This window comes from Lissotriton helveticus, chromosome 6 (assembly GCF_964261635.1).
Source record: "Lissotriton helveticus chromosome 6, aLisHel1.1, whole genome shotgun sequence".
Lineage (NCBI taxonomy): Eukaryota > Metazoa > Chordata > Amphibia > Caudata > Salamandridae > Lissotriton > Lissotriton helveticus.
In genome coordinates, this window is record NC_136067.1 from 291,713,382 (window position 1) to 291,785,470 (window position 72,089).

Here is a 72,089-nt window from a genome sequence, read left to right on the forward strand (position 1 = left end):
TTTTTATTCTATGGCTTTCTTGGAGAAAGAGAGTGATTCTGGTGGGCCTGGTGCAGGTCTATCAATGATTCTACGTTCTTCTGTAGAACTCTTATTATATCCATATAAAGCGTCAATGAGCTATAGTTAAGTTTGTATTTTTATTTGGCTAGGTAAGGAGGAGGGGGTTTGTGTCTCCACGCTTGAGTAATATTACTGGCCAACAAACAAAGACCCCAGAGAATGATGGAATATATAGCGAAACTGCAGTCCTCGACTGGTGAAGATATTACCAGTGAGGAGGGTGAAAGATGAACTTTAGTAGAACATTATATACTAAGGGACATGACGGGCACAAGCACATTACTGCTAGCCTGGACATAGAACATATATTGATGATTACTGCAGAATGATAATGATTACAAAACAGGCAAATCAGCATGCTATTATGACCATAGAACCAAATTAAGCCCCAGATGGCATTTTTGGTGCATTTTCTAGAGAGTTTGTACCCCTCCTACTAGACCCTCTAGCCAGACTGTTCAACTCGTTCTGTGGTGGCGAAGGGTAACCTCTTCCATGAGAGAGAGGCTGATACTGTAGTAATCCAAGCCTGGGAAACCACCTCAATACGGCACATCATACAGGCCAATAGCCCTATTAAATACAGACATGAAGATTTACACACAAATTCTGTTGGAACCATTGGACAAAGTCCTAGTCGCCTTGATAGATTTGGACCAAGTAGTCTCTGTCAAGGAATGACAGGGATCAGACAATGTAAACATAATTGGTCACTGTAGCGGGGTCTGAAGGAAAACGAAGTATACTACGTCGGGGTAGAGAGGGTTTTTATTTTTAAATAGTCTTGTCTTTTATGAGAAGCCAGTTTTATCCCTTTTAGTACTTGAGGGTAGATTAGGGATGAAGGAAAACAAACAAGAAATAAATAAGAACGTCACGAGGAATCCTCCTCTTCTTCCGGCTGGTTTCGCCCTGTCCTGCACGTCTGGTCAAGGCAGGGAAAGTTCTCCGTATACCCAAAAAAAACACGAACAAATCGAGATCAGTATCTCGTCCCGGTCGTCTCAGCAGTCACGGGGAAGGGGTGTGAGTAATCACTCCGGTGCACCGGTAAACAGGCATCATGGACGCAGGTGTGGCAGGAGTGAATGTGAGGGAGGGATATTTACAAAATGTACACGGGGAGGCGGTAGTCGGCAAAATATCTTAACCCTCCGGTTTCTCCCGCCTCCCGACCCAGCCTGAGAATCTGGCCCGTACCTGGGTCAGCCACGCTCCTCCGGGGGCGTGGCTCGGCGATACGTATTCCCGTTGGCCTCCTCGCTTCAGCTTCCAGTCTCGTGGCGGGTCTTCTCCCTCCGGGCTGGATACCTTCTCCGGTCGTCTCGGGTTCACTTCGGCTGAACCATTCCAACGTCCTTCCCCTTCCGCACTCTCCAGACTTCCTCCAGTGTCGACGCACACCACGTTCCGTATTCTGGGGCTCCTTATTGGACGGCAACTCATGACATGAGAGGAGGGGGCGGCATCTCGCCAGTTAAAGGGACCGTCCTCACAAGTAGAGAGCTCCGTATTTGAGGCTGGCCACGTTTCTTCCTGGCGAGGAGAAAACAAAGGGGTTGAAAGTTACCAGGCTTCCCACCTGTCACCCCATTGGTCTTTCGCTTCCCTGCTACCCTCGTGACACTCCTCCTCCCTTTGATTCTCCCGATCGGGGAGAGGAAAGGTTCGGGATAGATAATCTGCACTAGCATTCTCCTTCCCTTTCCGATGTTTCACTGTGAAGGGAAAAGGTTGCAGAGAGAGGAGCCAACAGAGTACCCGTGGATTTTGAGCGATGTTGCGGCTCATCCACTGGGGGGGGCGTGGTCCGTGTACAAGGTGAAGGGATGACCCTCAAGATAATACGTTCATTTGTCTACGGCCCACCTAACTGCAAGACATTCACGTTCTATGGGGGGATCTCGCAGTTCTCTGGGGAACAGTTTCGTACTTATATAGACAATATGGTGCTCTATGCCCTCCAAGGAAAGTTGTGAAAGTGCGGCCCCTATCCCATGGTTGGAAGCATCAGTGTGTAGGATGAAGGGGCGAGTGAAATCAGGTGAGGATAACACAGGACTAGTGGTGATAACCTGTTTCAAAGCCTGGAAAGCTTCTAACATTTGTTTTGTGGGGTGTAAGAGGACTTGGGCTTATATCTCTTTCTGGGGGGTGTTGGTCAACGGGGAGGCCACCTCAGAGAACGTTGGTATGAACCTATGATAGTAGCCAATCAATCCTAGGAAAGCACGCATTTCCCTTTTGGTGGAGAGAAAAGGGGTCTCTGTAATGGCCCTTATTTTTTCCTCCTGGGGAGATATGAGCCCGTGACATAACCTTAATACTTCACTTTACAGAAGGCCACTCGTGATTTCTTGGAATTGATATGCAACCCAGCCACTTGTAAGACTTGTAGGATCTTGTGTAGATGGTGTATATGTGTATTCCAGTCCGGACTGAAGACCACAATATCATCTAGGTACGCTGATGAAAATGCGTGGTGGTCCCTCAAGATAGTATTCATCAGTCGTTAGAACGTTGCGGCGGCTCCGTGCAACCCGAAAGGTAATACTGTAAATTCAAAAACCCATCGGGTGTTGAAAACGCAGTCTTCTTCTGATCTTCTTACCTCAGAGGCACCTGCCAGTATCCTTTTGTTTAATCTAATGTAGTGATGTAACTGGCTTCACCTAGATTCTCGATCAGTTCATCTATACGGGGAATTGGATAGGCATCGAAGGAAGAGATTTCGTTCGGTGCTCTGAAATCCATACAAAAACGGGTGCTCCCGTCCGGCTTTGGCACCATCACGATGGGCGATGACCATTCACTTCTGGATGGTCTTATAACTCCCTGTTTTAACATGTTTTGTATTTCTTGTTGTACTACTACTCTCCTAGCTGCGGGGATCCTATAAGGCCTTTGTTTATTCACTTTACTGGGTAGTGTCATGTATTCCTATAGGTTCTGAATCGATCCCCCTATTCCTGACCCTATTCTAGTTAAACAAACCAACAAGTTAACTAGCAGTCAGCCCATGAGGCAGAAAACCCCCATGATGCAGATACCGTTATCTGACGCAGTCACACTACGGCACAGGAACGTGTTATCTGATTAGGTCATCACACTTGCGATCTAATTAGACAAGCGATATTCCTCCAGCCCCTGATAAGGCATACGGAGTTCTCATAACAAATCAAACCTATGACAACCTGGGCAAAACCCTGCGGCCATTGTTTTGATTTCACCGAGAACTTTAGTAAAAGAATGTGCTAACGAGCAAGTCGTATGACATCTTTATTGACGTATCTATGTCCATCCTTACGTCAATCTCGGCACCTTAAAGGTATAAATATTACCGATCTTGCCATATGCAAACACACGCGTGGTGACGAGACGGAGCAGCCATACTTGCCGAAGCCAAGAGCAGAGCAGACCCCGCTGGCGCAGCCCCGCCTTTCTGACACGCTGAGAGACGCGCTGCTTTCTCCTGCCGAGAATCCAGCACCGGCGTTTCCGGGTAGCCCTCGCAGGCAGCCTGGAATATCGAGACCAGAGAGAGAGATACCATTCCTCATTCATCCTAAATTCCAGGTACAGAACTGAATAACCCCTCACAGAGAATTCTTTAGTTATTCACTTGGCAAAAACAAACTTAACTTAAACTGTAACTATCTATTCCCGCCCACGTATTAGACTTAGGTCAGGTACACGGGGTAGGCGTATCTAGAAACACCAGTTGAGTACGTTTAGTCAAATGTATATGTGTATATAATATATTTTATTCATTTTAAAACATCTTATGGCTTAGAAACCATATCAATGTTTTTACAGTATTATTTTATACTATTGCTTTTAATGTATGCACTTTACTTAACTATAAGTATTGCAATAATATCGATCCATTTCTCTTGTATGAGCAAAGAGACTGATCAATAAATAACACCTTTTTATTGAACACGCCCGTCTCTTCCTTTTCTCTACATTCTGATGAGACTAAGAATGCACGTACTGACTGAGTAAAATAATTTGCCTTTTGTTCACACGACTCTCGAGATTGACTCTTGATTAGGGGAGAGCAAAGTTGTCATGTTCTATGGTTGTCAGAAACTAAATCCCTTCTTGTCTAATCAGGGAAGTTAATTCCTCCTTGAACATTCGAGAAGGTTTCTAGTGAACTCTGAGCTACGCTGGCAAACCCGAAACTTTAAGTCTAGTATCGACAGTAGTAGACCTAGTTAACGTCTGGCCTAGGCCTTTACTGCTGTAGGTATTATTCCAATGCGCAGAGCCTATTGGGAAGATAGGAACTACACTACATGGCGCCCAACGCGTTTGGAAAGGGCGATAAAACTAACGTAAGACATTTAGAGTAACTCAGTCGTGCTTTCTCACTCAGACCCCTTTTCCCAAATACTCCAAAGACGTCTGGAGTGGGTGAAAGGTTATATCCGCCAGACCTCGCAGGAGGGAACTCCTATGTATGGTTCTTGGTATAGTCAACGTTGAAGGATAAACACTTCCAAAATATTGTGCATCTAATCTTTGTTTCCATAAGAAACCTGATCTGCAAACAAAAGAAATAACCTTCAGGACAGTAAAATGTCAGAAAATGAAGAAGAAAGAGAGGCAGTTAGATTAGCAGCTGACATAGCAGAAGCTGATACTGCACTACAAAATGCAGACCCGGATATAATACTCATCCCGGTCATTAAAAGAAAATCTATAACCTTGAAACTTATAGAAAATGGACTGACACCTAGAGGTGGCACAGTCATATTCGTAATTGAGGCACACGAATATCGGCAGACAGAGGTATATTATTCATGGATACATTTTCCAGCAGCAAATGCTGTAACAAAGTACTTCCACTATTACAAAATAGAGGAACCTCCTAATGAGTACACTCCTTTCGAGGAGGTGGAAGTACCACTCAAATTCCAAGAGCATTTGCTCTTATTTGATGGCGCCCTAAAACATAATAATCACATCACCAGGCTCGGTCCTTTAGGTAGACCAGGAGCAACGTGGCCGGTCCTAGCCGGATACACACCACATCCAGACATCAATGGGATGTCTGCAGCAGAGCTGTTAACACAGCTAAAACAATTAATAAAAATTCATAGACAATTAGTTCAGTATGTGATGCGGACTTCAACAATTCAGCCAGCGATTAAACTTCCACAGCTGACCCCTCACCAGGGGAACACAAATAAAATTACACCACAGAACATCCAATCCTGCCTAGGTAAAGTACCGGCTAAACGGGAACAAATACCATTCTGGTTGGCACAGAAAATTACCCAAATAGAGGCGGTGTTTCCTGACACCACCCCGCTAGAAAAACACAGGATTCTGACTATCTGTCTCCCAATGGGAATCGCACCACACATAGAGGACTGTGACACTTGGGGTACAGTCTTTGCTTCCATCTACACAAAAACGCACGGTGTTCCATCCATTTCGGTGATACCAGATGTGCTAAAACAAATTCAAGACGAATACGGTCCAGAACCCGCTTTAACTCTTGGTATGAAATTACTGAAAGACTTCAAGCAGGTCTCGGCTATATTATTAGCCAACATAAAAGGTGAAGCAGCCAACGTGGCGATCCGCCAGAGGTTAAAAGAGACAGATATAGCAGACCAACCAGCTGAAATTGCCAGAATCATAGAAAAATCCTATGAGGAACTAGGTAGAGATAGTTTAGGTGGAATACCAGTAAAACCGCAACTGACTGAAAGTCCAGAAAAAATATTTTTTAATAATAATTCACCAAAAAAGAACTGGTATGGAAACAAACAATCCAATCCTAAAGAAAAGAAATTCCAGTCCAGAGGAAGGTCTCCTAGGCGAAGAGAGAAATCTCCGAACCAAAGACACAGGTCACCCCAGAGTGACCCCTCTGGGAAAAGATATAACCTTAGAAATGGGGATAATATAAAAAAACCTGATAGATATCAAGACATTGATACGCGTCCCTCTCAATCTTTTCAGACTTCCTCGCAGAAATCGGAAAGAAGAGGACGATCAGAACAAAGAGAAGAGCACGCCAAGTCCAAAGACAAGGAACCTGCTCAACTAAAAAAGAAATTACAATTTCCAAAAAAGAAGGTAGCCAGTATCAAGGTAGTTAACAATGCCGAGAATACTGAGGACGCAACTGAAAAACGGAGAGTGGGCTCAGACAATGCTAGACAGCGCAGCAGAAGTGAGCATAGCTCGCAAAGTCCTTATGAATCATCTGGAGACAGTGGACACGAATGAATATCTTCAAGTGGAAACTGCAGACACCAGGGTTAGCAAACCTCACAAGATATACGAGATAACATTACGTATAGAGGGAGATAAGACTAGGAAAATAAGGGGACTATTTTGGGATAACCTCTCCAAGGGTTATGACATCCTTCTAGCTGAAAAAGACTGGCCACCAGAGTTTGTCAGGGAGTGCCCTCATGGCGAAGAAGTAATTATGCCTGCCTTCTCAAATCAAATTCCAATTCATAAAAAATACACACTTGCTAGAAAGTGGGCAGTGGCTCTAGCACCTGCTTTATATAAAAATCATGTAGGATGGGATGAGGATTCTCCTCCTCACAAAATCCAGTTAAAATCACAACCTACTGCCCAAAGGCAGTACCCAATTAAGCAAGAAGCTAAAAAACAGGTAAATGAAATACTAGATCAGCTAGAATACCAGGGGGTGATTGAAACTTGCACCTCACAAATGAACAACCCTTTGTTTCCGGTCTCCAAACCAGACAATTCATATCGTCTAGTTTTGGATTACCGACACCTTAACACATGTTGCAAAACTTTTGCAGTGCAAAACTCACACAGTGCTGCACTAATGAATAACATAGTGCGCAAAAAATACAAAACAACCTTAGACATCTCTAATGGATTCTTTTGTCAAAACATAGCACCAGAGAGCAGATATTTAACTGCATTCTCAGTAAATGGCACTCAAAAACAATTCTGTCGGTTAGCCCAGGGGTACAAGAACAGTCCGGGGGTATTCTCAGCGAGAGTAACAGAATTACTACAACTATATGATGATGAAGCATTATCTTATGTCGATGACATTTACTTAACAGATGATGACTTGGAGACTCACTTGAAGAGAGTGAACACCATAATACTTGGGTTCGCAGCAGAGGGTTACAAATTCAATTTTAAAAAATCCAGAATTGCCCATCCAACAGTCTTGTACGTAGGATATGAATTATCAAGTATAGCCTGGTTGACAATTTTCTAAGAACTAGAAGAATTAAAAAATCTAGAATATGAAGAAACATATCCTCTGCCAATCGACATTCTGCCTTTACGACATTACGCCTGTGTAATCTATACAGACGGACATGCTCAACCCTCCGTTTGGGGAGAACAAGCATACAACCCCACATGTGAGATTACAAAAGAAGTGTGGCGCGGAGGTAAACTAAAACCTCTATTAACAAAGACACACTCAGTAGAAAGTAATTCAGAACAACAAACTGAAATATTAGCTTTAAAAATGGCGCTAGATAATGCGGATCGCGAATTCCCGACACTTATAATGTCAGATTCATATTACTGCGTCAAATCATATAACAGCGATTTGCAGACATGGATTCAAAAAGGTTACAAAGATGACACAAATGCACCAATAAAGCAGAAACTGCTCTGGGAACAAATAGCTCTTTTACAAAAAGAACTACCAAAGACTCACGTGACTCACTCACTGAGTCATCAGCGTGATGGCGTTCACGTTGTAGGGAATTCATTGGCTGAAACAGCCGCAGCGGCAGCCACTAAATCGGCTCCCGTAGTTCGAAAAAAGCGTACATTAAAATACATTGACGGTGAAACAGTGCTGGCGGTGAAAACGTCATCAAAAGGCGACTGCTCAGCGTTACCGATCAACTATCCACTCAATTATACATACATAATCGATGCAAACTCCGTCCCTTTTGCTCGAATCCCTGGAGTGGGGGATAGGGTGATTCCAAACATGGACAGGAGAAACTTGTTAATCGCAGACGCACATATGGGCGAGGGTCTCAGACACCTTAAACTAAAAGATTCTCTGGAAGAATTACAATCAAGGTACTGGTGGCCAGGCATGAGCCTGCGTCATACCATGTTTGTAAAAAACTGCCCAAACTGCAACAGAGATCGCAGTGGGGAAAGAAACAGTTTAATACCTCGTCGTTCTACTCCAGAAAAAATCAGGAGTAAAAAGGAAGGGTTGCGATTAACATATACAGGCTAGTTCCACTTATAATGTAGATCACCAGCACTCGGCTGACGTCCGGACTGTTATACAAAGATTTGCGAGTCTAAATGGCATATACGCTAAGAGCATGCTACGTTTGACCATTGTCTCCACTCTAGCCCTCAAGCCTGAGGGGAAACATGACCAAATGAGCATAGCCCAGCGGGAATCTTCTCACTTCCTTCCTGAGGGTACGGGATGGTGTAAAGAAAAAACCAAGGCATAAAGCAATCTATAGCGGAAAGGATATTAGGTTCGGGAGCTGGGTGGGTCAAACATCTAATAAGTGTCCAACGTAGTCTCAATAACTTGCCAAGAAATTCTCTGAAGGGATTCAGTGCGTACAAATTATTATTTGGAACTAGGATGATGATCTCTGACATTGATAGTCAGACTTCAGTGGTGAAAGAAAAAACCTTTGATATCAAAGACCGTTTGGCTATTTTGCAGGACTTAAACAAAACAAGAAAAGACCTGAGCAACATAAAGTTGAAACAACAGCCAACAACCACTGAAGAACCACCACCTGTCTCAGCAAGACTTGTCTGGATTCCAAAAGTCGGGGATCTAGTCAGGGAAAAGATCGCGGTAAAGAAGGAATTTGGGCCTTCTTACAGAAAAGCAGTTCCTGTCTTGTCTGTCAACGGGACAAGATCAGTTGTACTACCGCCACTTGCTGGTAAAAAGGAGAACCGAGTTGTATCCATCGACCTGGTAAAACCACAACATGTGGCCGATAACAAACAGTAGGCCAAGTGGACTCCCAATAAGTAGCAGAACACCAAGGTTTGCTACCAGTACAGAGGTCCTAACGAAGAGGCTCATCACATTCGAAACGCCTACAGAAGAACAACAAGGACTATGCAACAATGCAATAGAACTAAGACCTCTGAATACCCAAATAAAAACATTTAGCAGAGACACACCAATCTATAATGAAGTACCAAGTGAAAATGCAAGAAACAGAAATCGTGAACCAATTGGAACAATTGACAGAACTGCATCCGGCTACTTCATTAACTTCGATGATTCCTCTGAGGGCTTCAGCGAATCAAAGACACAGCCATCATCAAAAACCTTTAAAGACAAAGCTAAGGAACTTTTGAGACAACTGAAAGAAACATATCTGATTTCTCCATGGATTGAATTTTGGGTGGGTTTTGGTGCATTTATCCTCATACTTTGGCTCATCATGATACTAACTTTGGGACGCTTCATTGAGGGAAAATATGCTAAAATGGACACAGCAAGTCAGAAAATCAACTTGATCCTCAAACCACACACATCTTCACACGTCGAGAAAAGAGAACTTTCTTCAGCCAACTTCACAGCCAATCCGATACCTGGTGGGGTAGCCTGGGACAACACTGACTATGAAATGTATGGTCCGGTCGAGATCCTGAAATATCCACACCAAATTAAGATCTCATTGAGTGACTTTGCAAAACCAAACTCATTTGCTGATGATTGGGACTTCGAAAGCATTAATAATATGATGTCTGACTTAGTAATGTCTGCTAAATTTACCAAACATGATTATTTGCAGGGTTCTACAAATTATGACAGTATGTATTGCTATAACCACTATGGTAACCACTTTTTACATAGATCTGCACAACCTAGAAATGTTTTAAATTATAATCAATGGGAACATTGTGCAACACCTCCAAAAGGGAGCTCAAGAACCGTTTACGACAAATATTCATATTTTTCAGGTTTTAACACAAGTAATGCTGAAACATTTTATTTTAAATTGTCGAACAAGACAGGAACCAAAACCATGATAACCAACACAAAATTGTTATATTCAGACTCATTTTTTGAACAAATTAATACTTTTGGATTTGATTATTGGGACAAAAATGTTGAATTGAAAAGTGTTTGGGGTACAAAAGAATGGCAAGTACAGGGTATAGAAGCTTTGTTTAGAGCCTGCATGATCCCAGAACAAATGATATTTTTAAATGACACTGTTCAACAGACCACCTGTCTTGGCTTAGCCAAAATCAAAGATTTAAATAAACCGTCTATTCCAAAGCCAATAATGTTTAGCAATAACTCTGATACAGATGAAGAGATAGACGTAAACCATATATTAAACCAAAACAGAACACATCCTGATTGGAAACAGTGGTTGATCTGGCCCACAGATACTAATAACTGTCAAGACAGATTCCTGAACAAAACACAGGGGTTCAAAATGACCAGGCCAGACCCTAGATATCCTCAAAGACATCACCCAGGGATAATAACCACCTACAGTGTGGGCAAATTATGCCTTCAATGGCTTCAAACTTCCACACTGGCAGAAATTAAGCAACACCTAACTTTACTTACTGATGGTGCTGACTTGCGTGATTTCACTTTGGGACCACGCAAACAGCGTCAAAAGCGTTTCATAGCAGCCTCTGTATATGCAGCATACAATGAGGCCTGGATGTTTACTCAAATTGAAACAGCAGAGAGAATACGGGAAATTGACCGTATTAATTTGGAAAAATCACTTTCTGTAGTGGACAATGGGTTAATGACTCTGTCCTCCAGAATTTTTTCTTTGGACAGCATTGTGTCGTCAGCAATCGATATATTATCGCAAGACTTACTGCTATTACAACACGGTCAGTCACAATTGCGTTCTATTGTACAGCTTGGCTGGACGTTACAAAATCTGCGTTCAGGCTATGTGCCTTGGCGTTTAATCAACACAACGTCACTATTCCAAATCTTTAACCTTACTGATAGACAAATCAGTATGGCGCAAAAGGGTGCTGATTATACAATCTTGAGCATTGAAAAACTAGAAAGATTACCAATGACAATGTCAGAACAACCTGTCAATGAATGGATAATACATGGGATAATAAATATTCCAATCTCAACCTTCAGGTTTCAATACTGCCAAAAATATATACAGGCTGGCATGTACGAGAAATTGGGAAAGGGGTACCTTAAAACAACATGGAACCTGCCCTATTCACATGCATGTGTCAGTAATAAAGGACAGAAAGTGTTTCTTAGTGGCAACAATTGTGCGATGTCACTGAGTGGCACACTTCTGTGTAACGGAATTAGTTTGCATGGAGCCTGTGAAGGGAATTCATACAACCTTTCATGTCACCAGCAAGGCGCACCTGCAACAGAAATAGAACCATTCTTTCAAAGACTCTATAATGGGAGTTACATTCTTATTGTAGACCGCAGATGTTGTAGTCTTATGCCCGGGACTCCTTATCTAGTAACTACTACTGCGAAGGTCAAGTGCTGTGGACGCACATTGTTCCCCAGCTCCTTCCCAGACAGGGAGGCAAGGGCATGGCCCGATTTGAAAATTACTTCTATTCGAATAGATACTTTAAGCAGAATGAAAACAGTCCTTCTTCAGACGCCTACCAGGCTCTCGTCATCAAAAGAAACGTATGATCTACAAGTCGCAAGGACGACTGCAGAGATACATACATTATTATCAACTAATTCCCCCGTACATTTCGCGGAAATCCTGAATGAAATCTTAAATATTTCTGATACCAATGGGGTCTCAAAGGTATTTAAGACAGTATTTTCGATGGCATTAACACCATTCAAAGCCATACTGGGTATTTTTCCAGATTTCGTCCATTCGATTTTTGGCGGACTTCCCCTGATCCTGGGACTAATTGCAGGAATCCTATTCTTAGTCCTTATTTTTCGTTATGGCAACCCATGTCATAGACAAAACTCTTGCGACAAGGGAAGAAACAATCCTAGCCATTGGATACCGGGACCGGATATCAAAAATCCTAGGACTCTCCCGGCTTAGAGACCTGAACATGACTTGGTTTCTATCATTTCGACCAATGTGGCAAAGATGTGTTTTACCTGTATTGAGGTGTCTGCTATGCGGAGAAGAATGCGTGTTAGACACCTGTCTGACGCTACAATCGGATGCGCCGATGGATGCAGAAACATTGTTGAGCCCGATCAAGGTTCATGCTTTGTGCTGCCCTCAAAGGCTACCAATCCTGATGATGGCATTCGTGGAAGCTTCACCACTACGATTGATGGGTAGTGAAGTTCAAGATGAAAGCAGCATCGAACAGGTACGACCTTCTGTCAGTAATGCAAATCAGAATGTCAATGGAGACAATCATGCGCAAGAATGCATGATTACACCTATTTCCGAGTTAGTGGAACTTTCCCAGGAAGCTGTTGACAGTTTTTTCGAAAGTCTAAATGATATGATGTTCTCACCCGAACAGAAATAGAGACTTTTGAGCAAGCTCGCACACGGCGTTCCCTGAATTCGGCCTTCAACTTTAAAAATAAAGTCACATGAACATTTTCGCTCCAGTTCACGGACAGCAGTTTTTCCAGCAGCCCCAAATATTTTTGCATATTTTTCGGGACACTATCTTCTGCTTAACGTAAGAACTATTCTTAGAGAACTAAGGTTTCTAAATTTTAGATAGCTTATAGACATTAGCTGCCCGCTGGCATGTTCATAAAGATATTTTATTCTGTGATGGAATGGTCTCGAAACTTTTTTCTGTAAGAAACCATTTCATGTGTAATTCTCATATACCAAATAAGCAATAATGTATACAAATGCGATTACTTTGGCATTTTTCTACAGCTTGAGTGCATACCATATATATATGTCTGCAATTTTTTTCAGTATATTTGAAAATTTCAAAATGCATTTATGTATTTTGGGGTGGTAAGGTATACACACTACTCTATAGTATGTTGTACTATGTTATACTATGCCTAGATTAGTAAATATGTCCATAGTTAGCGTGGAGTGGGTGTCATGTATTCCTATAGGTTCTGAATCGATCCCCCTATTCCTGACCCTATTCTAGTTAAACAAACCAACAAGTTAACTAGCAGTCAGCCCATGAGGCAGAAAACCCCCATGATGCAGATACCTTTATCTGACGCAGTCACACTACGGCACAGGAACGTGTTATCTGATTAGGTCATAACACTTGCGATCTAATTAGACAAGCGATATTCCTCCAGCCCCTGATAAGGCATACGGAGTTCTCATAACAAATCAAACCTATGACAACCTGGGCAAAACCCTGCGGCCATTGTTTTGATTTCACCGAGAACTTTAGTAAAAGAATGTGCTAACGAGCAAGTCGTATGACATCTTTATTGACGTATCTATGTCCATCCTTACGTCAATCTCGGCACCTTAAAGGTATAAATATTACCGATCTTGCCATATGCAAACACACGCGTGGTGACGAGACGGAGCAGCCATACTTGCCGAAGCCAAGAGCAGAGCAGACCCCGCTGGCGCAGCCCCGCCTTTCTGACGCGCTGAGAGACGCGCTGCTTTCTCCTGCCGAGAATCCAGCACCGGCGTTTCCGGGTAGCCCTCGCAGGCAGCCTGGAATATCGAGACCAGAGAGAGAGATACCATTCCTCATTCATCCTAAATTCCAGGTACAGAACTGAATAACCCCTCACAGAGAATTCTTTAGTTATTCACTTGGCAAAAACAAACTTAACTTAAACTGTAACTATCTATTCCCGCCCACGTATTAGACTTAGGTCAGGTACACGGGGTAGGCGTATCTAGAAACACCAGTTGAGTACGTTTAGTCAAATGTATATGTGTATATAATATATTTTATTCATTTTAAAACATCTTATGGCTTAGAAACCATATCAATGTTTTTACAGTATTATTTTATACTATTGCTTTTAATGTATGCACTTTACTTAACTATAAGTATTGCAATAATATCGATCCATTTCTCTTGTATGAGAAAAGAGACTGATCAATAAATAACACCTTTTTATTGAACACGCCCGTCTCTTCCTTTTCTCTACATTCTGATGAGACTAAGAATGCACGTACTGACTGAGTAAAATAATTTGCCTTTTGTTCACACGACTCTCGAGATTGACTCTTGAATAGGGGAGAGCAAAGTTGTCATGTTCTATGGTTGTCAGAAACTAAATCCCTTCTTGTCTAATCAGGGAAGTTAATTCCTCCTTGAACATTCGAGAAAGTTTCTAGTGAACTCTGAGCTACGCTGGCAAACCCAAAACTTTAAGTCTAGTATCGACAGTAGTAGACCTAGTTAACGTCTGGCCTAGGCCTTTACTGCTGTAGGTATTATTCCAATGCGCAGAGCCTATTGGGAAGATAGGAACTACACTACAGTAGGGTCTCTATTCTGTGTTCTGCTAGGTGTGTCTTTCCCGTCAGGTCGGAAAATATTGAAAAATAAGATCCCAAGGCGTTTCTTAGCTCCCCTTTCTCAGTGGTGGTGAGTTCAGGGTTGACAACCAGATCTTCTAAAGTGTTAGAGTCACTCTTTAGAGATGTTACGGTGAAACTGGCAGCTTTTGGAGGAGGGCGAGCCATTTGTTTAGCATATTAATATGGAACACTTGAGTGCGTTTTGGTGTCATCTGTAGCTTATACGTGGTGTACCTATAGTGGAGACCACTTTATAGGGCACTTTCCACTCAGTTTGGAATTTGTGAGTAGACGTAGGAAGCAAAACCAGGGTCCAATCATTCACCTTCAGAGTTCTCCATTTTTTCCCCCTGTTGTAGTAGTGGCTTTGATTCTCTTGCTTCTTGGCTAGGTTGGTATACGCTAGGTCACGCAATTTCCCTATGTTAGCCTTCAGCCCCTGTGTATATTCAAGCATCCCACTGGTTTCTAGGGCTTCCTCCTTCTCCCGTGCTTCCTTCGTCATCTCCAGGAGACTCCGGGGTTGTCGGCTGTATAACATTTTAAAAGCAGAGCAGCCCAGGCTGCTCTGTACTTGGCTTCTTATTACATAGAGGGCTAATGGTAGTAACTGGTCCAATTCTTTGCCATTCACCTCCAACATTTTCTTGAGGGTGGTCTTCAATGTCCCATTGTATCGCTCCACCAGCCCCTCCATCTGAGGGTGATATACAGTAGTCCGGATGTGCCGCAGGTTCAGGGTTTTGCAGACATGTCATTAATCGAGACAAGAAGGGGGTGCCTTGGTCTGTTAGTGTCGTGACTCGTACAGATGCACTAACCTGTAGCCAGGTACAGCAGGAGCGATGTCTGAAGCTAAATCTCCCTATCCCATGCAATGGCACACCCCGTGTGTAGTGAACAAACACCACAGAGTGTAACACCGCCAGGGAAGGGGAAAAAAGGGACAAAGGACACAATAAAGTGCAGCTGTTCAAATTAAAGTAGCAGATAACTTCGGATATCTGTGCGAAGTATAAACTCTCTGATCTCTGGTGGTAGACCCTGCAGAGGGAGAGACAAGGTATCAATCATACATTCCAGACCTATGAGTAGATCAATGCACTATGTGAGTGGATATAACTTACAGTTTATATAGCCGCAAGACTCCCCAATAACTCATTCAAAAACATCAAAAATAAAGCATAAAAGTAAAGAAAAAAGATCCTGTAGGTAGCAAGACACTCAAGATACTATGAGTGCAGTTCCATTAGATCCTTTTGCAACTTGAACAATATACTCCTTTAGTCCTATGCAAGCAAGCAGTTCAAATAACGTTGCAGGAATCTTCTGTTACTTCACAAAAGGATTCAATGACCATCAAAAAGGGAATTTCCACAGTCTTACTCCTTAGGAACAAGAAATTATCCAAACTTCGTTTCAGGAAACATAACAAAAATCCAGTGTCTTTGGCAAGTTCAGAACCAAGAGATAAATTCCCCTAAAGTACAGTTTATATAAAAAATGTTTGTTGTTCACATCCAATAGCCATTAGAGCGTCCGCTCTTCTTCTGGGATTCGTGCGTAAAGAAACGCGCTACTAAATAAAACAAAGGCGCCTTACCGTGAGGCGGGTAAATACGTGAGTAATCGTCGGTTCTTTTTTCACTTACTGGCAGCGCCTGCCTCAGATCCCAGCGCGTTCAGTGCGCGATCGAGGCATGGCGAATAAAGAACACCAGGCTTACCAGCTCAAACAGTTCCAAAGGGCGAATCAACAGGAACCAAAAAACGAAGGTAATCCTTCGATATCCAAGGCGCTACACGAGCTGCAAACAAGCACAGCTTACTCCTAGGGTCAGGTGACAAGCACCGGACTGCTGATCAAGGAGGAGTATAAGTCAGAAAAGGAAAAGAGAGAAAGGACATCACCCCTAAGCATTCTGGGTGATGTAGTGTTACCAGCATTCTCTCACTTTATTCATTCATACAGACAACCCAGGGTACGTTGTGACAGAACCCCCTCTCTATGACCGACGCCTCGGCGGTCCACCAGGCTTCGAAGGGAAACGAGCGTGGAAACGCCGCAGCAAGGCTGGACAATGCACATTAGCACGAGGTTCCCAAGACCTATCTTCAGGGCCATACCCCTGCCAATCAACAAGATACATCACTCTTCCCCTCACACATTTAGAATCCAAAATGGCCCGCACCACATACTCATCCTCACCCTCCACTAGCACTGGAGATGGCTTCCATGGTAACCTAGTGTGAAGGGGACATGGTTTCAAAAGGGACACATGAAACACAGGATCGATGTGCCATGAAAATGGAAGGGCCAGTTTCATAGCCACAGGATTAATGACACAGCTAATAGGATAGGGACCCACAAACTTAGGTTTTAACCTAGTGTTACCCTTAAACCTCAAATGCTTAGTGTCAAGCCACACTTTATCTCCCACCTTATACAATGGTTCGGGCGTTCTTTTTTTATCTGCCTGGTTCTTGTCCCTGGCTCTGGATGTTTCTAGATGTTGTTTAGCTTCCTGCAAGACTGCCCGAAGATGAGTGTGATGCTCTTGTATTGTAGGATGCAGAGAGGTAACTGGCTGCTCAAAAGGAATCATATTCGGATGAAATCCGTTAAGGCAATAGAAAGGAGAACAGCCCAATGAGGAATGGACAGCATTGTTGTATGCAAATTCGGCTGTCCAAAGAAGCATACTCCATTCCTCATTATGCTGTAGGGTGAACTACCTGAGATATTGCTCCAAGATTTGATTTAACCTTTCTGTTTTGCCATCTGTCTGGGGGTGATAACTAGTGGATAGTCTAGCATCTACCTTCATGGCTAAGCATAGTGCCTTCCAGAACCTAGAGGTGAACTGAGTTCCTCTATCTGTAATCAATACAGAAGGTATTCCGTGCAGTCTCACTACTTGGTGAAGGAAAGTGATGGCTAATTCTCCTGATGTAGGCAGTTTGGGCAATGATACAAAATGACCCATTTTAGTCAGATGATCTATGATTACTGAAATGGTATCATTACCCCGACTAGGAGGCATCTCCACTATAAAGTCCATAGAGACAGTATGCCAGGGTGCAGGAGGAACAGGTATAGGCCTCAACAAACCACTAGAAGGCTGATGCCTAGACTTAGATTGAGCACATACAGAGCATTGTTTGATATAGACCTCTGCATCTTTGCGCATAGTGTCCCACCAAAAGTATCTAGACAGAATGTGAAAAGTCTTTTGTAACCCCAAATGACCAGCAAGGGGGGAATCATGAGTCCATAATAACACTTTTTGTTGTGAAGACACATGAGGAATGTACAACTTCTTGTTATGGAATAACAAGTCATTGGACCTTGTTCTGTGCAGAGGAGCTCCATCCAACCACCCCTGTTCATCCATTTGTTGGTAGTGGGTTTTCACTTCTTCCAGGAAGTCATCTGCTGTTATCACCACTGGAATCACAGACTCAAAGGAGGCATTCTGTAGGATGACAGGAGGGTCTTCCGATGACATTTGGGTATCATCCATACCAGAGGAAGGTCTTGACAAGTCGCCGGCTTTGCCGTTTTGTGGTTCAGGTCTAAACTTGATCACGAAATCAAAATCCGCGAAAAATAGCGACCATCGTAGTTGTCTGGGCGTCAATGCCCTAGCACTCTTCAAGAACAGCAGATTCCTATGATCGGTAAAGATTTCCACTGTATGCCTAGCCCCCATCAAATGGTGCCTCCATTCTTCACAGACCCTCTTGATTGCCAGCAACTCCTTGTCTGTAATACTATAGTTCACTTCACATGGTGAAAGCTTTTTCGAGAAATAAGCAACCGGATGTAATTGGCCTGTGTCTGGATTTCTCTGAGATAGTATACCTCCAATAGCATAATAAGACGCATCCGTTTCCACAACAAAGGGCTGAGTAGGATCGGGATGTCTCAGTCTGGGTGCACTGGTGAAACACTCTTTTAGTGTTTGGAAGGCGTGCTCTGCCTCTTCTGTCCAATGAAACTGCACTCCTTTTCGCAGAAGAAGAGTCATAGGTTGGATGATCTTTGAAAAGTCCCTGATGAACCGGCGTTAAAATTAGAGAATCCAAGAAAACTCTGGAGACTTTTCACGCTAGTAGGGGATTCCCAAAGTACTATGGCATCAGTTTTCTTCTTATCCATGCAAAGTCCTCCCGGCCTAATCACGTACCCCAAGAACTCTACTTCCTCCGTGTGAAAAAGACACTTCTCCAACTTGGCATACAAAGCATGTCTACTCAGTCTTTCCAGTACTGCAGCCACATGAGGCACATGTTGTTCCAGAGAAGCAGAGTATATTAAAATGTCATCAATGTATATCATGCAGCACACATCCAATAATCCCCTCAGCACATCGTCCATAAAGTATTGGAATGCGGCGGGGGCGTTACAAAGACCAAAAGACATTACTTGGTACTCGTACAAACCATACTTTGTACGGAAAGCCGTCTTCCATTCATCCCCCCGCCGCATTCGCATCAAATGATAGGCCCCTCTGAGATCCAGTTTCGTGAAGATGATGGATCCCTTCAATTGATCCAGTAGTACTTGAATCAAGGGTAACGGGTACCTAATCTTTTTTGTGACCTTATTGATGGCTCTATAATCTATGCACGTGCGCAGGCCACCTTCCCATTTAGGTATAATAAAAAGTGGCGATGACGCAGGAGATGAAGAAGGACGGATGAATCCAGAACTCAGCATCTTTTTCAGATACGATTGCAAGTATGTATTTTCAGCCTCTGTTAGAGCATAAATCCTACTGCAGGGTATAGAGGCTCCTGGTTCCAGATCTATAACACAATCATACTCCCTATGGGGAGGTAGTCTGCTGGCTTCCTGTTCATCAAACACATCCTTATACTTCCTATATTCGTCTGGAATAGATCCAAGGAAACACACCGAAGGACTGGTCCAACTAGAAGCTAATAGGGATGCAGGTGTTTCTTGTTTCGATGGACTTTTACTCATATCTCGAGTGCAATGTTCCGCACAATAGACAGAATTGAGGTCTATAGTGCGAGCTGCCCACTTCACCAATGGAATCAAAAGGGGGTGGTGATGGACAGAGTATCTGAATTAAGCAGAACACTCCTACCCAGTCAAAAGATCAGGGCTTGATCCATCACCGTTTTTTAGCTCACTGCACCATCCCAGCTCAGAACCTGGCTACATGCAAATTAGTCTGACCCTGGCCCAGTGCATCATGGGAACAGGGCAGACCAAACTACCAAGCCAATTCTTTACTGGAAAGGAAACAAGCTTCCGGGGACCGGTTTCTGGCATTACAGCCGTCTTCGGCCCGGCTTGCTTGAATCCTGATGGTGCAGTGAGCAAGGGACTCACATCTGAGCATACCCTTCCACACTTGTGGTGGCCAAAACGATTCAAAAGGGGGTGGTGATGGACAGAGTATCTGAATTAAGCAGAACACTCCTACCCAGTCAAAAGATCAGGGCTTGATCCATCACCGTTTTTTAGCTCACTGCACCATCCCAGCTCAGAACCTGGCTACATGCAAATTAGTCTGACCCTGGCCCAGTGCATCATGGGAACAGGGCAGACCAAACTACCAAGCCAATTCTTTACTGGAAAGGAAACAAGCTTCCAGGGACCGGTTTCTGGCATTACAGCCGTCTTCGGCCCGGCTTGCTTGAATCCTGATGGTGCAGTGAGCAAGGGACTCACATCTGAGCATACCCTTCCACACTTGTGGTGGCCAAAACGATTCAAAAGGGGGTGGTGATGTCCACCCTAAGCGTGGAAGGGTATACTCAGACATGAGTCCCTTGCTCATTGCACCATCAGGATTCAAGCAAGCCGGGCCGAAGACGGCTGTAATGCCAGAAACCGGTCCCCGGAAGCTTGTTTCCTTCCCAGTGTAAGAATTGGCTTTTGTAGTTTGGTTTGCCCTGTTCCCATCATGCACTGGGACAGGAACAGACTAATTTGCATACAGCCAGGTTCTGAAACTGGGATGGTGCAGTGAGCTAAAAAACGGTGTTGGATCTAGCCCTGATCTCTTGACTGGGTGAGAGTATTCTGCTTAATTCAGAGACTCTGTCCCTCACCACCCCTTGTTGTAAATATTTTTGTCCACCCTAAGCGTGGAAGGGTATACTCAGACATGAGTCCCTTGCTCATTGCACCATCAGGATTCAAGCAAGCCGGGCCGAAGACGGCTGTAATGCCAGAAACCGGTCCCCGGAAGCTTGTTTCCTTCCCAGTGTAAGAATTGGCTTTTGTAGTTTGGTTTGCCCTGTTCCCATCATGCACTGGGACAGGAACAGACTAATTTGTATACAGCCAGGTTCTGAAACTGGGATGGTGCAGTGAGCTAAAAAACGGTGTTGGATCTAGCCCTGATCTCTTGACTGGGTGAGAGTATTCTGCTTAATTCAGAGACTCTGTCCCTCACCACCCCTTGTTGTAAATATTTTTGTCCACCCTAAGCGTGGAAGGGTATACTCAGACATGAGTCCCTTGCTCATTGCACCATCAGGATTCAAGCAAGCCGGGCCGAAGACGGCTGTAATGCCAGAAACCGGTCCCCGGAAGCTTGTTTCCTTCCCAGTGTAAGAATTGGCTTTTGTAGTTTGGTTTGCCCTGTTCCCATCATGCACTGGGACAGGAACAGACTAATTTGCATACAGCCAGGTTCTGAAACTGGGATGGTGCAGTGAGCTAAAAAACGGTGTTGGATCTAGCCCTGATCTCTTGACTGGGTGAGAGTATTCTGCTTAATTCAGAGACTCTGTCCCTCACCACCCCTTGTTGTAAATATTTTTGTCCACCCTAAGCGTGGAAGGGTATACTCAGACATGAGTCCCTTGCTCATTGCACCATCAGGATTCAAGCAAGCCGGGCCGAAGACGGCTGTAATGCCAGAAACCGGTCCCCGGAAGCTTGTTTCCTTCCCAGTGTAAGAATTGGCTTTTGTAGTTTGGTTTGCCCTGTTCCCATCATGCACTGGGACAGGAACAGACTAATTTGCATACAGCCAGGTTCTGAAACTGGGATGGTGCAGTGAGCTAAAAAACGGTGTTGGATCTAGCCCTGATCTCTTGACTGGGTGAGAGTATTCTGCTTAATTCAGAGACTCTGTCCCTCACCACCCCTTGTTGTAAATATTTTTGTCCACCCTAAGCGTGGAAGGGTATACTCAGACATGAGTCCCTTGCTCATTGCACCATCAGGATTCAAGCAAGCCGGGCCGAAGACGGCTGTAATGCCAGAAACCGGTCCCCGGAAGCTTGTTTCCTTCCCAGTGTAAGAATTGGCTTTTGTAGTTTGGTTTGCCCTGTTCCCATCATGCACTGGGACAGGAACAGACTAATTTGCATACAGCCAGGTTCTGAAACTGGGATGGTGCAGTGAGCTAAAAAACGGTGTTGGATCTAGCCCTGATCTCTTGACTGGGTGAGAGTATTCTGCTTAATTCAGAGACTCTGTCCCTCACCACCCCTTGTTGTAAACACTTCACCAATGGATCACGTAAAGTGAGCCAAGGCATCCCCAAAATGAACTTAAAATGAGGGGCATCAATTAGATCGAACTGTATTGTCTCGAAATGGGTGGACCCAACCTGCATAGACAACATCTGAGTGTGATAACATACTGGTCCAGAGGTCAAAGCAGTTCCGTCCACTGCCTTAACAGGTTCAGGCTTCAATTTTTTGATACACTGGATACCCAACTCGTATGCGTACCTTTGATCCATGAAGTTTCCAGTAGCCCCGGAATCCAAAAGGGCATGTACTTGAATGGATCCAGAACCCTGCATCTCCAATACTACACATACGTTCATATGAGCAACAGAAGTCTGTACGGTGTTGGCCAGGGTAGGGAAGACCTCGAAATCCTCTAGCTGCAAACAAGGGGTCTCCTGCTTATTTGCGCTCCTTAGTTTTCCGACGTCTCAGACTGATTTTCCACAGCAGAAGCCTTTTTGCCTCCTTGAGAGTCTTTGTATGAAGTTCTTGTTCTAGACTTACACTCCTTGATAAAATGACCTGACTTTCCACAATACATACAGAGCTTTAGGGTCCGTCTTCTCTGTCTCTCTTTGGAGTTGAGGGGACCTCTGATTCCACCCACCTGCATGGGTTCCACTCCTTCCACAGACGAAGGACGTTCTTCAGCAATGGGTTTCGTTCTAGTAAACAGGAACCTGGAATCAGACCTCTGTTTATCTCCCTTCCTCTCCTGAAGGCGATGATCTAGTTGAACCGTCAAGCCTATCAACTCATCACAAGTCGACGGCATGTTCACGACCTGTGCTAACACATCCTTCAGTTCACCTCTCAGGCCCTGATATAATAGTGATGTTCTTTTTTCCACTGGCACTCGGTTTCTACGACCAACCTATTAAATGAGGTGATATATGTTATAAGATCCTGCGCACCCTGTTTCAGCGTTATGAGCTCTCTATCTAAGGTCAATTGATGTGCCTTCCTATCAAAGAGCTTACGCATCTCCTCGCAAAAGTCGTTAAAATTACGCAACACTGGGTCATTCCTTTCCATTAATGGAAAGGACCAACTGGCAGCATTGCCCCCCAGATAAGACATAACAAACGCCGTCTTGGCTTGATCATCCGGGAAGACCGCAGTTTTGCACATAAAGTGCAGGTTGCATTGCCCCAGAAATGTGCCAAATTTCTTTGGGTCTCCAAAATATCTTTTTGGAGGAGCCAGTGGGAGCTGCAAGGGTTGAATTACTTGAATGGTGGATAACCCAGACCCCCCTGTATGTACCTGTGTGGCATCTTGGGACTGGGGAGGAGGAAGAGTCCAACTCTTTATATAAGGAGTACCTCGTGTACTTCTCGGACTAACTCGAGAGAGACCAGCTACCTCCCTAGGAAGTGTGCCTAACTCATTCCGCATATCTAAATTCTCCCCCCTAAAGGTATCCACCTTCATCCTTAAGGCAGTCATAGTTTCCAGCACTGACGTTAAAACAGTGTTGGTGTCCATCGCTCAGGCTGCAGGTAACCTTGGGCTTGTCACTCTGTCGTGACTCGTACAGATGCACTAACCTGTAGCCAGGTACAGCAGGAGCGATGTCTGAAGCTAAATCTCCCTATCCCATGCAATGGCACACCCCGGGTGTAGTGAACAAACACCACAGAGTGTAACACCGCCAGGGAAGGGGAAAAAAGGGACAAAGGAAATAATAAAGTGCAGCTGTTCAAAATAAAGTAGCAGATAACTTCGGATATCTGTGCGAAGTATAAACTCTCTGATCTCTGGTGGTAGACCCTGCAGAGGGAGAGACAAGGTATCAATCATACATTCCAGACCTACGAGTAGATCCATGCACTATGTGAGTGGATATAACTTACAGTTTATATAGCCGCAAGACTCCCCAATAACTCATTCAAAAACATCAAAAATAAAGCATAAAAGTAAAGAAAAAAGATCCTGGAGGTAGCAAGACACTCAAGATACTATGAGTGCAATTCCATTAGATCCTTTTGCAACTTGGACAATATACTCCTTTAGTTATATGCAAGCAAGCAGTTCAAATAACGTTGCAGGAATCTTCTGTTACTTCACAAAAGGATTCAATGACCATCAAAAAGGGAATTTCCACAGTCTTACTCCTTAGGAACAAGAAATCATCCAAACTTCGTTTCAGGCAAAATAACAAAAATCCAGTGTCTTTGGCAAGTTCAGAACCAAGAGATAAATTCCCCTAAAGTACAGTTTATATAAAAAATGTTTGTTGTTCACATCCAATAGCCATTAGAGCATCCGCTCTTCTTCTGGGATTCGCGCGTAAAGAAACGCGCTACTAAATAAAACAAAGGCGCCTTACCGTGAGGCGGGTAAATAAATGCGTAATCGTCGGTTCTTTTTTCACTTACTGGCAGCGCCTGCCACAGATCCCAGCGCGTTCAGTGCGCGATCGAGGCATGGCGAATAAAGAACACCAGGCTTACCAGCTCAAACAGTTCCAAAGGGCGAATCAACAGGAACCAAAAAACGAAGGTAATCCTTCGATATCCAAGGCGCTTCACGAGCTGAAAACAAGCACAGCTTACTCCTAGGGTCAGGTGACAAGCACCGGACTGCTGATCAAGGAGGAGTATAAGTCAGAAAAGGAAAAGAGAGATAGGACATCACCCCTAAGCATTCTGGGTGATGTAGTGTTACCAACATTCTCTCACTTTATTCATTCATACAGACAACCCAGGGTACGTTGTGACAGTTAGGACCTCTTTAGGGAAGCCTACTCGGGAGAACAGCTCCAGGAATCTCTCCGCTATGTTGCGAGTAGTAGGTGCACTTAATGGATAGGCTTCGGGAAACCAAGTGGCATAGTCCACGATCACGAGCGCATATGCATTCCCCTTCTTGGAACGGTGTAAAGGACCTATCAGGTCCATACCGACTCCTATTACTGGCATGGGCTGTAATGGGACGACTGGGGGCCTATGGGTGTTCTTCTTTTGACAGATCGTACATGTCTGACAGTGTATCTTCATGTCTTTGTAGACCCCCGGCCAATAAAAATGCCTCAACACATTCTGAGTGGTTTTCTCTGTCCCTGTGTGTCCAGCTGTGAGGTGTGAATGTGAGAAAAACATGACTTGTTCCCTGAATGACATGGGTACTAGGAGTTGCTGGGCTTCAGAACGGGTGGCCTGTCGGTACAATAATGAATCCTTAATAATGAATCTGGGGTAGGTGGGGGTGGGGTTGTCCTGAGTGCTACAGGCCTGTTTCCACGCATTGTAGAGGAAGGCATTGTTTGCTTGGGCAAATTTAAAACTACATCGAGAAGCCATGGCTCTGAGGTAATCAGGGCGGGGGACCCATGGGGTTGGTTGTTATCCTGTTGATAAACCTTTTCTCCCATACCATTCAATAGCACACGGAACAGGTCAAGAAAGTCAGGGTTGTCTGTCCCGATAATAGGATCTTCTGGGAGGTTATCTAGGGCTCCTACTTTTATGTAACTCCTCATACCGGCGGTGTGAATAAGGGGAATGACTGCTGTGGGATAAGGTTTCACATCCCTATGCACACATCTAATGTGTACCTGGGCCTCAGACACTAGTTGCTCACGGTTAACCCACGGGCTCTGTACTTCTGATTGTTTGCAGCCCGAATCTAGGAGGGCTCGTATTGTCTTACCGTTCACCTGCACACTTACATGGAACGCTGACCCCATCTCAGCGGTGTAAAAAACAGATTTGGGGATATACCCCACCTCCATTGGTTCCTCCATCGGTCTTTTCCTAGGACAGGCACGGGCGATATGGCCCCACTCCCCACATTCGAAGCACTGTGGGCTTTTTACATTTGGTAGCTCATATTTTGGTTGGCGGGGTTTTGGTATGTCCATGTGTTTGGGTTTCTTGTCCCCCGATTGATTTGGGGTCGTAGTTTCTCTGTTTCCCATCCACCCAATTTTGTCTGGGCATGCGAAAAAGTGGTCGCCATTTCTATGGCCTGTTGGGCGGTCAAGTGAGTGTGCTGTCGTAGCCACTTCTGGGTGTTGTACGGCAGCGCGTCTAGGTACTGCTCTAGATAAATATTTTCCATTATCTCCTCTTTGGAGCTAGTACCAGGGGTTAACCATTTATCGGCCGCCATCTTGAGTCGCAAGAACAATGTTTTGGGATTTTCGCCAGGTGCTCCTCTCTCCTTCTGGAATCGAACCCGGTAAGCCTCAGAGTCCAGGCCTAGGTGGTCTAAGATAACCAGTTTTATTCATTGTACGGCGTATCTCCATTGGCATTGGCCACCTGGTATGCCGCCTGCGCCTCTCCCGTCAAGAGAGGAGCCAGGAAAAATTGCCACTTTTCTAGAGGCCAAATGCATGCCCTGGCTACCCTTTCGAAGTTGGTGAGGAAGGCATCAGGATCTTCCCTGTGTATATATTTCTGCAGGGAGACACCAGCCGGGGTGGGAGGACTGGGGCCTCTGACTTCGCGTTAGGGGCTGGCAGGAATTTCTGTTACTGCCTTCTGAAGGCCTTCCAATTTCACAGCCATTGTGTCGTCTCTGTCCCCTTTGGTGGAGGCCATCTGATGCTCGACTGCCCATTCAAGCTTTTCCTGCCCCTTAATAATGTGTTGAATTAGCGCGTCCATCTTGGTATCACAGATGGGGGTACCTATGCCCGCATTCTCCACCAGTGTAGTGGAGTCTGGCGGAAAACGAAGTATACTACGTCGGGTAGAGTGGGTTTTATTCTTAAATAGTCTCGTCTTTTATGAGAAGTCAGTTTTATCCCTTTTAGTACTTGTGGGTAGATTAGGGATGAAGGAAAACAAACAAGAAATAAACAAGAATGTCACAAGGAATCCTCCTCTTCTTCCGGCTGGTTTCGTCCTGTCCTGCACGTCTGATCAAGGCAGGGAAAGTCCGTATACCCCAAAAAAACACAAACAAATCTAGATCAGTATTTTGTTCCGGTCGTCTCAGCACTCACGGGGAAGGGGTGTGAGGAATCAGTCTGGTGCACCAGTGAACAGGCATCGAGGACGCGGGTGTGACAGGAGTGAATGTGAGGGAGGGATATTTACAAAATGTACACGGGGAGGTGGTAGTCGGCAAAATATCTTAACCCTCCGGTTTCTCCCGCCTCCCGACCCAGCCTGAGAATCTGGCCCATATCTGGGTCAGCCACGCTCCTCCGGGGGCATGGCTCGGCGATACGTGTTCCCGTTGGCCTCCTGGCTTCAGCTCCCAGTCTCGTGGTGGGTCTTCTCCCTCCGGGCAGGATGCCTTCTCCGGTCGTCTCGGGTTCACTTCTGCTGTACTGTTCCAAGGTCCTTCTCCTTCCGCACTCTCCAGACTTCCTCCGGTGTCGACGCACACCGTGTTCCATATTCTGGGGCTCCTTATTGGATGTTAACTCATGACATCAGAGGAGGGAGCGTCATCTTCTCAGTTAAAGGGACCGTCCTCACAAGTAGTGAGCTCCGTATTTGAGGCTGGCCACGTTTCTTCCTGGCGAGGGGAAAACAAAGGGGTTGAAAGTTCCTGGGCTTCCCACCAGTCACCCCATTGGTCTTTCGCTTCCCTGCTACCCTCATGACTGTCACGTAGTTGAAATGTGTAAAAAAAAAAAAGGAGGATCCCGGCTCTTTTAGGGCCCGATTCACAAAAGTAATCTGAGACAAAATTCTAACTTTGCGACTTTCGGTATTCACAAAGTGCATATAGGAGTGGTAAAGTTAAGATTCCAGTCATCAATGCACAGTAGCCATGAGGAGGCAGAAGGTGGAGGAGCGTAAAAACCAGAGCCTTCCCGCCCTAGCTGGCAATGGCAAACGAGATGAAGCACAGCATTGTCATGTTTAGTGATGGGTCATTGGTTGAGGATCAATGATTGGTTCAGGCATCTTTATGACTCCGCAGCCGATGCTGGTCTACATGGTAAACATATGCAGTAGTGTCACAATCTGGGCTACGGGCGGCTGATGACTATTTTTTTTTTTACTTTTATTTTCAAAGTTTTAAACAATGTTCATACAGAGATGGAACATTCAAGAGTTCAATTAGTTGTCTGACATGCGAGGTGGAAACAGAAGCATACACATCAATTCTACTGTGGATACTCAAATACACATGTGAATACAGTAAGGTACAATATCTGCAACACCGCAGGCCCCTGACGGGAGAGCTGTAGGCAGTTGGCAGCTCCATAGGCACAGCATGCCAAAAGCCAATGACGTATAGAAATAGCTCCCATCAGGAGATTGATACATACATATAGGATACCAAACAGTACATTGGTTAATAATAAGTGCATATGACGTGCGTAAGATCACTCCTAAAGGTAGCCACAAGTCCTCATGAAAGGGTCCTCGCACTTAGCTAGTCCAGTGTCTAGGCCATTGTAGGGCGTTACCCATCTGGCAACTGGGACCTGGCTTTAGTCAGAAACGCTGGGGTGGGGGGAGCCTGGTAACACTTTTAGTCCTCAGCGGCAGGGGGCGCTTGCGCATGTAGGTAGCATCTCAGCAGGGCCCAGATGTTCAGCATATGTCAGTATTTGCTCCTGGCATTATGTAAGGTCTTGCATCCATTCCTTGAATTTTGGTGCCCTCCCTCTGCCTCATCTACAGGCTACTCTTCTTTTGGCCATAAGGAGCGCTAGTGCCACAAATTTACAATAAGTTGCCTGAACATGCGCAACATACCCCAATAAAGCAAGCAATGGAGAAGGTTCTAGGTCGGTGTGAATCATTATAGAGAGCGCTGCAAAAATTTGCGACCAATATGCATTCACTGCACTGCAACTCCATGCTAAATGCAAAAAATCAGCTCTAGGGCCATGACATCTAGCACACTCATCTGAATCACTGAGCCGGTACCTATGGAGGCGCGCTGGGGTGTAGTACAATCTATGTAGGAACATATAATGAATAATCCTGAACCTACTACTCGAAGAGATGCATTCGGTCTGTTGTGTGCAAAATTCCCTAAGATCTAGCTGCAGGACTAGGTAATTCCCTCAGGGCCTGTGTCGTTCTGTAAATGGTTGAGACCAACTTCTTGGGTGTTGCACCCTGGAGTACACGATGCAATGGTGCGAGCATGGGGGGTTCGTCCGGCGTAAGAGACTTAAGACACTGGCGCAATCTAAGATAAAGAAAGGTGTCGAGAGGTGTACGGGGTATGTTTTGAAACAAATGGTCGATCTCGCGGAAAGTGCCTTCATGATACAGATCTCCCCACGTTTTGACTTGTGTGCGTTCCGCCAACTTATGGAACACCGTTTCCTGCAGGAGGGGCATATCAGGGTGATATGTGAATGAATGAATGAATGAAACGGATCTTGTTGTGCGCAGAACTTAGCCCGACGGGCGTCAAGGCGCCTAAGTAAAATGTATCAGCTAATCTCCCTGCAGTACACTCAACAGCAAAGCTCTTATAGATAGGCCTTCTTAAAGAAAAAAGTTTTAAGAGCGTTTTTAAATAGCTCAATTGTGGGGAGGGTTTTTATATCCAGAGGGGTAGAGTTCCAGAGCTGAGGGGCCACCACAGAGAACGCTCTGGCTCCCCATCTGGCTAGTTTAAATCGTGGAACAACCAATTGACAGAGTCCCGCAGAGCGAAGGCCTCTTGTAGGGACATAGCGCGTAAGAAGAGAGCCCATGGCACTAGAAGAGCCTTCTGTCACCGCTCTGTACGCTAAACACAGAATTTTGAAAGAGATTCTGTGCTGCACAGGTAGCCAGTGAAGTTCCTTCCTAGCTGCCGTAGCAGAACAAGTTTTAGGAAGGGCTAAAACGAACCGAGCTGCAGCATTCTGCACAACCTGCAGTCGGTGCAAGAGGCTTTTATTGATTTCCGTGTAAAGGGAATTACAATAATCAAATCTCGATCCTACCAAGGCAACCGCAACCTGCTTACGAGCCTGAAGGGAGAGATACCCACGTATTTTATTGAGTATCCTAATCACACCCCAACAGGTGTCAGTGGCAAAAGGAGGGAATACAGCAAAGGCACATTCAATCTGTTGCCTATCTGAGTCCAGGCAGATACCGTGCTCGTTACTGTCGTCGAGGTCTTATCTCTACCAGGAGTGAGTTCGTGAAGTGCCACGTCAAGCGATACTGGGTGGGCAAGCCAATGCTCCGCTGCTATCTGAGGCATATATCGAGGTGGGTACATCCAATAAAAAGCGTACTGTGCCTGAGCGCTGTAATAATACAACTCAAAGTCAGGGAGTCTGAAACCTCCCTGTAGGTACGGTCGTATGAGTATATCCCACTGTAGTCTCGCCGTTTTACCCCCTCAAACCAACCGAGACATTTCCGAACGTAACTGCTGAAAAAAATATCTTCCAGGATAGAAAGGGATATTCAAAAATAAATAGAGCAACTGCGGCAGTATCACCATCTTAATTAAGGAGGCTCTACCTGCCATGGACAGTGCAGAGTGACCCATCGTGTAATGGCCTCAGATATACGAACCATGGTAGTTCCATAGTTAAGGCGCATCAATTCATCCCTGTCTTTGGTCACATGGATCCCTAAGTATTTAAAATCATCCCCACACCAAGGAATGGGATAGTCCATAGGAAAAGGAGTGGTAGCAGTCGTGAGGGGAAACAAACAGGATTTGCTCCAATTGATTTGAATACCGGAGAGTACACTAAAACGTACAAATTCTCTGAGTACAGTATTAAGATTATGTCGAGGGTCGCGAATATAAAGTGTCATGTCATCCGCATAAAGGGATACTAGAATCTGCCTCAGGTTACACTGTAAGCCCAGTTCCTTAAGATGTTGCCGGAGTTTAGCTGCGAAGGGCTCAACCGCTAAAGCAAATAGTAGAGGCGAGAGCGGGCAGCCCTGGCGTGTGCCTCATGTGATGGGTATTTCCTGTGACACTATCCCATTTATGAGTATTTTGGCCGTGGGTGAGTCGTAGAGTAGCCCAATCCAGGATACAAAGATAGGGGGGAATACCATACGTTTCAAAATGGCAAAAACATAATCCCACTCTAGCGAGTCGAATGCTGTTGTAGCATCCGAAAAAATAGCAGCTATGGGTAGTTCTTCGGAGATATTATTCAGGACCGTGAAGAGAGTACGCAAATTATGTGAGGTGGCTCTACCCGGGACACATCCTGACTGGTCAGGCAAGATTAGATGAGGCATGAGAAGATTGAGCCGAGTAGCAATAAGTTTCGCTAGGATCTTTACATCACAATTCAGAAGTGACAATGGCCTGTAGGAGTCACAGCTTTGTGGTGGTTTCCCAGGTTTCAAAAGAGATGTAATTAGGGCCACCCTCATGGACGGAGGTAAGTGGCCAACCTCCAAAGCATCCTCGTAAACCTCTCTAAGCACTGGGGCCATAAAATCAATGTAAGTTTTATAGAATTCGATGGGAATCCCATCTAGACCAGTAGCTTTGCCTGACTCCATGTGCATAATAGCTTCAGTTATCTGGTCTATTTCAAATGGGGCGCTAAGGAACTTTTGCTGTGCGTCACTTAGCCAGGCCAGTGAAACATCGTCCAGATAGCTGTCTATGTCCAGTCTGCCTGCTCGAGTCGTGGTATAGACTGTAGTTTAATGTGACACAAATGCATTCAATATAGAGGCAGTATCCCTGTACACCACACCATCCAGCCCTTCCAATTCTAAAACAGTATTCGTTCTTTTCGTCAGTTTAGTCGTGTCGGCCAACGCTTTTCCAGGCCTTTCAGCTTCACCATAGCAACAAGCCGTCCAGTAGCGCCCCCTAAATTTAGCCTCCCTATCAGCTGCTTCCACATAGGCCGTCAATTTTTCACGTATGGCTGATTGGACCACTCCATCCGGGATGACTGCTAGGGAGATCTCAAGGGATTAAAGCTGCACTTCCAGATCTCTTAGTGTAGCCTGAATACTCTTTAACACTCCAGAGCCTTTAGCTATGCAGATTCCTTGCAGGGTGACCTTAAAGGCCTCCCATATTGTTTCGACACTTGCTACACTACCCTTATTGCACTAAAAAAAAACAGAGCCTCTTCCCTCAACTCTTCCTGAAATACAGCGTCAAGGAGCATGGTGGGTTGCATGCGCCAGCTGGGGCGTGGTGGAGCAAGAGCCTCAGCGCCCAACGTGAGGTGTACCGGGGCATGATCAGAGTAAGTGCGGGGCAGATGTCTCACAGCAGCTATCATAGGACATAGAGCAGGGGACATAAATATATAATCTAAACGTGCCCATGATGCAGCGTGCGCGGTGAAGTGTGTGCCCTCACGTGTGGTCGGGTGATGGTGTCTCCAAGCGTCTATCAGTCCGCGTTCATCTAGTATGTTATGTAATGCAGCTCGCGCCTTGGTATAATGGTGGGGAGCTGGATGTGACCTGTCACTGTTCGGGTGATGTGAGGTATTGAAGTCCACGCCCCATATGATGTGGTCATGGTTGGCACCAGCTATAGCAGCCCAGAGCTCAACAAAAAATTGAGGATCATCCACATTGGGACCGTAGCAGGTCACCAGCGTGGTTGACAAGTGCCCAAACGGCCCCATGCCATACAGTACCGCCCCTGTGCAACACCTTTTTCACCTGCCAAGACGAAGGGTGTGCCCTTTTTTACAATTATCATAGTCCCTCGGGCATAAGACAAATAGGAGGAGAAAATCCGGCATTCAGCCCAACGAGTTGCAAAGGTAAGAGATGACCCTGTCTTAAAGTGTGTCTCCTGTAAGAAGGCGACATGTACGTTATGTCTATCTAAATATGACAATACTTGGTATCGCTTTTACCGGTCCCCCAACCCTCTAACGTTCCAGGTAATGACATTCAAAGCGTTTACTGCCATAGAGATGTCAATATAATCTGAACGGCCCCGCTATACCGCAGGCCGTACTGCCATACATCCGTATCCCACAGCGGGCAGACATCTACCCTTGTCAGAGTAATTATAATCCAAAATCGCCCCTATGTGTGCGTCATCAGCAATGCAACGATATAAACCTCTCTCCATAGTGCAACCTCCGAGTGTACCAACACAAAAACCTTCAGCCCTGTATGGCCAGCAAACAAGTCTGTCATCTCACATGTCACACGCAGAACATAACAACAATAACACAGTGCATATATTCTCCCATTCCAACTCCCCCCCATGTAAGCACTTCCACTGTATCAAAAACCCCTACCCACCCACCACCCACCTCCCCCCACAGTGCAAATACAAGCATCTCACTGCATAGATTCAACAATAAGAAATACACGTAGAGGGGCAACAAGAAACAGCTGCATAGCCTCCCCTCTGATCCGCCCCATAGTGTGACAGTGAAACAGCATCCATGTCTCAACAACCCTGCTACCTCCCACCCCCCCTCCCAATGAAGCAGCCCCAACTTGCCAGAATCTGTTTCCCTCCCCCTCCCCCTCCCCCACCCTCCCAACTCAAAAATCACCATCAACGTGATGACACATTGCAACAGAGGGGAATACCTATAGGGGGTCAGCATTAGATAGCTACACAACCACCGTCCTACTCCAGGCCCTGGGAACGGTACGGCCATCGGGCACAAACAGGAGAAGGGTGGTGGGGCCTGGTTTACATTACCACTAGTAGTAGTGAAAGCGTCCCATGTAAGGCGAATGCGAAATGTCCTCGGTCTGTTCGCCTACTCGTAAAACAGTAATGTATGCCGGCTACCAGCAAGTGTTCCAACCATGTCCATGTACGCTCAGGCATCTTCATCGTCACCCTGCAGGTCTTCACGGTGCTCCAGTACCTGCTCATCTGCTCCTCATTGTGTGCGCTTCAGATGTCGCAAATAATCCTCCACTTGTTGCCGATTCGTGAAAATATTTTGTTTGCCCTGATGAGTCACATGGAGCCTTGCAGGGTGGAGCAAAGCGTAATCGATCTGTGCTGTCCTCAGTTTCTTCTTGACATCAAGAAATTTGCGACGTTCTTCTTGCACCAATGGCGTAAAGTCCGGATAAATTGAAAAATGCACTCCATCATACACCAGACCTTGTTTTGCGCGTGCTGCACGTAGGGCCACATCGCGGTCGTGATGGAGGGTGTCCCGGTTTAGGCTTGGGTCCCAAAGACCTGTGGGCCCTCTCCACAATAAGGTGCGCGGAAAAGGCCTCAGCACTGATTGGCGGATAGTAGTAGCTTTTTAACATAGTCCTCCATGCAGCCCGTGTTGGTCGATTCTGGAATATTAATCACGCGAATGTTATTCCGTTGACTGCGGGCTTCTAAATCTTCATTCTTCTTCGCGATTACCCTCAGCAAACTATCCATCCTTGTTAATTGCGTTGTGTGCCTGGCGGTAGTGTCATAAGCATCAGATATGCGGCGTTCTGCCTCCGCCAATCGTTTCTCGTGCTGGTCTACCTTGTGCACGATGGCATCCATCCTGGAGGACATACGGTCCACCTTGTTGACTACAGTGGCAAAACCCTGCTGCATTTCCTGCAATAACTGGCGCATGTCCAGGTCCGGGTGCGGCACTCCACCACCTGCCACCTCCGCGGTATGCGAGTTAGTCGCCATTGGGGCAGGCTTGGTCCCCCTCTTGGGTGCTTCAAAGGACAATTTCAGTTGGCGATTGTCTTGTTTCCAAGCCAGCAGCAGCTCAGAATATCGTTCCAGCACAGAGTTGGGGGGGGTCCCCTGCAAGTCCAGAGACGAAGGCAATGCGCAGCAGCCCTAGCTATCAGGCACCTATATTAGATAGAGTTCTCTACTCTGTAAGGGCCAAGCAAGCAGCCAGCAGCACGCAGGAGCACACGACAGGGCAGCGGCCCACACGCAAGCCCGCAGGAATCTGTGGCCACCGATGCAACCGCAGCACTCGTGTCACACGGCCATCACCACCATTGTTCTCCCGATGCAGGACACAAGCCAGTCGGCATCATACATAGGCGCCAGTTCGCCAGGCATGGGGATAGTCACTCAAAGTTCCGAGGCAGCACAGCCCCGCATCGGGAGGGGGGCTTGTAAGCACACCAATGGAGCTAAAATAAAACATCAGCAGGGTCACCTTTCCTCCAGGCAACCTGCAGTAATTTAGGGGCCCAGTTCCCACATCAGCAGGTGTACAGCATGGTCAGGGGAGCGGTGCGAGAACAATGCAGGTCTAGGCCGGTGCGAGGCCTTTTAGTCCCCGGGGCGCCGCCATTTTCCCACCTGTAGTTCCCTGCTTTCCCATTCGTGATGCCAAGGAGGTGCCAAGGAGGTGGAATCGGGATCAGCCAGCATTCCGGGGTCACCGCGGCACTGCCCCCCTGTCCCACGCGGGAATTGTATGGTGTGGCTCGTTCCTGCCAGCTCAGGCCCCCATCAGGTCGCAGAATCCAGATACGGCACCAATCGCCATAGACATATTCCGCACGTGGTGAGCCGTGGTCTTTCCTGGGTCAGGGCTCCGCTCACCGCTCCCCCTGTCGCTCCAGCGCTGGGTCCGGCAATATTTCCGAGGCAGAAGAACAAGGCGTAGAGGTGCTTGAGTCGCCTTAGTACGTCGCCGAGGCTCGACAGTAGTTTCAGGTACAGGGACGTCTCCTTACATTCCAGCGGCAATTGATTAAAGAGGATTTATGAAGGATACTTTAACCAGGCAGCCGGAGCCTCACCAAATGGCACCCATTCTGCGTGTGCGCCCCCTAGCGCCCCCGGGTGGCTGATGACTATGCTCGACGCCTTGTGCTATGAGGAACTTGTAAACACATTTCAAGAATCCGGAGAAAACTACACATATCTTTTGAGGACTATTGGTCAATTCCCTGCCTTCCTTTACATCTGCCTCACTGTATTCCTGTGAAGGCCTTAAACTATGGCAGCCATATCGTTAAGTTTTGCCCACTGCGTTGTAAACGTATTTTACCCAGGGTGTCCAGTACCTGAAGTTGCAATGTACAGCTATAGCATTAAATCTTTTTATACTAGTTATCAACTGTTTGGCTGTGAAGCTGTCCACGTCAGTGATGAATATATTCACATCTGTAGAAGTTATAGCCCTACTCATCATCACCTTGGCGGTCTGGTGATGTTAGCCAATACAAATAATTAGCTCTTCCAGAATGAATTCCAGGGTACTGCTACAGGATATGAACAGATTGGGATAGCGTTTTATCAGGGTCTTTGGTCCTGAGGTGGATGGAACAACATCAACACTGTGACAGGAGAACTCAAGCGACCATAAGTAAGAGTTATGTTATCCTTGATTTGTAATGCACCACATTCCACAACCATAGGAACAAAGAAATAGTTCCATAGGATGCTTTTTATCCACAGGTATGGAATACAATTAATCTGTCCAAATTAATTTTAATACATTTCATCTCAGGGATGTTATACATCTAACCTGCTCAAATCAATTTAATCATGTTACAACTCTGAAAAATACATGCAAGGTTCATTCAACATAAAAACTATTGTATTATTGAGGCGTCATAATACGATAATCATTCAGATTCATATGCTTACATGCACTTCAGAATCCAAAGGTGTCACATTAATTGTTCCTCTAAATAGTCCAATATCTTCATTATTTCTTTTGTCAGGAGGTTTTCTGCCAAGACATCCCTAGAGTTTTGTCAACGTTTTGACCCTGTTAACTCAAACTACCAGTCTCCTCAGGACATGAACCATCTGTCTAACGATCCTTAAATTAAAGTAGCACTCAATTCACCATATGAATCTGTCATCTGTGCTCCAAATTTGTGAATCCATTCACTGGTACAAAAAGGGTATCTGCACAAAATATCGAGTTGTAAATATTGGGAGTCAGAAATATTTAGAAAAAAATATTGAGATGCAAAAATGGTGCAGAAATATCCTGTGTCCAGGTGAGTAATATCGTTGTTAAGAATATCGTTGTTGTAAATATCATTTTCAATAATATATTTGTGAAGAATCTATTTTTTTAATTAATTTAATGTGTTTTTATTTTTATAATAATTGAATGTGTTAGCATGGTTTGTATAATTGTAATTCATGCTGTTAAATATAGTTTGTCATTTTAAAAGCTTTAGATTCTTTAATTTAATTGTTAATAGTATTTTTTAGTGTTGTAGCGGGTTGTGGGTTTGGAGGGGGATAGGGTGGGAAGTTAATTAAAGTAATAATTGAATATTAATTAAGAATTTTTAAGTAGGTAAGTGAGTGATAATCATTAAGCATACTATGTAATATTGATTTATTATACATATATTTTAGGGGCGGGTTGCTACGTTTGCAGGGGTATTGGTTGGGAAGTAAATTAGGAAATAATTAATTAGCTATTTATAAATAATTATTTAATTGATTTTTAATTATATAAATTGTGTAATAATTCTGTCAGCAGCGAGGGCTTGAGTTCAACCTTGGCAAAACCAAATTTATAGTTGCTAAACCCTGTCCTACCGCTCATGCCAATCTAACGCTCAGTGGAGTAGCTCTGGAAATAGTACAGGTGTTTGAATACTTGGGGGTTACGCTCACAGAGAGGTTTTATTGGACACCCCATATCACGATGCGTGGCCTTAAGTTGCAGTCGCTTTGTGAGGGTATTCTGCGGACACTTTGAGCTTCCTCTTTTCGACCAGTGACTCCAGTTCTTGATATCTATAAAAGTCAGACATTAGGGGCATCACTGTATTGGGGAGAACTTTGGGGCTTTCATGATTCCCATTTACTAAAGAAATAGAAAATCGTTTTGCAAGGAATCTTTGGTGTTTGCCAGTGAGAACCCCACTTCTCCCCCTGCGTTTAGACTATGATCACAGACGGATTAATGATGTTGTGGATTTGAGGCCACTTTTGTTTCAGCAAAGGTTGTTCGTCACCCCTGAATTCTCATCTTTTTGTATGGCTGTTGAAGATGTTGTGAGGCACGCTGGGGTATGCAGAATTCCCTGGTTACGGTCTATGAAGACTATCCTGAGTCGGATTGTGCATTCCAATTTGTGGTCATCTACTGGTGATGCAAGGCTGATTTCCAAATGTGAGTTAAAAAGTGCTTATTGGCAATATATTGACACCCAAGCCAAATGTTCTGTAAGGGCGGGATCACTTACTGATTCCTTTTTAGGTTATAAAATTGATTACTATTTGGAATCATATATGGATGAGATCAAACCCCTACTGGCTAAGACCTTATATGTTAAATTCCATTTAGGGATTCTTTCTCTTCGTTCTTTTACAATTAAATGGAACCACTTTTCAAGTGATGGTGATAGTTCCTTTCTATTTTGCCCTCAGGTTGAGGAAAAAATCGAATATGTTATATTTTCTGCCCAGGTTACCATGTTATTAGAAATACGTGGATTTTATTGGTTTGTTGTAATCTAGGGACAAGGAATTGTAGGATTGCATTCAGAATTCTAAAAAAGTAACACTAACCAATGTATAGTTTTCTGTTTCTCAATGTTTGATGCATATGTGGTGATACAGAGAGAAACATTTACCCAGCTAATGGGTGTCTTTGTTTGGTCATGATGTTCTTAATATTTCATTGATTTTAATCTGTATGTTGTATTTTATGTATATTTGATTGGGCAGAATGAAATTGGACTAATTGATGAATTAGAATGGTATGTAATTTTTTTTATTCATTGCACTATCTACCTATTTCTTCTTTTATGGCTATGTGGCGAAATAATGATTTATTGTAATGTATTAAATATATATTTTTTGTTATATTTTAGGTGTGGGCTGTTGGGTTTATAGGGATAAAGGGTGTGAATGTATTATTAATTATTTAATAGATAGTTCATTATATACATTATGAAAGGCTGATTCATTTTAATAATATTTTATTTGTGTGTTGTTAGGTTTGCAGTGGTATAGGGTAGGACATTAATTAAGTAATAATTCATTACAAATAACTATTAACTGGTAAATAGTTAATTGATGACCAATTATGTAAATTGTGTTATACCTATTTATTTTAGTAAAATGTTGGTGTGGGTTGTTAGGTTTGTAGGGGTATAGTGTGATGAGTTAAGTAAAAAATACATTTTAAAAAGTAATTGATAATTCATTTTCGCATTGTTTAATAATCATGTAAATTGTTTAATTGTTTGTTTATTTTTAATATATATAAATTGGTTATTTAATAATGTTCATATTAAGAGTTTCATATTTGTTTTAAATTAATAGGGTAATTCAAATAAGTAATGTTTTTGCAGTGAAGTACTTTCCCTACTGTTGCTTAGACTGAAGTCGGAATGGTAAATTTGACCCCTCCAAAGTCCAGTGCTTTCTCTACTGCTGTACAGATTGGGGTGGGAATGGTAAATCTTAACCCTCCGAAGTCCAACACTTTCTCTACTGTTGCTCAGACTGGAGTAGAAACAATAAATCTTACCCCTCCAAAGTCCAAGCTTTCCTTCCTGTTGGACAGACTGGAGCTGGAATAGTAAATGTTAACCCTCAAAAGTCCAGAGCTTTTCCTACTGGACTAGGAATAGTATATTTAATCCCTCTGATGTCCAACACTTTGCCTACTTTGTACAGACTGGAGTGGGAGAAGTAAATCTTACCCCCACACACCTGAAGTCCAATGCTTTCCCTACTATTTCATAGACTTAAGTCGAAATAGCAAATTTAACCCCTCCGAAGCCCAATGCTTTCAGTATTGTTGCATAGACTGAAGTCGAAATAGCAAATTGAACCCCGCCGAACTCCAATGCTTTCAGTACTATTGACCAGACTGGAGTGGGAATAATGCATTTTATTTTTCTGAAGTTCCTAACACTTTTCCCTACTGTTGCACAGAGGAGTGGAAATAGTAAAACCCCTCCGAAACGCAACACTTTCCCTACTGTTGCACAGACTGGAGGTGGAATAGTAAATCTTACTCCTATTAAGTCCAATACTTTACCAAATGTTGACCTATTTGGAGTGGGATTAGTAAATGTAACCTCTCTGAAAGACTATGCTTTCTCTACTGTTCCATAAACAGGATTGGAAAAACTGTATGTGTTATTACTTCAATACTTTACCCAATATTGTTTAAAAATATCTATTATTATTATTTGTTTCTTTTTTTTATTTAGTATTATTTTTATGTGTGTATATATATATATATATATATATATATATATATATATATATATATATATATATACATTCTCACCAAATTCCCTTGAGCTCGGAGAGGGCATCCCGTCTGCACCTCGAGGCTGCTTGCAGTTTTTTGGATCTATTTCATTGTTCCATTTGCCGTGGGCGTGGCACACTAGAGAATGCCTGATGGCATGCTGGTACTTGTGGTTCCGATGGTGACCATTTATTAAAAACCTATAGTAGGCTCATTGTTTCTGTGTCCTTTCTGAGCATTATTCAACCTATAGTGAGTAGGATCAAGAGACTGCAAGATGTTTGAGCCTGGGGCTGCACGCTTATGGAACGAAGACAGTTTGCATTCCAAGCCTTTCCAATGCACACCTTCGGAAATGGTGCTCCTCTCCCACGGCAAGGACTGCCGTGCTATTAATGTTCTCACCAAATGCCCTTGAGCTCGGAGAGGGCACACCAAGCAGTCCCTACCATCCGGTCTGCACCTCGAGGCAGCTTGCAGTTTTCTGGATCCATTTCATTGTTCCATTTGCCGACGCGTTTTGAGGCAGAACGCCTCTTCTTCATGTGCTACTGCACAGGGACAATGACGGCTCACCAGTGTTGTCTTGGCTTTAATCTTTATTTTATTGAGAACACCGCCCACAGTGGGCGTGGCACACAAGAGAATGCCTGATGGCATGCTGGTACTTGTGGTTCCGATGGTGACCATTTATTAAAAACCTATAGTAGGCTCATTGTTTCTGTGTCCTTTCTGAGCATTGTTCAACCTATAGTAGGTAGAATCAAGAGACTGCAAGATGTTTGAGCCTGGGGCTGCACGCTTATGGAACGAAGACAGTTTGCATTCCAAGCCTTTACAATCCACACCTTCGGAAATGGTGCTCCTCTCCCACGGCAAGGACTGCTGTGCTATTAATATTCTCACCAAATGCCCTTGAGCTCGGAGAGGGCACACGAAGCAGTCCCTACCATCCGGTCTGCACCTCGAGGCTGCTTCCAGTTTTTTGGATCCATTTCATTGTTCCATTTGCCGACGCGTTTCGAGGCAGAACGCCTCTTCTTCATGGGCTACTGCACAGGGACAATGACGGCTCACCAGTGTTGTCTTGGTTTTAATCTTTATTTTATTGAGAACACCGCCCACAGTGGGCGTGGCACACAAGAGAATGCCTGATGGCATGCTGGCACTTGTGGTTCCGATGGTGACCATTTATTAAAAACCTATAGTAGGCTCATTGTTTCTGTGTCCTTTCTGAGCATTGTTCCACCTATAGTAGGGACGATCAAGAGACTGCAAGATGTTTGAGCCTGGGGCTGCATGCTTATGGAACGAAGACAGTTTGCATTCCAAGCCTTTCCAATCCACTCCTTCGGAAATGGTGCTCCTCTCCCACGGCAAGGACTGCCGTGCTATTAATGTTCTCACCAAATGCCCTTGAGCTCGGAGAGGGCACACGAAACAGTCCCTACCATCTGGTCTGGACCTCGAGGCTGCTTGCAGTTTTTTGGATCCATTTCATTGTTCCATTTGCCGACGCGTTTCGAGGCAGAACGCCTCTTCTTCATGGGCTACTGCACAGGGACAATGACGGCTCACCAGTGTTGTCTTGGTTTTAATCTTTATTTTATTGAGAACACCGCCCACAGTGGGCGTGGCACACAAGAGAATGCCTGATGGCATGCTGGTACTTGTGGTTCCGATGGTGACCATTTATTAAAAACCTATAGTAGGCTCATTGTTTCTGTGTCCTTTCTGAGCATTGTTCAACCTATAGTAGGTAGGATCAAGAGACTGCAAGATGTTTGAGCCTGGGGCTGCACGCTTATGGAATGAAAACAGATCAGGCATTCTCTTGTGTGCCACGCCCACTGTGGGCGGTGTTCTCAATAAAATAAAGATTAAAACCAAGACAACACTGGTGAGCTGTCATTGTCCCTGTGCAGTGGCCCATGAAGAAGAGGCGTTCTGCCTTGAAACGCGTCGGCAAATGGAACAATGAAATGAATCCAAAAAACTGCAAGCAGCCTCGAGGTGCAGACCGTATGGTAGGGACTGCTTCGTGTGCCCTCTCCGAGCTCAAGGGCATTTGGTGAGAACATTAATAGCAGGGCAGTCCTTGCCGTGGGAGAGGAGCACCATTTCCGAAGGTGTGGATTGGAAAGGCTTGGAATGCAAACTGTCTTCGTTCCATATGCGTGCAGCCCCAGGCTCAAACATCTTGTAGTCTCTTGATCCTACCTACTATAGGTTGAACAATGCTAAGAAAGGACACAGAAACAATGAGCCTACTATAGGTTTTTAATAAATGGTCACCATCGGAACCACAAGTACCAGCATGCCATCAGGCATTCTCTTGTGTGCCACGCCCACTGTGGGTGGTGTTCTCAATAAAATAAAGATGAAAACCAAGACAACACTGGTGAGCCGTCATTGTCCCTGTGCAGTAGCCCATGAAGAAGAGGCGTTCTGCCTCGAAACGCGTCGCAAATGGAACAATGAAATAGATCCAACAAACTGCAAGCAGCCTCGAGGTGCAGACCGGATGGTAGGGTAAGGAAGAGCATGAATAGTAAGCTCACTATACATACCATTCATACGTGGACTTCCGGGTCACGCCACGAAAAAATCTTAACTTTGCGAATTTAAATACCTATAGATGAAATGCCTATACGTAATAAGTTTAGAAACAATATCGCAAGGTGTTAGAAGTAAAACGAAGGTGGATAAGATTTATTTTAGGTAATGATTATAAAAAAAAAGATACGTAGCTATTTCCGGGTCATGCGGGTCAGAGCCAGCATATAAACAATGACTACATCCGTGGTAAAATTATTTCTGACAACACGGATACGGAGGAGCAGGGAGACCGAATTCATTGATACAGGTACGTGATCTATCATCACGCCCGAGCCCCTTTTTGTAAAAAACGTTAGTAGTTAGTCTTGGCTTAGCCTGACACACGAGCAGTCCACTTAAGCTTGTAGCGTGTCCCTCCTATCAGACCCATATTTTGGCCTTTCATGGGGGGTGCACCCGCAGAATTGCTCGTACTGAAAACCCTCCCTAACAATATCTAGGGTGAGTAGGTAGGTCCGTAACAATGTTGGAAGATGCCCTCGACTGGACATCATTTCAATCCACTTAGCGCACTTTGACAAATAACGACGAGCTTGCAGACCAACGAATAAGATGAACCAACTAAGGGTAGAACCAGAGCAATTCATAACCCGTGCAAACATAAGCGGTTCTAATATAATTCGACAGCCCTGTGCGTAGCTAAACATGAGTAAGGAAGAGCATGAATAGTAAGCTCACTATACATACCATTCATACCTACAGGCTGATGATAAAAGGAAGGGAATTGAGCCCTTTTGCAGAGTACGAGCAAAATCGACTCTCATGATTCGAGTGAAAACGAGTTCTTGAATCGGTGAGTAAGCTTGCAAAAGCATAAAAATGTAGATCAAATGTTCGGCGAGATTATATAGTGAATAGAGATCAACTATATAATGCGTTTTTTTGTTACCAGTGATTCCAATTTGGAGAAGGAATCTGACATTTTCATACGAAAATGGCCGCATATTTATTTACGGTGGCTCCTCCGTGCCGAATGACAAGCACTGATGCTCGCATTAAGGTAATAGAGAAACGATAAAAGACAATTGAAAAGATAACACGCAGAATAATATTCAAACTGCATACAATCTGGTTTTCTCTGAAAATATAAAGCGTCAAATCACCAGACGAAACAAAGTAGTGCAAATCCTTAATCAACTTAGAAGTATCCTGAATTAAAGCTTCTATTTAAGGTATTTGTGTATACGATCTGGGCAATGTTTAGGCCCCTGTAATCTTGAACAATTAGTGTGAGGATAGTATCAATTCTAAAGATGTCTTATTCCTTTTTTTAATATAAGAGTGTGGTGGTCAATGAATAAATGGTTCAGCATAAAGTACAATGTCTAGGATAAACTGGGAAAGTAAAAAGAAAATAAATGCTATGGACGTGTCAGTGTGTATATATATAAGAATAGGTTCTAAAATATTGTTTTTCAATTTTTAGATCACAAGTCAATATTGTCAAATGTCCTGATGAAGGTGCAACTATTGTAACGACACCGAAACGCCGCGTCGACTTTTTCTTTTGACTGTTTTTATCATTGTTCATGTTTTCCTTACAATAAGGATAACCTTCTTAGAACTGTTTTTAAATTTTAGAGTGTAACCCTGAAGAGAGGTACCACAATAAATTGTGCAAATTGTTTTTATATTTTTGTTGCATTTGTTTATTAATTAATGTTTAGATACACAGTGTCATAAGTGTACAATGTCTTTTTTACCATCATAATCTGGTAAAAATCAGGGATTCTCCTTAGGCTAACTTCCCCCACACGTCTCTCTATAGTCAGCATTCTGACTTTCTTCTGATATAAACCACAGGGTCTTATTTTCTGAACTCAAAAAGGGGGCAGGGTAGACACACCCTGACCCCCTAGGCCTGCTCAGGGGGTCCCACAAGGACCCCCAAGGGCCCACCAATTTTTTTTTATTTTTACAAAAACCGGGGGTACGCGTACGTACGCGTACCCCGTGAGTTTTGTCAAAAAAAATAAATTGGGGGGAATTAGTTCCCCCTCTTCAAACGTGCCAGGGGGCTGCGTTGCAGAGAGGTGTAAAAAGTGGCACGGCCTCATTACACCTCTCTGCAACGCAGCCTCCTGGCGCATACTGCAGTTTCCTGGTGGGCTAGTTGGCCCCCAGGGACCTCCAGTATGCAAGGGGAATTAGTTCCCCCTCTGCAAACGCGCCAGGGGGCTGCGTTGCAGAGAGGTGCAATAAGGCCATGCCCCTTTTTACACCTCTCTGCAACGCAGACCCCTGGCGCATACTATGTAATGTTATTTAAAAAAATAAAATATCTAAAAATAAATACTTTAAAACAATGTAGTAAATTAGTATAAAAAAATAACAATTAATACATTTTAAAATTATCATTTACAAAACCTTTGAAATTCACTGAAAAAACCATAGGTTTCAGCCACGTTATAGTTAAAAATTAGCTTTTAAAAAACTTTTTGAAATTCACTGAAAAAACCAAAGGTTTCAGCCACGTTATAGTTAAAAAATAGCATTTAAAAAAACCTTTGAAAATCACTGACAAAACCATAGGTTTCAGCCATGTTATAGTTCAAAATTAGCATTTAAAAAACCTTAGAAATTCACTGAAAAATCATAGGTGTTACACATGTTATAGTTAGCTGGGCATTTCACTCATACAAAATCATTGAAATTCCCCCGTTATAGTTAGTTCAGCTAACTATAACTCGCGCGCCCGCAATGCACTGCTGATGATGTCACATATTACATCACTCATGACATGGTCAGTGACATCACTCATGACATCACTGATGACATCTCAAATGACATCACTGATGACATCATCCTTGTGAAAGAGTGGCAGACCTCCTCTCACCCTAATATAATCTTTGATACACACATTCAAAAATAGAAGCTAAAATTTTCAAAAAAATGGAGATACCAATTCCAGGTAGAACAACCCATTCAGTAATTCCAAAATCTACATACACATCCAGTCATTTGCTTACAGTTCTATATGTGCACTCATACATATACTCACTCATCATATGTACCCATACACCTATACATCTTATTACACACGGACACTATAGAGTTACTCACACACAAACTCAGAAGAATCCTGTGGCTGCTGTTCTGCCATTTTGATATGAAAAATGCTGGAACAAAGCAGAGATCCTTCTCTGAGGAAACCAAAAGAGATAGTGAGGGAAGTGGGTGGGGTTTTTCAAGATTCTGGAAAAGAAACTACTATAAACCAATCAAAAGTGTTGTTTTCATGTCACATGACTACGTGCGTGCAACGTGTGCGCACGCATGCGTGCACGTTGCGCGACCGTCGCATATAAATGACGTTTTACCCGAGATGTCATCAGTGATGTCACTGACCATGTCATGAATGATGTAATATGTGACATCCTCAGCAGTGGATTGCGGGCGCGCGAGATATAGTTAGTACAATTAACTATATCGGAGGAATTTCAATGGTTTTGTATGAGTGAAATGTCCAGCTAACTATAACACCCCTAAAATCTACAGTTTTTTCAGTGAATTTCTAAGGTTTTTTAAATGCTAATTCCTAACTATATCAGGCCTGAAACCTATGGTTTTTTCAGTGAATTTCAAAGGCTTTTTAAATGCTAATTCCTAACTATATCAGGCATGAAACCTATGGTTTTTTCATTGAATATGTATATATATATATATCCATACTAATATAATAAAGAGTGAGCCCAAACCTTTGAGGCGGGTAATCTCAGGATCCACAGCACCAATCACAACACCCAATACAGCATTGGAAAGGGCAGTTGCAGCAGAAGGACATAGGCTATGCAGACGCCCACCATATACATTTAAAAGGTAAAAGAACTGTGCCAGCAAAGTAGTCCCTTGTGGGCGTGTCTGCGTTGTGCTGTGGGCGTGTGCTGGGGGCGTGACAAACGCTGGGGCGTGTGGTACGTTCCACCCTTCTTGCCATGTCTCATATTGTGTGCTAATCCCACCCTGCTCCCTTTAAATACCCTTGCACCCCATAATCATAACCCATCCTTAATCCTTAGAAATACCCCAACACCCTTAAACACTAACCCATCTTAACCCTATAAATATACCCTGTACCCCAAAACCCAAACCTATCCCTAAACCCTAAAAATACCCCTGTACCCCAAAACCCAAACCTAGCCCTGAACCCTATAAATACCCCTGTACCTCAAAACCCAAACCTACCCTTGAACCCTAAAAATACCCCTGTACCCCAAAACCCAAACCTAGCCCTGAACCCTAAAAATACCACTGTACCCAAAACCCAAACCTACCCCTGAACCCTAAAAAATAACCCTGTACCCCAACACCCAAACCTAGCCCTGAACCCTAAAAATAACCATGTGCCCCAAAAGCCAAACCTATCCCTGAACCCTAAAATACCCCTGAACCCCAAAACCCAAACCTAGCCCTGAACCCTAAAAAATACCCCTGTACCCCATAAACCTATACCTATCCCTAAACCTTAAAACTACCCCTGTAATCAATCAATCAATCAGGTCATTTATAGAGCGCACTACTCACCCGTAGGGTCTCAAGGCGCTGGGTTGGGGGGGGGGGGGGTGCCGTTACTGCTCGAACAGCCAGGTCTTGAGCTTCTTCCTGAAGGAGAGGTGGTCTTGGGTCAGGCGCAGGTCGGTTGGGAGTGAGTTCCAGGTCTTGGCGGCCAGGTAGGAGAAGGACCTTCCTCCTGTTGTCGCTCTTCGGATGCGGGGGACGGCGGCGAGGGCGTGGCTGGTTGATCTGAGGAGGCGCTTGGGAGTGTAGAAGTTGATCCGGTTGTTGAGGTAGCTCGGGCCTTGGTCGTGTAGGGCTTTGTGCGCGTGGGTGAGGAGACGGAAGGTGATTCTCTTGTTGACCGGGAGCCAATGCAGATCTCTCAGGTGTCCGGAGATGTGGCTGCGTCGGGGGATGTCGAGGATGAGTCTGGCCGAGGCGTTCTGGATCCGCTGGAGTCTCTTCTGGAGCTTGGCGGTGGTTCCGGCGTAGAGGGCGTTGCCGTAGTCCAGTCGGCTGGTGACGAGGGCCTGGGTGACCGTCTTCCTCGTCTCGGTGGGGATCCACCGGAAGATCTTACGTAGCATGCGCAGGATGTTGAAGCAAGACGAGGAGACGGCGTTTACTTGTCTGGTCATGGAGAGGGAGGAGTCCAGGATGAAGCCCAGGTTGCGTGCGTGGTCCGTCGGTTTGGGTGCGGTGCCCAGGGCGGGGGGCCACCAGGAGTCGTCCCAGGCGGAGGGCGAGGAGCCCAGGATGAGGACCTCCGTCTTGTCCGAGTTCAGTTTCAGGCGGCTGGTCGTCATCCATTCGGCTACATCTCTCATCCCTTCGTGCAGGTTGGCTCTGGCGGCGGCGGGGTCGTTGGTCAGGGAGAGGATCAGCTGGGTGTCGTCGGCGTAGGAGATTATGTTGAGGTTGTGTTGGCGTGCGATGGCCGCGAGGGGGCTCATGTAGACGTTGAAGAGGGTGGGGCTCAGTGAGGATCCTTGAGGGACGCCGCAGATGACTTTGGTGGCCTCTGACTTGTACGGTGGTAGGCGGACTCTCTGTGTTCTTCCGTCGAGGAAGGAGGTGATCCATTCCAGTGCCTTGTCCTGGATTCCGATGTTGCCGAGGCGCTGTACTAGGGTGCGGTGGCAGACAGTGTCGAAAGCCGCGGAGAGGTCCAGGAGGATGAGGGCCGCTGTTTCTCCGTTGTCCATCAGAGTTCGTATGTCATCGGTGGCAGCGATGAGGGCGGTCTCGGTGCTGTGGTTCGCTCGGAAGCCAGACTGTGAGGGGTCGAGGGATCCATTCGTCTCGAGGAAGGCGGCCAGCTGTTTGTTGACGGTCTTCTCGATGACTTTGGCCGGGAACGGGAGGAGCGAGATGGGACGGTAGTTCTTGAGGTCGGTGGGGTCTGCTGTGGGTTTCTTGAGAAGAGCGCTGAGTTCGGCGTGCTTCCAGCTCTCAGGGAAGGTGGCGGTGTCGAAGGAGGTGTTGATGATGTCCCGCAGGTGGAGTGCGATGACAGCGTCGGCCTTGTTGAAGACGTGGTGAGGGCAGGGGTCAGTCGGAGATCCGGAATGGATGGAGTTCATTGTGCGGATGGTGTCTTCAGTGCTGATCGGAGTCCAGGTGCGGAGGGTGGTGGTGGGTGGCGTTGTTGCGGTTGTGGCTTGCGTTGGTTGGTTGCTGAAGCTGTTGTGTATGTCCGCGATCTTGTTGTGGAAGTAGGACGCGAGGGAGTTGCAGAGGTCTTGCGACGGGGTGATGTCATTGTTTCCGGCGTTGGGGTTGGAGAGCTCTTTCACGATGTTGAAGAGTTCCTTGCAGTTGTGTGCGTTGTTGTCCAGCCGGTCCTTGTATGTATTTTTCTTGGTGGCGCGGATCAGTTGGTGGTGTTTCCGGGTGGCGAGCTTGAGGGTGGTCATGTTGTCCGTAGTTGGTTCCCTTCTCCAGACTTTCTCGAGGGCTCGACAGTTCTTCTTGGAGCTCTTGAGTTCGTCGGTGAACCATGGTGTTTTTCTGCTGCAGGGTCTGCTGGGTGGGGTTCTCAGAGGGGCGAGTTCGTCCGCGCAGTTGTTGATCCACTTCGTGAGGTTGTCGGCGGCCTGGCTGGGGTTCGCTGAGCTGGCGGGGGGGTGCTGGCTCAGGGAAGCGGTGAGCTGGTCGGCTGTGATCTTGTTCCAGCTTCTTCGGGCAACCTGTTGCTGGTGGTGGTGGATCGTCGTTCTTTTGAAGGTGAAGTGGACGCAGCTGTGGTCCGTCCAGTGGAGTCCTGTTGCGTGGCTGAAGGTGACGTCTTTGCTGGATGAGAAGACGGCGTCGAGTGTGTGTCCGGCGAGGTGGGTGGGGGTGGTCACCAGTTGCTTGAGTCCGAGGTTGGCGAGGTTGTCGAGCAGGCTGATGGTGTTGCGGTCGCTGTTGTTCTCCAGGTGGAAGTTGAGGTCCCCCAGGAGGATGTAGTCGGCGGAGGGGAGGGCATGCGGGCTGACGAAGTCGGCGATGTCCTCGCTGAATCGTGCGCGTGGACCCGGGGGTCGGTAGATCAGGGTGCCTCTGAGGGTGGTCTTCGGGTTGGTGTGGATCTGGAAGTGCAGGTGTTCAGCGGTGGTTAGGGTGTCGTCGGTGTTGGTCGTGATGCGGATGGTGTCTCTGTGGATGATGGCAATGCCTCCTCCCGTCAGGTTGGCGGTGCGGTCCCTCCGGATGATCTTGTAGCCCTCCGGGATGGCGATGGCGATGTCTGGGGCTGAGGAGGCGTTCATCCAGGTCTCGGTGAGGAAGGCAACGTCAGGGGCGGTGGTGTCGAGGAGGTTCCAGAGTTCTACGGCGTGTCTGTGGACGGAGCGGGTGTTGAGCAGGATGCACTTGAGGTGGTTGCTGCTGATGTTCGGCTTGGCGAGTGCTGGTGCAGGATGAGTCCGGATGCAGGTGAACTTGCAGGCGTGGCAGCTGAAGGGTCCGTGGGTGTGCTTCGGGGCGGCTCGATGACATCCTGGGATGTGGCCGGTGTTGAGTGCGATGAGATCGGCGGCGTTGTAGGTTCGTCGGGTCGGTTTCCGTCGGTGGGGGCCAGGGGTCCTGGCGCTGGTCGCGATCCGGTCGCGGACGGGCGCAGACGGGCTTACCTTTGGCGCGCCTTCGGCGCACAATCGGCGCGCCCGCTGCGCGTCAGCGCTGCGCGTTCGCACGGTCGCCATTTAAGGCGAAGTGCGCGGGTGGGCGGAGCAGCTGGGAGGCGGGAGCGGGGAGGGAACAGAAGGAAAAAAGGGGCGGGGTCGGCGGTGGTGGCGGGAAGCGGGGGGCGGCGAGGAAGGCGGGAAACAGGAAGGAGAACGGGCAGAGACTACGAAGAAACAAGCACAAATGACAATCAAAACACGCTTAACACGGGCAGAAACTACGAACAACAAGCACAAATGATGGTCAAAACACGCTTAACACGGGCAAAATCTACGAGAGAAAAACAAGCACAAATGATTTACAAAACAGAACAGAGCAACGATAGCAGGGTCAGCCGGCAGCGAGGCAGGCAGCGAGGCAGAGGGCACAGCAGAGGGGCACACGCAGCAGCTGGTGGCCGTGCGGCGCGGGGGTGTCCCACAAGTGGGTCACACTCACCTGTGTCGCACGGTCGCCATTTAAGGCCAAGTGCGCGGGTGGGCGGAGCAGCTGGGAGGCGGGAGCGGGGAGGGAACAGAAGGAAAAAAGGGGCGGGGTCGGCGGTGGTGGCGGGAAGCGGGGGGCGGCGAGGAAGGCGGGAAACAGGAAGGAGAACGGGCAGAGACTACGAAGAAACAAGCACAAATGACAATCAAAACACGCTTAACACGGGCAGAAACTACGAACAACAAGCACAAATGATGGTCAAAACACGCTTAACACGGGCAAAATCTACGAGTACCCCATAACCCAAAACTATATCTGAACCCTTAAAATACCCAAACACCCCAAAACATAAACCTCAGTACCCCAAAACATATACACCTATACCCATACTTACCTTATCCAAACATTAAAAAAAACATGCTTTTACCATTCATGCATTTACAACAAATTTCGTTGCAAATGTATGAGTGGTAAAAGCATATAAAATGTAATGCCATGCGTTATAATGGCATTGCGGAGTCATGGTACTTTCGTAATGAAAGTATGCGGAGTGATGGTATGCGGAAAGAAAGTTGCGGAATAATGGGTGTTTGCCCTCCCCCGGTAAGTACATTGTTGGCACGGCGGCCCACATCTCCAGAAACATACTCATATTTTTTCACCACCCATTTGAAAAATGCACAGGTCTCTCTCATTGATGGCCAGCACCGAAATACACTTTTAGACACACCTCCCGCCACAAGTTCTAGAATTGCGAACTTTAGAGCTGGGGAGCTTTGTTTGAATCTCGGCATCAGCTCAACATCCTGTGATTCCAGGCAAATCGCTTTGTCTCCCCATGCCTACCACAAATGAATGTGTTCTTCTTTAATGTAAATTATGCTCATACCATGTTGTCGAGTTCGCGCTATATAATATTGCAAGGAAAAATAAAGTAGGGAAACTCGAGTTCACACACTACTGAACGCGCACTCTTAAGTGTATCAGCAGTGCACTGTGAATCGGAGCGTTTCACAGGCCTGTCACAGATAAGAAATGCTATCAAAACGAAATCCTACAAAACAATATACTACTGGCCGGCAGCAATTCATACCCGGACAACGTCGGGATGGGCTGCTAGTATATATATATAAAAAAGAAAAAAAGAAGCAGAGTACTCTGGGCAGTTCTCAAGTTTAGGTGGAAAACAGCTCCTGTATAGAGCACTCTCAACATCTGCTCACCTCAAATGTCTGCTTTTCTATCAAAGTCTTTAAGCATAGGATTAGCACAGTGCTATCCACGCCGAGATAGAAATGGACCAAGTCTTTTGCCATTTCTACAGCAAAGTTTTTAAGCACAGGACTAGCACAGTGCTGTCCTTGCCGAGCTGTAAAATTATAAAAGCCATTAACACTCCAGGCACAACATTACAGCTTTGAATTGGTAAAATACCAACCAAGCCAACCTGAAATGAATAAAAGCAACCCCTGGAGTGGGAGTAGTAAATCTTACCCCCCCCGCCGCACCCGAAGTCCAATGCTTTCCCTACTGTTTCATAGACTTGAGTCGAAAAATCAAATTTAACCCCTCCGAACTCCAATGCTTTCAGAACTGTTGACCAGACTGGAGTGGGAATAATAAATTTTATTTCTCTGAAGTTCCTAACACTTTCCCTACTGTTGCACAGAGGAGTGGACATAGTAAATCCTACCCCTCCGAAACGCAACACTTTCTCTACTGTTGCACAGAATGGAGGTGGAATACTCCTCTTAAGTCCGATACTTTACCAACTGTTGACCTATTTAGAGTGGGATTAGTAAATGTAACCTCTCTGAAAGACTATGCTTTCTCTACTGTTCCATAAACAGGAGTGTAAAAACAGTAGGTGTTATTACTTCAATACTTTTCCCAATATTGTTTAAAAATATCTATTATTATTATTTGTTTCTTTTTTTAATTTAGTATTATTTGTGTGTATATATATATATATATATATATATATATATATATATATATATATATATATATTATATATACATATATATATATATATATTTATTTTCCAATCCTGCTTTCGAATTCCAAAAACAGGCACCGACTCCATGGGATGTGGATCAAACAAAAGTATTTATTCCATGCGATGCAGCCAGACGCGTTTCGACAGACAAGTCCGCCTTGCTCAATACATCTGGATTCACTAAAGTGAGTTAACATTATATCATGTTGAACTTGTGACACACAGGAGCAGTGAATCGTCATGACAACTGGGTAGGGAGTGAAAGACATAGAAGATTTCATGACACATTACAGGTCATGCATCATCCTCTGTGAACAAACTTATAAAATGTGACTGTTTTTAGAATTCACACATGATGTTATCTAGAAAATGTATATGTACATGAACAGCAACTTATTTGTTAGAAAGTCGCAACTTCGGAGACAGCGGAACCCGCATCTGTTGACAGAGACAAAACACCCCCTTCAAGCATTGATAGTTGATGTCTGCTGCGTGCGCATCCTGCTGCGATATTGTTTGTCTATGGACCCAAGCTGGCGTGTTGCCTGTCAGGTCTGTTATGCACATCTATTGTGATGGTATGTTTCTCCCACCTGTCCACTACGTGTGTTCACAGTATTGTGTGCATTGAAATTGTGATGCTGCTGCGTGTTTGTCTATGCACTCGTACTAACGTGGGAAGGTCGGGTTTAATTTTTTTAAAGCACGCGTATGTCGCCCAAGTGGGCGTTGGTGCGGGTGTTTAAAACTGGGTCTTATTGCTTTAAGATTGTCATTTACGATTATTTGTGTGTGTGTGTGTGTGTGTATATATATATATATATATATATATTCACTGAAAAAACCATAGGTTATAGACCATATATAGTTAGGAATTAGCATTTACAAAACCTTGAAAATTCACTGAAAAAACCATAGGTTATAGACCATATATAGTTAGGAATTAGCATTTAAAAAACCTTATTTTACTCACACAAAACCATTGAAATTCCATATATAGTTAGTTGCACTAACTATATATCGCGCACCCGCAATCCACTGCTGATCATGTCACATATTACATCATTCATGACATGGTCAGTGACATCACTGATGACATCACTGATGACATCTCAAATGACATCACTGATGACATCACTGATGACATCTCATTTGACATCATTCTTGTGCTAATACGATAAACCTCTTCAGACTCTAATATAACCTTAGATACACTCAGTGTATACAGACACTCACACACTGTCACTCATCCATGGAGTTACTCACACACCTAGTCAGTCATGCAAAGAAACAATCTCACCTCCATTTCCTTAACTATACAGTTATACACACCTTACTTATTCAAGCATATACTAACACATATTTACTCTCTTACACAATCCCTGATACAAGTTCACAATGATCCATACAGCCACTCACACATTCAGTGGCTCTCATGCACAGTTAATTATATATGCCAACTCTCACATGTACTGTGTTTTACATATGTACTTACTATGACATGTAGCATTGAGATATCCATTCACTCATCAATATACTCATGCACACAGTCAACTGCCCATGTAGCTGTTTCCACATGCACTCTTGAACTCATACACCTAGTGAATCAACTGCTGACACATCTATGCACAGAGTCACACACCTCCCAGCCACCCCCACACAAACTCAATCTCCCATACAAATACTTGGGCAACCAATCAATAACACATATAGCCTCTCGTATAGCTAATGATCAACACATGCAGCAGTTTACATCACAACAGACATACTGATGCACACATTCAGACTGTTTAGTCACTAACCCATGCATTTAGTACGACACATTTATTCACTCACTCACAGTCAGTCACGCACCTACTAAATCCTTCATCCAGACACTTATACATCCACTCATTCTTCAATATATCAAACATATTTAAACTTTACAGAAACACACAGTCACTGGATGATGTCATCAGTGATGTCATCAGTGATGTCATTTGAGATGTCATCAGTGATGTCATCAGTGATGTCATTTGAGATGTCATCAGTGATGTCATCAGTGATGTCATTTGAGATGTCATCAGTGATGTCATCAGTGATGTCACTGACCATGTCATGAATGATGTAATATGTGACATGATCAGCAGTGGATTGCGGGTGCGCGATATATAGTTAGTGCAACTAACTATATATGGAATTTCAATGGTTTTGTGTGAGTAAAATAAGGTTTTTTAAATGCTAATTCCTAACTATATATGGTCTATAACCTATGGTTTTTTCAGTGAATTTTCAAGGTTTTGTAAATGCTAATTCCTAACTATATATGGTCTATAACCTATGGTTTTTTCAGTGAATTTCAATGGTTTTTTAATAGCAAATATCATAAGCTGTCGAATGTCAAGTACGTGGTAAGTGAAAACATTTTCGTGTTTATGCACACTGATCTGCTTTGAATGGTGCCCCCCCCCCCCTCATTTCTATTAGGAGTACTCTCTCTTTGCAGATAGTGAAAGGTAGTTAACGCAGGCCTTTGCCCCCATTGTAATCCGTCGTGCCTGCTTCTCTCTCCATTTGATTGATTGTTATCCAAGTATTTACTGTTTTAGAATTAGTTCTCTTTGGTTCATTCTCTATTTACAAACAAACACAGAGTCGCAATACTCTGTTTAGTCTTTGCAGATAACGAAAAATCGTGTAAAAAACAAAGAAAAGGAATCGAGCAAAATCAGTAGGCCACTAATGGGATTTCTTTTTGACCTCGCTAAAATAGAAACATTAGGAACAACCCCTCATGACAAATACAAAACTAGTGAGATGAACTGAACTCCACACAATGATGGCTGCAAAACAGCTCGGCTCCGCCACCCACCCCGCCCAAAATAACGATAAAGAACGGCTGCCATGATTGGTTGCGGAATGACCACGACGGAGCTACGAAATGGTGCTGCTCTCATGCTAACCCCAGCTTCAGTCTGAAACATCCAGAAACACTGTAGACTACCAATTCGATCAGTTCCGGTAGCGCCCCAATGTAACCCGGTAGAGAAGAACTAGCCCTCCCCTCTTTGACTGATGGTTCTTGTTGCCTGTCCCTTCTGTTGTCATTTAACAGAACTATTTAGCCTGCTGAAAGGGGTTGTGTTCCGACCGCTGGTTGGTGGAGACATTTTGACTATATTCTGTACCTGCGTTGTCGCGTAATGCGTCATATGACGCGCCGCGTTAGCGCATCCGGAAGTCATCCGGGGCGCGCAGCGCGTAACGTAAGCATAACAAGTCATGTGACTTGTTAATAAAACTTTTCATTGGTTCATTTTACTTTTCTTATTGTAATGATGAAAGGCTTGGTCATATGACCTAAAAATTACGCTTTTCATTACTTCCGAACATTATTTTTTCTTAAATATATGTTATAATGTTCCAGGCTAATGTACTTTCCCGGAAATTTTACAACTGTCCTGCAAGTAAAATATATTCTTTTTTCGAGAAAAAGAGCGTTTCTTCGTCCCATGACGGAGCCGTTGAGCAAAAGAGGGTCGACCTGCTGTCTTAGTCGCCGATAAGCCTGAATATGAGATTCTTATCGATCACTTTATGTTGCAGGAATAGAAAACACAACAGCCCTTGACCATTTATCTTTACTGCGTTCCTTCGTATTATACCTTTTACCCTTCATGTAATTGGTCTGCTTTATTTCACTTGCCTTTTAATGATTCTAAAACAGTCACTATTATTAAAAACTTTACCAATGTATATACTACTACCATGTTTTCTTTTAAAAACCTTTATTGTGAAAATTTCATTATACAAATACGAGCCTATAACCACGTGGGCCTGCCACAGAGCAAACTGTAATCGTATATGATGAATAGACATTTACACTGTAGAGGAACGTAACGGGCGAGCCATTAGGTTGCAAGAACTAAGGTGTCTAACAGTTACGGAATCGGTGGACGTACATTTTATAATTAAAATACGACAGGGCCAGTTACAATAAAATTATCTAGATATACATTTGCGGGCAAGTACCATGGGTGACGTTAATTCGAACTTTCAACAGTACAGTAATCAATAACACATCAGAACTTAATATCAATAGGGATGTCGAAATATTCAATCAATTCTCGTCCCCGCCCGCCATGTGCTTCAAAACTGCATACGTATCTCGTGATTTCAAGGTTCTGCAACCAGTACACAACAAGGAGTTACGAGTCCCATTTATTCCGGCGCCATTTTGGGCGAGGACGGGCAGGTCCAGGATATAGTCAAAATGTCTCTACCAACCATCGACTATGATGATGTTCATATGCTGTATTTATTAGAGTAACACTCATCTGTCCACATGAAATTAATTTGCCACAATCTAAACATGTCATTTTAATCTTTCCAAAGTTCTTCTAAATATTTGGGACCGTTTCCCTTGCCTCTGAAGCTCTCAGTGCCACTTCTTTGATGAATGTACTAGCAGGTCAGGGGTTCTCCTCCAAATCTCTCTTTTATGCAGCACTATAATTAATTGGTGCCACCTCTCCATATGACGATGCATGGTATAGTTACCACAACTATATTTTTTTTCGGTTCCTCTGGAGAGTTCATCGTGGCAGATGAAGCGTGTAACGTACCGGGCATTTACCTTTTTTTGCATGTACAGGAAAGGAAAAAAAAATCGAGCGTCCGAGTTCTAAGGTGTCCCAGGGCCATTTTAGTGGACCAGGCCCAAATCCAAAGAACAGGCCGCCATTTTGAGAGTCCTCTTGCAGCCGCCTGTCGCTGTAGCATCAAGAGCAGCCGAAACTCAGCTGAATGGCAACTAAAACGGTAAAGGGGCGCCCCACTACAGCAGACGAGCCTCCACCTAGGAAGGCCCATTCACGCCGGCTCCCCCCCCCTTCGGGCACCCCACGCCGTTATTCGGAGCAGTATTGTAGGATGGCCACACCAGTGCGGCAACTTGCTAGACATCACCTCGGTGGTAACCGAATCTCAACGCCTTGTGGTGTCTCCTATTCAGAAAACATTGTTATGCTGCCTTCGACCTATTCGCCGCAAGTGCGCACACAACTCAACTGCATAGCTTGCTAGACACCACCTCGGTGCCATCCGGATCTTGGAATGTCAGCACCTTTTGGTGTCTTCTCTTCAGAAAATATTATTGCGCTGCCTTTGGCCCCATTCGCACATCAGTCCGCTACTGACGCCATCTCACAGGCTAATGGGGCGCCCCACGCCGACTTTCAGCATTGTAGAATAACCACACCAGTACAGCAACTTGCTAGACATCACCTCGGTGCCATCCGGATCTCGGCGCCCCACTGCAGATGAAGTGCCTCTCAACTATGAAACCACCACGGTGACATCCGGATCTTGGCGCGTTGTGCTGCCTTCGGCCTATTCGCACATCGGTCCGCTACTGACGCCATCTCACAGGCTAATGGGGCGACCCACGCCGAGTTTCAGCATTGTAGGATGACCACACCAGTACAGCAACTTGCTAGACATCACCTCGGTGCCATCCGGATCTCGGCGCCCCACTGCAGATGAAGTGCCTCTCAACTATGAAACCACCACGGTGACATCCGGATCTTGGCGCGTTGTGCTGCCTTCGGCCTATTCGCACATCGGTCCGCTACTGACGCCATCTCACAGGCTAATGGGGCGACCCACGCCGAGTTTCAGCATTGTAGGATGACCACACCAGTACAGCAACTTGCTAGACATCACCTCAGTGCCATCCGAATCTTGGCATCTCAACGCCTAGTGGTATCTTCCATACAAAAAATATTGTTACGCTGCCTTTGGCCCCATTCGCACATCAGTCCGCAACTTAGACATCACCTCGGTGCCATCCGGATCTTGGCATCTCAGCGCCTTGTGGTGTCAGTCAGAAAATATTGTTGCGCTGCCTTTGGCCCCATTCGCACATCGGTCCGCTACTGACGCCATCTCACAGGCCAACGGGGCGCCCCACGCCGACTTTCAACATTGTAGGATGGCCACAGTAGTGCGACAACTTACTAGACACCACCTCGGTGCCATCCGGATCTTGGCGCGTTGTGCTGCCTTCGGCCTATTCGCACATCGGTCCACTACTGACGCAAACTCACAGGCCAACGGGGCGCCCCACGCCGACTTTCAGCATTGTAGGATGGCCACACCAGTGCTGCAACTTGCTGGACATCACCTCGGTGCCATCCGGATCTTGGCGCGTTGTATTGCCTTCGGCCTATTCGCACATCAGTCCGCTACTGACGCCGCCTCACGTGCCAACGTATTTTCTCCGCATTTTATACCCTATGCCGCATAACAGGTCATGTGACTTGTTTATAAAACTTTTCATTGGTTCATTTTACTTTTGGTTTCCTAATGATGGAAGGCTTGATCATATGACCTAAAAACAACACTTTTCATTGGATGAAAACTTTTTTTTTCCCCCAAACGATGAAAGCCCCACCTTGTTTCTGGATGTTTCAGACTAAACTGGCGTCAGCATGAGAGCACCACCATCTCGTAGCTCCGTCGTGGTCATTCCGCGAGCAATCATGGCAGCCGCTCCCCACCAGAAGCCTGCAGGAGTCGGGGCCCCCAAAACTTTTGATGAATTCTCAAGGCGGAGGGGACGCTTTCGAGAATGGGGTCCAAGACCTAGCAGACAAGCGTCCGATTTCCAAGGTGTCCCAGGGCCATTTCAGTGGACCACGCCCAAAAAGGAAAGAGCCTGCCGCCATTTTGAGAGTCCTGTGGCAGCCGCCTATCGCTGCACCGCAAGAGTGGGCGCAACTCAGCTGAATGGCGGATTTTGACACAGTGGACCAAAAGCGGACGGAATGGCAACTGAAACGGTAAAGGGGCGCCCCACTAAAACAGATGAGACTCCACCTGGAGAGGCCCGTTCACGCCGCCTCCCCCGGGGCGCCCCACGCCGTTATTCGGAGCAGCATTGTAGGATACCAAAACCAGTGCGACAACTTACTGGACATCACCTTGGTGCCATCGTTCTGCTGCCTTGGAACTATTCGCACAACAGTTTGCTACTGATGACCCACCCCCCGCGACGCCCCACGCCATTATTTGCTGGGTGGCAACTTACTAGACATCACTTTCGTGTCATCTAGATTTCGGCGCGTTCTGCTGCCTTGGAACTATTCGCACAACAGTTTGCTACTGATGACCCACCCCCCGCCGGAAATCTGGACGTTGTGCTGCGTTGGGACTATTCGCACAGCCGACCGCTACTTCGTTGTTTTTCCCTAAAAATGTTTATATGTTATTACTATTTTTGTTTTCTTGTATATATTTATAAATTATTAAAGTTTTATAATCTTACTACTTTGTCGGAGTGCTATATATTTTTAATGTGACACATAATTGTAAAAACTTTGATGTACAAAGAGTCATCCCTGGAATCTTCCGCTTCACGCTCGGTCCCCTCCCCAATCACAATACAGGATGGTTTTCAGATAATAGCAACGCTTCTGCTGTGACGGATCTCATCGAGTGTGGGCCTTGATCTACTATAACTCCTTTGAAGAGGGGTGATTCTTTACAGCTGTGGCCATAAACTACATCTGCAGGGCTAGCTGATAGCCTAGGACCGGCCTGGACAATCGGACACAGAGGAAAAGGAGTGTCAGAGGGTGCGGTAGTGAATAGGGCGAAAGGGAGGTGTCGGGCGGGCACAGGGTGTGATTCTCAGGGAAGAGCAGCGCAGATGGGGGGAGGTTTATTACCCATGCATAAGACAGAGAGCGGGGGTGACCACTGCCTGGGTGAGATGCTTGCGAGGGTGGGGAGCCATGCTAAGGATCGACAGCGTGCACAGAGTGGGTCTGGTCAAGGCATCTAAAATGGCTGCCGTGCACGACAAAAGTGTGGCATTTGAAAAAAGACAAGATGGCGCAGACAATGTTTTTCAACACTTCCTGATTTCCTTCGAATCGAACGTTAACAGACGTTGGGGCATATTACCAAAGTTAAGCGATATTTATCCCTAACGATGCATTGCAAAGATTTTTTTACCGTCAGAAATTATCGCAGATAAACCTTGCTATTATCAAGGTTTATCGCAAATACGATAAAAAACGACCGCAATGCATTAATATCGCTGAAAACTCAGCGATATTCATGCATTACCGAGCTAATGCTCTTAGCCATGTTATCCACCTCCCATTGGATAACATGACTAAGAACTGCTCAGGGCAGCTGTTACTTTTTGGAGATATTCGCGCTTATCTCGAATATTTCCAAAAGTTGATAATAGGAGATAGCGATGTTAGCGACTGTTTCCAGTCGCTAACATCTTGGCATGCCCACTTTGCATGTCATTAGTGATAAATATCACTCACATGCAAAGTGGGACCCAAGATGGTCGCTATCTCCTACTAGCCGTCGCTAACTGGTGTTAGCAACAGCTAGGTAATACAGATATAATTTTATCTCCGCGAAGCGGAGCGCTGTTACAGATATATATCTTGTTTTTGAACGTTAATTTCTCAAAATGCACTGAAGCACATATATTGAGACATAGCAAAGGCACATCGGGCTACCAGTCCCTAATATTTTACCAAGTTTCGTGCAAATCCATTCAGCCGTTCGATTATTATTATTATTATTTTTTTTTGCCCCGCGGGGCCCTTTTAAAACCTCCACATCAAACCTAGGGGGTCAGCGAGGATCTACTATGCCCCCTTATGGTCATTTGCCCCTTCGCTTTGGCCTCCTCTTGTCTCTCGATCCTACCGAGAGACAAGATGGCAGCCGCTACGTACTGTTTGGAATGTTTACAGACACCGGAGAGCCAATCAGCTTCGCTTCGCAAAGCTCCGTAACGCGAAAAGTACGCGAAGCGGTGCGCTGTTACAGATATATATCTTTTTTTTAACGTTAATTTCTCAAAATCCACTGGAGCACATATATTGAGACCTAGCAAAGGCACATCGGGCTACCAGTCCCTAATATTTTGCCAAGTTTCGTGCAAATCCATTCAGCCGTTCGATTATTATTATTTTGGTTTTTTTTTGCCCCGCGGGGCCCTTTTAAAACCTCCACATCAAACGTAGGGGGTCAGCGAGGATCTACTATTCCCCCTTATGGTCATTTGCCCCTTCGCTTTGGCCTCCTCTTGTCTCTCGATCCTACCGAGAGACAAGATGGCGGCCGCTACGGACTTTTTGGAATGTTGACAGACGCCAGAGAACCAATCAGCTTCGCTTCACAAAGCTCCGTTGCGCGAAAAGTACGCGTCCTGGGACGCTGCCCGGTCCGCTGTTACAGATATATATCTTTTTTTAAACGTTAATTTCTCAAAATCCACTGGAGCACATATATTGAGACCTACAAAAGGCACATCGGGCTACCAGTCCCTACAATTTTGCCAAGTTTCGTGCAAATCCATTCAGCCGTTCGGGCTAAAAGTGAGGCCAACCGCCCTATGGAAAACTCAATGTTAAAAACACGTTTTGGGACCCCCCTTTTTTCTCGGCCCCCCCTTGACGAACCCCCCCCAAATTTTCAAAGGCTGCTCAGAAACAAAATGTGCCATTTTCCTGAAAATTTCAGCCAATTCCGTCCACAAACGGCAAAGTTATTAGACATAGAATTTTCAAAAAACCCATAGAGAAAAAATCCTAACTATATATACCTACTGGCGACCGCCAGTAGGTAATATATATTCACTGAAAAAACCATAGGTTTCAGGCCTTATATAGTTAGGAATTAGCATTTAAAAAACCTTAAAATTCACTCAAAAAACTATAAGTTTTAGGGGTGTTATAGTTAGCTGGACATTTCACTCATACAAAACCATTGAAATTGCTCCTATATAGTTAGTTGTACTAACTATATTTCGCGCACCCGCAATCCATTCATGACATGGTCAGTGACATCACTGATGACATCTCAAATGACATCACTGATGACATCACTGATGACATCATCCAGTGAATGTGGTTTGCTTCGTTATTTAAATATGCATTATATATATAGCAATTTGCATTGAAGAATGAGTGGATATATAAAAATAAATATTTGGATGGAGGATTTAGTATCAGTGTAATTGACTGTTTACTTGACCAATTTATAGTGTCTCACTAAATATAGTGGATAGTGACTAAACTGTTTGAATATCTGTATCACTTTGTCAGTTGTTACTAGCTATGTGAAAGTCTATATTAGTTATTGATTAGTTAACTGAGTATTTGTATGGGAGAGTGAATGTGTGTGGTTCAGTGGGGGGTGTGTGACTGCCCAAAGATGTGTGAATAGTTGATTCACTAGATATATGAAGTTAAAACTACATGTTCTAACAGTTGTTTGGGTGAGTGAATATCTTTATGGGTGTGGTGATGAGCAAATATATTTCTCAATGGTACATGTCTAATAAACTAGAAAAATGAAAGGCAGTGTATGTGTCAGTTGTTGTATATAAATAAGTATACATAAGACTCAAAGATTGTGTGAGTGACTGTATGGATAACTTTATACTTGTAATAATGATTTTATAATTCACTAAGTATGACTTACTATCTAAATAAATAGATGAAGTTGTGTTTGTATAAGTGTGTAGCTAAGTAAATATGTAAGTATGATCCATTGTTTGCATAAGTGAGTAGGATGACTTCATATGTGAATAGGATGTGTGCTGGTGTGTAATGTCGATTTAGGTGTATAAGTATTTTTGATAGTGTTCTATTGTTCATTGACAGCATGTATGAGTGAATCTAAAGGTAAGTGATTAGATGTGTGTGTACATCTATGAACCACTGAGTGGGTTTTTAGATACTTGTATTGCTGTAACAATGGATTCAAATATGATACTCTGTATTTTACAAAGAGTGATGAAAGATTTTACTAGTGTATGAAAAGGTGTATGTGATTGTCACGTGGATGATGTCATCAGCGATGTCATCAGTGATGTAATTTGAGATGTCATCAGTGATGTCACTGACCATGTCATGAATGATGTAATATGTGACATCATCAGCAGTGGATTGCGGGTGCGCGAAATATAGTTAGTACAACTAACTAAATAGGAGCAATTTCAATGGTTTTGTATGAGTGAAATGTCCAGCTAACCATAACACCCCTAAAACTTATAGTTTTTTGAGTGAATTTTAAAGGTTTTTTAAATGCTAATTCCTAACTTTATAAGGCCTAAAACCTATGGTTTTTTCAGTGAATTTCAAAGGTTTTTAAATGCTAATTCCTAACTATATAAGGCCTGAAACCTTTGGTTTTTTCAGTGAATTTGCAAGGTTTTTTAAATGCTAATTCCTAACTATATAAGGCCTGAAACCTATGTTTTGTTCAGTGAATTTCAAAAGTTTTTTTTAATGCTAATTCCTAACTATATAAGACCTGAAAGCCCACCAGGAATCTCCAGTATGCGCCAGGGGACTGCATTGCAGAGAGGTGTAATGAAGCCACTCCCCTTTTTACACCTCTCTGCAACGCAGCCCCCGTGCATGTTTGAAGAGGGGGAACTAATTCCCCTTGCATACTGGGGGCCCCTGGGGGCCAACTAGCCCACCTGGAACCTCCAGTATGCGCCAGGGGGCTGCATTGCAGAGGTGTAATGAGGCTATGCCCCTTGTTACACCTCTCTGCAACGCAGCCCCCTGCCGCGTTTGCAGAGGGGGAATTAATTCCCCTTGCATACTGAGGGTCCCTGGGGGCCAACTAGCCCACCAGGAGCCTCCAGTATGCGCCAGGGGGCTGCATTACAGAGAGGTGTAATGAGGCCACACCCTTTTTTACACCTCTGTGCAACGCAGCACCCGTGCATGTTTGAAGAGGGGAAACTAATTCCCCTTGCATACTAGGGGTCCCTGGGGGCCAACTAGCCCACCTGGAACCTCCAGTATGCGCCAGGGGGCTGCATTGCACAGAGGTGTAATGAGGCTATGCCCCTTTTTACACCTCTCTGGAATGCAGGCCACTGGCGCGTTTGCAGAGGGGGGACTAATTACCCTTGCATACTGGGCGTCCCTGGGTCATATCTGCCCAAACGTCGATATTCCGAACGATTGAAAATGACTTTTCTTGAGAAACATTTGGATTTGGATTATCATGTCCTATTCTTTGGAAGTTTTGAAAGACTGACTTTGAGGATGCTATAAATTACTCAAGTCTGCCCGAATTGTGTGGGTAAAATTGATACCTAGTCACTTTGAATAAGAATGTACTTACGTCTCGTCTAACATTTGGAAGAAATAACTAATTATATGACAAGAGGATACCGACATAACTTGAAGGAAATAAGAACGCCCTGAAGAAGTTCTGTTGTACAGAATGAAACGTGTCGGCTGGCTGTGGTACATAAACTTAAGGAAAATAAAAGCATTTGAATATACACCAAGATTCAGCGCTTCAATAAGGACTCTAAGTGATATGATTTGATTGGACTTATTGTGCAAGTGGTGCTGTGCCAAACTTTGGAATATTCTCCACTATTCTCTACTACTTACTCTCTATTACTCCACTACTATCTAATACTCACTCTCTACTACTCATTCTCTACTACTCTACTACTCTCTACTACTCTCTCTCTACTACTCACTCCCTACTACTCACTATCTACTACTCCCTACTACTCACTCTCTACTACTCTCTACTCTCTACTACTCACTCTCTACTACACTCTCTCTACTACTCACTCTTTACTACTCACTCTTTACTATGCACTCTCTACTACTCTCTACTACTCACTCTCTACTTCTCACTCTCTACTACTCTACTACTCACTCTCTACTACTCTCGCTCTACTACTCTCTACTACTCACTCTCTACTACTCACTCTACTACTCACTCTCTACCACTCTCTACTACTCACTCTCTACTACTCTCTCTCTTCTACTCTCTACTACTCACTATACTACTCACTCTCTACTACTCTCTACTATTCTCTCTCTCTGCTACGCACGCTCTACTACTCTCTACTACTCACTCTCTACTACTCACTCTCTACTACTCTCTACTACTCACTCTCTACTGCTCTCTACTACTCACTCTACTACTTATTCTCTACTACTCTCTACCACTCACTCTCTACTACTCACTCTCTACTACTCTCTACTACTCACTCTACTATTCACTCTACTACTCTCTACTACTCACTCTCTGCTACTCTCTCTACTGTTCTCTACTACTCTCTACTACTCACTCTCTACTCTCTATTACTCACTCTCTACTCTCTACCTCTCTACATCTCTCTACTAGTCTCTACCTCTCTACCTCTACCTCTCTACCTCTACCTCTCAACCTCTACACCTCTTCCTCTCTACCTCTCTACACGCACATATACACATATATATATGCATATATATGCATATGCATATATATATATATATATATGTATGTATATATATATATATATTCACTGAAAAAACCATAGGTTTCACACCAGTTATAGTTAGGTGGAAATTTTACTCGCATAAAACCATTGAAATTCCCACGTTATAGTTAGTTGGACTCACTATAACTTGCGCGTGCAATGCACTGCTGATGACGTCACATATTACATCACTCATGACATGGTCAGTGACATCACTCATGACATCACTGATGACATCTCAAATGACATCACTGATGACAACATCCTTGTGACAAAGTGGCAGACCTCCTATCAGCATAAAATAACCTTTGACACACACATTCAAAAATAGAAACTAACATTTTCTTAAAAAAAGAGAAACCAATACCAATTACAACAACTTATTAGGTAATTCCAACATCTACATACACATCCACTCATTCACCAACAGTTCTATATAGTCACTCATGCATGTACTTACTCATCATATGTACTCATACACCTATACATCCTGTTACACACTAATACTCATCCATATAGTTACTCACACACAAATTCACACATGCAAATAAACTATCAAAAAAAATTTACTTGATTATACTGCTATATACACACCACTACACATACTTCTACAGAACCGGAAACATATTTACTCTCTTAAACAATCAATTATAAAAACACATACTCACTAACCCACCCATACACACAATCATCCACCCATACAGTCTTGCACACATGCTGTCTTCCAAATACATACAAATAGTGAGTCACTCATTCATGCATCTGTGCTCTAAGTAATATCCCCCACCGAACCATACAGACACTGATACTGATACTCAAAAAAATAACTAATAACCCATATACACACTCATGTAGCTACTCACCAACCCATGCAGCCACTTATACACAAAGTGAGACACAGATACAGATATTTAAATATTTAAACATTACTCACTAATATATGTATTCACTAAGATACATTTAATAAGTCAGTTAACCAATCAATCAATTTTACACAAAAAACATCCATTTAGACATTTATTTACCCATTTATTCTTCCGTCAACCTTTAGATATACATATATAAAAAATATTTATTTTTCAGAAAGATACACATTCACTGAATGATGTCATCAGTGATGTCATTTGAGATGTCATCAGTGATGTCATGAGTGATGTCACTGACCATGTCATGAGTGATGTAATATGTGACGTCATCAGCAGTGCATTGCACGCGCAAGTTATAGTGAGTCCAACTAACTATAACGTGGGAATTTCAATGGTTTTATGCGAGTAAAATTTCCACCTAACTATAACTGGTGTGAAACCTATGGTTTTTTCAGTGAATTTAATAGGTTTTTTAAATGCTAATTCCTAACTATAACTGGTGTGAAACCTATGTTTTTTCAGTGAATATATATATATATATATATATCTATATATATATATATATTCACTGAAAAAACCATAGGTTATAGACCATATATAGTTAGGAATTAGCATTTACAAAACCTTGAAAATTCACTGAAAAAACCATAGGTTATAGACCATATATAGTTAGGAATTAGCATTTAAAAAACCTTATTTTACTCACACAAAACCATTGAAATTCCATATATAGTTAGTTGCACTAACTATATATCGCGCACCCGCAATCCACTGCTGATCATGTCACATATTACATCATTCATGACATGGTCAGTGACATCACTGATGACATCACTGATGACATCTCAAATGACATCACTGATGACATCATCCAGTGACTGTGTGTTTCTGTAAAGTTTAAATATGTTTTAGATATTGAAGAATGAGTAGATGTATAACTGTCTGGACGAAGGATTTAGTAGGTGCATGACTGAATGTATGAGTGAGTGATTAAATGTGTCTCACTGAGTGCATGGGTTAGTGACTAAACTGTCTTAATTTGTGCATCATTATGTCTGTTGTTCTGTAAACTACTGCATGTGTTGATCAGTAGCTATATAATTAACTATATGGGTTATTGATTGATTGTCCAAGTATTTGTATGGGAGACTGAGTGTGTGTGTGGCTGGCTGGGAGGTGTGTGACTCTGTGCAGATCAATGTGTACTTGTATCAATGATTGTATAAGAAAGTAAGTATGTGTTACTATATGTTTGAAAATGTAAGGTGCTCTATGTTTAACTGTATAGACAAGAAAATGGAAGTGTGATTGATTCTTTACAGGACTGACTAGGTGTGTGAGTAACTCCATGGATGAGTGGCAGAGTGTGAGTGTCTGTATAGGTGTATGAGTGCATATGATAGTGTTGTAAAGATGAGTGATTGTATGTATGAATGATTGTATGGGTGAATGAGTGAATGTGTGTGTAGACGTAGGAATCAGTGAGTACGTATGTAGTAACTAGTATTGGTGTGTCAATGGTTTCAAAAATTATACTCTGTATTTAACACTGGGTGAAACAGAGGTTATATTAAAATGTGAGGAGATGCATTGTATTGTCACATGAATGATATCATCAGTGATGTGGTCATTGATGTCAAATGAGATGTCATCAGTGATGTCATCAGTGATGTCATTTGAGATGTCATCAGTGATGTCATCAGTGATGTCACTGACCATGTCATGAATGATGTAATATGTGACATGATCAGCAGTGGATTGCGGGTGCGCGATATATAGTTAGTGCAACTAACTATATATGGAATTTCAATGGTTTTGTGTGAGTAAAATAAGGTTTTTTAAATGCTAATTCCTAACTATATATGGTCTATAACCTATGGTTTTTTCAGTGAATTTTCAAGGTTTTGTAAATGCTAATTCCTAACTATATATGGTCTATAACCTATGGTTTTTTCAGTGAATTTCAATGGTTTTTTAATAGCAAATATCATAAGCTGTCGAATGTCAAGTACGTGGTAAGTGAAAACATTTTCGTGTTTATGCACACTGATCTGCTTTGAATGGTGCCCCCCCCCTCATTTCTATTAGGAGTACTCTCTCTTTGCAGATAGTGAAAGGTAGTTAACGCAGGCCTTTGCCCCCGTTGTAATCCGTCGTGCCTGCTTCTCTCTCCATTTGATTGATTGTTATCCAAGTATTTACTGTTTTAGAATTAGTTCTCTTTGGTTCATTCTCTATTTACAAACAAACACAGAGTCGCAATACTCTGTTTAGTCTTTGCAGATAACGAAAAATCGTGTAAAAAAAAAGAAAAGGAATCGAGCAAAATCAGTAGGCCACTAATGGGATCTCTTTTTGACCTCGCTAAAATAGAAACATTAGGAACAACCCCTCATGACAAATACAAAACTAGTGAGATGAACTGAACTCCACACAATGATGGCTGCAAAACAGCTCGGCTCCGCCACCCACCCCGCCCAAAATAACGATAAAGAGCGGCTGCCATGATTGGTTGCGGAATGGCCACAACGGAGCTACGAAATGGTGCTGCTCTCATGCTAACCCCAGCTTCGGTCTGAAACATCCAGAAACACTGTAGACTACCAATTCGATCAGTTCCGGTAGCGCCCCAATGTAACCCGGTAGAGAAGAACTAGCCCTCCCCTCTTTGACTGATGGTTCTTGTTGCCTGTCCTTTCTGTTGTCATTTAACAGAACTATTTAGCCTGCTGAAAGGGGTTGTGTTCCGACCGCTGGTTGGTGGAGACATTTTGACTATATTCTGGACCTGCGTTGTCGCGTAATGCGTCATATGACGCGCCGCGTTAGCGCATCCGGAAGTCATCCGGGGCGCGCAGCGCGTAACGTAAGCATAACAAGTCATGTGACTTGTTAATAAAACTTTTCATTGGTTCATTTTACTTTTCTTATTCTAATGATGAAAGCCTTGGTCATATCACCTAAAAATTACGCTTTTAATTACTTCCGAACATTATTTTCTCTTAAATATATGTTATAATGTTCCAGGCTAATGTACTTTCCCGGAAATTTTACAACTGTCCTGCAAGTAAAATATATTCTTTTTTCGAGAAAAAGAGCGTTTCTTCGTCCCATGACGGAGCCGTTGAGCAAAAGAGGGTCGACCTGCTGTCTTAGTCGCCGATACGCCTGAATATGAGATTCTTATCGATCACTTTATGTTGCAGGAATAGAAAACACAACAGCCCTTGACCATTTATCTTTACTGCGTTCCTTCGTATTATACCTTTTACCCTTCATGTAATTGGTCTGCTTTATTTCACTTGCCTTTTAATGATTCTAAAACAGTGACTATTATTAAAAACTTTACCAATGTATACACTACTACCATGTTTTCTTTTAAAAACCTTTATTGTGAAAATTTCATTATACAAATACGAGCCTATAACCACGTGGGCCTGCCACGGAGCAAACTGTAATCGTATATGATGAATAGACATTTACACTGTAGAGGAACGTAACGGGCGGGCCATTAGGTTGCAAAAACTAAGGTGTCTAACAGTTACGGAATCGGTGGACGTACATTTTATAATTAAAATACGACAGGGCCAGTTACAATAAAATTATCTAGATATACATTTGCGGGCAAGTACCATGGGTGACGTTAATTCGAATTTTCAACAGTACAGTAATCAATAACACATCAGAACTTAATATCAATAGGGATGTCGAAATATTCAATCAATTCTCGTCCCCGCCCGCCATGTGCTTCAAAACTGCATACGTATCTCGTGATTTCAAGGTTCTGCAACCAGTACACAACAAGGAGTTACGAGTCCCATTTATTCCGGCGCCATTTTGGGCGAGGACGGGCAGGTCCAGGATATAGTCAAAATGTCTCTACCAACCATCGACTATGATGATGTTCATATGCTGTATTTATTAGAGTAACACTCATCTGCCCACATGAAATTAATTTACCACAATCTAAACATGTCATTTTAATCTTTCCAAAGTTCTTCTAAATATTTGGGACCGTTTCCCTTGCCTCTGAAGCTCTCAGTGCCACTTCTTTGATGAATGTACTAGCAGGTCAGGGGTTCTCCTCCAAATCTCTCTTTTATGCAGCACTATAATTAATTGGTGCCACCTCTCCATATGACGATGCATGGTATAGTTACCACAACTATATATTTTTTCGGTTCCTCTGGAGAGTTCATCGTGGCAGATGAAGCGTGTAACATACCGGGCATTTACCTTTTTTTGCATGTACAGGAAAGGAAAAAAAAATCGAGCGTTCGAGTTCTTAGGTGTCCCAGGGCCATTTTAGTGGACCAGGCCCAAATCCAAAGAACAGCTATCTCACAGGCTAATGGGGCGACCCACGCCGAGTTTCAGCATTGTAGGATGACCACACAAGTACAGCAACTTGCTAGACATCACCTCGGTGCCATCCGGATCTCGGCGCCCCACTGCAGATGAAGTGCCTCTCAACTATGAAACCACCACGGTGACATCCGGATCTTGGCGCGTTGTGCTGCCTTCGGCCTATTCGCACATCGGTCCGCTACTGACGCCATCTCACAGGCTAATGGGGTGACCCACGCCGAGTTTCAGCATTGTAGGATGACCACACCAACTTGCTAGACATCACCTCGGTGCCATCCGAATCTTGGCATCTCAACGCCTAGTGGTATCTTCCATACAGAAAATATTGTTACGCTGCCTTTGGCCCCATTCGCACATCAGTCCGCAACTTAGACATCACCTCGATGCCATCCGGATCTTGGCATCTCAGCGCCTTGTGGTGTCAGTCAGAAAATATTGTTGCGCTGCCTTTGGCCCCATTCGCACATCAGTCCGCTACTGACACCATCTCACATGCCAATAGGGCGCCCCACGCCGACTTTTACCATTGTACGATGGCCACACCAGTAGCACAACTTCCTAGACATCACCTCGGTGCCATCCGAATCTTGGCATCTCAACGCCTAGTGGTATCTTCCATACAGAAAATCTTGTTACGCTACCTTTGGCCCCATTCGCACATCGGTCCGCAACTTAGACATCACCTCGGTGCCATCCGGATCTTGGCATCTCAGCGCCTTGTGGTGTATTCTCTTCAGAAAATATTGTTGAGCTGCCTTTGGCCCCATTCGCACATCCGTCCGCAACTTAC

General features: G+C 44.4%; 1 pseudogene; it reads left to right on the top strand.

The window, feature by feature from the left end:
- The first annotated feature begins 27,863 nt into the window (after nucleotides 1-27,863).
- On the top strand, nucleotides 27,864-36,162 carry LOC144762266 (b(0,+)-type amino acid transporter 1 pseudogene; annotated as a pseudogene).
- The last annotated feature ends 35,927 nt before the right edge of the window (nucleotides 36,163-72,089 follow it).